Raw genomic sequence first — 72,089 nt, 5'->3', positions numbered from 1 at the left:
TTACCCCACCTACAAAACATTAACAACATTGCATGTAACATAGAAAAATATATTTAATTTACCCTAACAAAAATAAACTAAACCCACAAAAGCTGACCCACCCCCCTCCCTAACCCCAACCACTGTCCATAATAGAAAAAAGTCTGTAACGCCCAAACGAGTTAAGAACAAGAATTAAAAAAGGGGCAGACCAGGATGACAGGGACTAACTGGTGGGGCGGGACTCGAGGAGGACACGCATCTGGCGCATCTCGCCCTCTAAACGGGCGACGCGGCGTCTCAGGGTGCGGCAGTTGCAGCCACAGTGGGGTGGGGGCACCGGAGATGGCACAGTGGCGGCGGGCAGCCGCCAGACGGTGGCGCCGTACCGCTGGAGGGTGGTTGCTGGGGCCCGGGCCACGGGAGGAGGCTTCCTCAATTGCAGCCGCAGTCTCCTCCTCTTCCTCGGCTAAGACCACCAGCCGCCGGTATTCTTGCTGGATTGCCTCCAGCTTCCGGCGCCGTGCCTTGGCGGCCAACTCCCTACGATTTAGTTTAGGAGTAGCTGTGTATCGAAAAGAAAAAAACAAGACAATTGTAAAATATACTCTTAGAAAAACAGTAAGACAAGTTAATTATTTATACACATAGTGGCATGGTAGAGTGGCACTATAAAGCACAGTAGTACATAACATTTTAAATCGCGACCGTCCTTCTTCCTTCCACCCGTCTTTCACTTTTTAGTTGAACAGTGCACCAGGTGCTCTTCTCCATAAAACTTTCAAAGCGGAGTTGAAATTAGATAGATGAGGCCATTGGTTACTCAATACTCCCGCTCCTATGCCAATTAAAGGGATTCTAGTCTTATAGTTCACACTTCAAACGTTCACAACAACTCATACTTACTACTTACGACATCGTATGGCGGGCGGACTTTGTCCGCCTGCCATCCTCACGCTAAAAAGGGTGGGGGTCCCTGGGGGACAATTAATTAGGATGATGCGCCCGGCACAGTGGCTGGCGCATCCTGTTTTTTTTACATTCTGGTTGGCGGTGCCGAAAGCAATGCTAAAAATACATGTTTTGCTGCTTTTCCAAGCACAACATGACGGGCCCCGCACGGAGCCTGTCACGTTTTGCTTGGAAAGGCAGGGGGGTACCATAGCATAGGTAGGTACCCTCCAAGGGGGCACCCAAGCATACTCTGCAATGTCTGCATGCCTTTCCGTGGCGGACGGCAATGCCGCCACGCAAAGGCATTCCAAAATGCAGATTATATGGCTGGCGGTGTGTTCAGAGAGACACCACCGGCATATTGAACCCTTTTCCGCCTGGTCGACATGTGGGGGGTCTGAATAATTTCTACAGGGATGGCGGAGGTTTGCCCCGGCGGTGTCGGCAGTGAATTCCAGCCGGCCCGGCGGGGGAAATACGCCCACCATCCTAATGGGGCCCTAAGTCACAACTGTACAGTATACATATACATACAGTACACCCTTGCAGTGAGTGTGCTGTCAAGTTCAACAATAGTTAAGGATTATGAATCTAACTTACCACCGCCTGCCACTGGTGCTGCCACTCCCCCTACCGCTCCTTCGTAGGTATCGGCAGCAACTGCCGCATCCTCTCCCTCCGCGTCGCCTTGTTCGCTGGCCCCGGCACTGGTGGTTGGTAGTGCGCCTAGAAAACATTACACATTTATTAGGCGTCATATACACCTCCCCCCTATTGATCAGTTGCAAGGTTGAAAAATGAGTTAATACTAACATACATCACTAGTACACATCAGGTAGTAGTAGAGTAGACACTGATAGTTATATAGGATCATTGTAGCCTTTGCTTAATTAGCCCTAGCCATGCTACCATTTTACCTTTGTGGCTTTTATTTTTGCACATGTGACATTACCTTTACCTTGCAGCTTCTTAAGACACCTTTGAGCCCACATGACCTGCCTCACACTGCTACTGTCTAGTTTACGCGCTGCGTACAAGCGGTCCACAAACATTAACAAGCCACTTTTTTAGGAAGTACTGGTGTACTACTGTTACTGTTAGTCCATATTGCTTATCCATAGATGCTACACTTTTTGGCATGGCTGAGAAATGCTTGCAAGTTGCAATATACTAACGAACACCATTTCTTTTTTCGCATTACAGACGCAAGATTCCCTTCTACGAACCAGAGCTTCTGAATGATGCAACAACTACCAGTACTAGGTTCTTCTAAGGTGAGGGGTCCCTTCACTCACATCTTCTTTTATAAATTTATATAAACTAAATTGCTATGGGATGGTGGTGCTGCCTTCCACCACTGGTCAGTTATCATGATTTAATTCCCAACTGTATAAGTGTAACAATGTATATTGTTTTAATGTTATTGATTTTCCGGTTGGTGCTGCTAAGAAAACAGTGTACAGACCTTCTCAAATTGAAATAAACATTTTGAACTTACATTGACTTGGTGATATTTGGTGTGGACTAACTTACACAAGTGAGCAAATTAAAGTAAGGGTGTGCATGTGAATTGCTTCCACGAGAGGTTGGGTGTGTTATGTTCTGGGTTGTCTACTTGTTGGGTATCTTGGGGGGAGGGTTCCGAGACCTAATAGTTATGACAAGACCGTACTATAGTCAAGCAGTGGAATTGTGGCGGGTGCGAAATTTCTGATTGAGGTGTGCAAGGAAGGTCCAACCTACCATCACCAACATCCTATTTTCTGGTGCAAATGTATGTGCAAGATCCCTACAACAGTAATATGTGCTATAGGGTATCATATCAAAATAGTAATAAATCTGGTAGGGCTGTTGTTGCTGTGAATTTTCAAAGCCTCAAGATCAATAAGAGTAAAAGTAGTACAAGACAACGACCCAACGGATTGGACTCAATGGCTCGAGCTACTGGTGAATATGAGTTTTATATTACAACCTTTCACAAAGAGTGGCACTAGCCAACTGGGCAAGACTAGCTACTACAGTACAGACAGACTGATAGTATGTAGTAGTAGTAGTACTCAGAGTCATCATAGCGGAGGCAGGGATAAGATTTTTGAAACCGTACAGATCGAAGGATAATTGGTGGTGAAAAAATAGCATTTGGAAACCAACAATAGTTCGGGAAAAATATGGGGCAGTAAAAGTTATGGAATAAGAAATATTATTAAAAACAAGAAGACTTACTGGGGCCAGCAGAGGAGCCCTCAGCGGTGTCCTCCTGGTGGTGTTGTTCCTGTCCCGCCGACTGCCCAGTCCCTGTCGGTCTGCCCCTGGGTGCTGATGAACAGGAAAGATATAAGAAAGAGACAAACATTGATGGATGGTGTCAAACAAATACAATATTTTTCAATAACGGTCAAAAAACACTTATGTAAACAACAATTGCAATAACTACATTGACCGATCTCATCTGGTCAACATGTAATATCGGGGGATTCGCAGTTCGAGTACTTAAGTTACTATTTATCAACAGTAATCCAGTCTTCCATTCTGATTCCAGAAAACTAAGTTACAACTAAGCCTAAGTACAACGTACCACCCAACCTAGCCCACCTATTCCAGGCATGCCAATTGTACATTAAGTATGCATTTCCACTGTATTCCTCAACAATGCGTATGGTCAAATCATGGAGGACACATGAACATGACTACATTTTTCGTATACACAAAATTTTGGTTTGATTGATGCTGATCTGCTACTGCTAAGTAACTGCTAAGCCTACCACCACTCATTGAACAAACTAGAAAAGGTTCTAAAGACTGTCGTACTAGCAGCACGTCACGTAACTGAGTGAGGGGGCATCATGCATACCACTAACAAATTAGAAGCTCATACAAAGTAGTGTACCTAAACATCAATCCGCCCCTATCTATTAGTGACGGGACAAAGTAAGGAGTGGACTAGAGTCACTGTAGCATTACGTAACTTAATTTCTCTAAAATAAACTTGTAAAGAATCACGCTAAGCAAGCGCAAACGCAAAGCTGCAAACAAGTAATATTAGTAGTAGCGCAGAAGAGCACCATAATCACAGAAGACTTTTAAACGTTATTAACCTGGAATGTATTGTAAGCAGCAACATTCTAGCTGGTTGGAAGGAAAAAAAATATTCGCAATATATAACACAGAGCAGAAGAACAGACACAAAGTTGTAGTAATTAAATATGTACTCACCAAGCCCCGGGACCTCCACTCCTAGCAGGTCCAGCAGGTCCTGCTTACGGTCCAGGATGTCGGACCACCGGTGCGTCAGCTGTGCCTGGGTGCGCCGGACCCCAGAGATGCGCGACACTGCCCGGCGCACCTTCCCCCACCGCTGCCGACGCTCCCGGAGGCCGTACCCGGACCCAGGCCTGCCACCTGCTGCCAGGGTTGAGGGGAGGTGGCGCTGCACAAAGAAAATTAGTGCAGCCAACTCCTCCTCCCCAAATAAGGCCCGTGCCTGCACCCCTTGTGGGCGCCGCCTTCCGCAAGGAAGGCGGTCGCGGCTCTGGCTGCGCCGGCGAACAGCCCTACCCTTGGACATGGTTCTGGGGATGGGGCGGGAAAGAAAAGATAAAATAAATAAAGTAGTAAAGGAAATAAAGAGCAGGCAATAGAAAGAGAAAAAGTAGCTAAAAAACAAAAAAAAGTAGACAAAAAACAAAAATATAGAAGCAGGAAAATAGTTAGAGAAATAATAAGTAATAAAGATCCAATAAAAGTGGCTATAAACGAAGGATTGAAAGGATTTTGGGAGGATTAAAAATCAGGCCCCAGAACCATGCAATAGAGTGAAAAACAAGATGGCCGCGCCCATTGCGACCACGTGCGCAAGTTCGCGCGATATTTTCTCCCCGAGCAAGCAAAAAGCAATGCGATCAAGTAAAAGCGGTCGCGAACAGGAAATTTCTACCGCAAACGGGCGCGAACATGCATTGCGCGACCCGGAACAGGAAGTAAGCATCGCGAGAGGGCGGGACAAGTGAAAACAAGATGGCCACGCCCTTGAGCAACCGCATGGGTAAGTTGGCGACCCGCGATCACGCAAAAAATACCGCAAACAGGCGGGAAAAAAACGTCCGCGTCTTCGCGATATTTTCGGCGTGTATGCGGAGATTTTTAGCATTTTCGCTATAATTTGTGAAAGTTAATTTCGTAAATTCCGCCCACCCCTAATGTGAAGAATGGTGGCCAGGCCAAGTTCGGATGCATTGAGTTGGGCCAACATGGTCTTGGATGACAGACGTACAAGGTTGGTTTTGGGGTCTGGGGTTGTTGACTGCCTCCTGAGTGTGTGTGAGGAGTGTGAAGGTCATCCTGCAGCACACAGTGATCCCTTGCAGCTATCCCAGGTGGACGGTGATGTTGATGGGGTGCGGGATGTTGAAGCTGAGTTGTGCAGATGCACCCTGGATGTGGACAAGTTTCCCGTGAGTTAGGATGTACTTGCTCCGTAGAGGGCGGGGCAGTAGTTGACACGGCTGGTGTCGTGGACCTGGGGGATGGTCTGTCTTTCCTTGGAGTGGATCTATCAGAGGATCATGTGCATCATGCAGAGGGTGCTGCAGCATGAGGTACAGATGATGGTGATTTGCATGGCAAATGTGAGTGACAAATCCATGATGCACAACATCTTGTGTGTGTGGCCACTGGGTGCTTGTGTAGGGCTTCTGCGGGTCGGACACAAGGAGTTGAGCCAGCTGTAAGGGGACAATCCTCCGATGCTTACCTCAGTCCTGTACGAGTCCAGCCTCAGGTGGCTGATGTTCAGCCATTCATCCACGGACCTCATGCCTTCTTGAATGTTGGAACTGGCAATGGCTGGGTCTTTGGTGAGGGGGAGGAGCACCTGGCTGTCAATGGCATACGACATGATGAATGAGGTTGTGTGCGCATGTGATGGTGGAGAGGGGGGTCCTGGACACATTGAAGATTGACACGCTGAGAGATGATCCCTGGGCCATGTGCCAGATGACGCCACTATACCACATGCTGAAGGCCTGAGTCCCACTCCCATGGCCTTGCTGGTGTACAGAGCCAGTGTGGACCAGGAGGGACATGATCTGGTTGGTGTGACAGGGCCTGGATGGCGGGGCAGCGCTGTGTAGGCAGTTGGAGTTGCACACTCATCATGCAAAGGTGTCATGTGTGCGCTTAGGGTATGGCTGAGAGCAGGCGGTTGAGTTTCGGATAGACATTGCTTGGAGGGTGGCTACAACATCAGACTGTAGTGTGATGTGGGTCATGCAAGGACATGAAGGTCGTGCAATGTGCACGTTGCATGTGCTGACGGTTCTGCCTTTGGCACCGCGTGGACCCAACAGTGGCACAGACAAGATGATGACAGCCAAATGAATGGCTGGAGGTAGGCAGGCGGGAGCATCTTTGAGGCGTGTGTGTTGCCGAATCCCGCCACTTTGTGGGCCCTTGCTGCAGGGGCCGCAGCAGCAGGCGGTATGTCCTTGAAACTATGCCAAAAGTAGCACACAAAGACAAGGATGTCAGAAAGGACAAATGCAACAGGCATAAGTAAAGGAAGTAGTGTCCGGTTACCCATGGAACACCCAGAGAAAATGGATGCATAATCACCAAAGATGACTGACACAGGATCAGGAAACAGAAGGCCGAGCCGTGCACAGGAGACACACCCTCAGCAGGCGTTGACGGCCCGTCGTGGGGACCAACATGTCCAAATACATACACAACCATGGACTTCATGCACAATTGAGATTCTGACCCATGAATACCTGCATGCATGTAGCCAAACTACACATAGACTCATATGCACAATCTTTGACAACTATGCCAGAGATGGCTCATGCAAAGTGGCAAGAGACCTGCATTGACAGAGATGAGGCACCTTGGAGGGCGAGGAACCCCTTTATTACTTAGGCTCACACTGAGGGAAAAGCATCAATATGAACAGACACACAGGTCATTTGGCTGAACATGTGGGACCTACACTGGACACCCCCTTCACAACACAGATGTAGTAAATCCTAATGGCCTGGCACACAAGTTAAGGGGATGAGCCAAACACCCCCTTCTGCACACGGAGAGGCTGCAATTCCCCATTGAGCCTGTTTTGGGGATGACCCACACCATGTCCACCCGTAGCATCCCATATGTTTCTGAGGGAAGTTATACACACATTGATGCCTTCATCAGAATCCACAAACCATTAGAGATGACTGTCACGAAGGTAGACTATCAATTCATGGGAGTCATGCTACATGTCATGTGCCCCATGGTGAGTCGACATGTATGCATGGTAACCCAACATGCACAGGAGCATTCCCCACACATTCCAAACACCTAACAACCCCAAAATGCCTTGCTGCAAACCTCACCCAAAATGACTTTTCCACATGTCCGTGCATGGAACGCTGATTCAGCACACGTTGCAATACACATGAGGAATAGAAGGAGGCCAACGATGACATGTGTTTAAAGATAGAGAGAGACCCCTTGTCAAATTCAAGGGAATAGGGTACTTTTCCAAGTAGCAGCTAGCAGTCCCTTGAACTCACATATATTAAAAACAATGTAAATTTATGAAGATAGTCACTGTACTCAAAATTAAGTTAATCAACCATGTACATTTATTTTATAAAAACATATTTTTGATCACATTTAAAAACATACCTATATATTCATTACTTTTCCAATATACATCCTAAATCTAATCACATACAATATTTCATGACTGACCTGTATATACAAAGAATTTCAAACTGAATAGCACATTTATCTTACACATAACAAATAATAAAACCTATACACGCCCCTATTTTACACCCACATCACAGAGAGAATACAACATAAAAAAGACACTCTACTTTGTCATACAGTATACATCCAATTTAGGACAATTGAGAGGATTAAACACTTGTAAGATCTTGACCCGTTTATCCTATCAAGTGGATATCCGTTTCTTTGGATTGTATTTGTTCTATGCGTCGACGCGTTTCGATGGGCTTACTTTCTGCCACTATCTTTATCAAGACCCATGATCAATGTTTTTTTCTCTCATTCAGTGTTGGATTTATGTTCAACTCTGAGTATATTGCTCCTAGTTTCTTTTTCGCGCAACCTCTTGCAGATGGTTGGATGATACTTCTTGTGTAGCAGCAATTATTAATCCTCCTTCTTCTTTAGGCTATATATGACCGCATCAAGGAAGGACCCCCGCATGGACGCTTGTTATCGGCATTGCTAAGGGAAGTGTAAAACAGGGAGGACGCTTCAGTAATTTCCGGACCTCGTAATAGCCGCAATTGTATCCACTTACAAGTCGAAGCAAAAATAATTACATGCGGGCCAAACCACAAAGGGAAGAAAAAGATCGACAACAATAACGGGGCCAAACGAACAAGAGCTAGAACCGTAGCCTGTTTCCGGAATAAGACGAGCAGTTCTAAATAAATCTATCGATCATATATAGCCTAAAGAAGAAGGAGGATTAATAATACAATCCAAAGAAACGGATATCCACTTGATAGGATAAACGGGTCAAGATCTTACAAGTGTTTAATCCTCTCAATTGTCCTAAATTGGATGTATACTGTATGACAAAGTAGAGTGTCTTTTTTATGTTGTATTCTCTCTGTGATGTGGGTGTAAAATAGGGGCGTGTATAGGTTTTATTATTTGTTATGTGTAAGATAATTGTGCTATTCAGTTTGAAATTCTTTGTATATACAGGTCAGTCATGAAATATTGTATGTGATTAGATTTAGGATGTATATTGGAAAAGTAATGAATATATAGGTATGTTTTTAAATGTGATCAAAAATATGTTTTTATAAAATAAATGTACATGGTTGATTAACTTAATTTTGAGTACAGTGACTATCTTCATAAATTTACATTGTTTTTAATATATGTGAGTTCAAGGGACTGCTAGCTGCTACAACGATGACATGACCAGAAAAAATGCACAAGAACCTGTGGATGACAAACACACAAGCAGTCAGCTAAAAGATTGTTATCCTCATACATGGTCATTTACTCTACAGGAATAATGTTGTCACCATGCGATTAGAAAAATTAGGGTCACAGCTAAAATGATTGGAATGACATCATCACTCGAGTGACACATCAGAACACACATCTAAGTCACTTAGCATACAGTCAGCTGGACCCACACATTGCAACACATGCCACACAAGGCTCCAAGCGTGCACACTCAGACCCAGTGACTCACCATTATGAGAAGAAGTTGCGTATGAGCTGACTCCAGATATTCTCCTCCTCCTCCTCCTCCTCCTCCTCCTCCTCACTTGCCTTGTGACCAAGCCCTTCATCCTCCACGGATGGATGTTCCTGCTCATGCTGCTTCAGGATGAGTGGCCCTGCCTTCTCCACTGCCATGTTGTGCAGCATGCAGCACACGAGGAAGATTTTGCAGACCTTCACCGGTGCATATGGGAGGGACCCGCCTGTCTTGTGAAGGCACCGGAATCGGCTCTTCAGGATGCCAAACGTCCTCTCAATCACTCGCCTGGTCTGCCCGTGTGCATCGTTGTAACAGTGATCTGCAGCTGATCTTGGGTTGCGGAGAGACGTCATCAGCCATGGCATGTTGGGATAGCCAGAGTCCCCTACATGGAAACATCATGTAAAAAAGTGGGTCAGGAGATGCCGTAAGATACAAAGATACCGCAAAAACACAGGACAAACAGAGTATACCCACCAAGACATGCTCGTTTGTTGTGCAGCCACAGCATCATTTCTGGCACCCTGCTACGCCTCATGATGTAGGCATCGTGTGCTGACCCTGGAAAACGTGCACAAACATGGGAAATCAGCATGTTAGCAAGACACACCACAAGGGCATTAATAGAGTGGTAATGTTTACGGTTGCGATAGGCGACCTCCTGTGCCTGTGGTGGTACCAAAGCCACATGTGTCCCATCAATGGACCCAATGACATGGGGCATCCCTCCCAGGGCATAGAAATCACCCTTGACACCTGTCAACTCCGCAGGAGTGGGAAAATGGATGAATTCATCCAGGTGCTCCAACATGGCTGCCAAAACATCATGCAGGACACGGCTGAACATCGTCTGGGACATGCCACCAATATCAGCTACGGTGAATTGAAACGTACCAGTGGCAAAAAAATGTAGGGCTGCCATCACCTTCATCTTGGGGGTCAGCGCTGTAGGATAACTATGTCGCGGTTGGAGGTGTGGTGCCAGCCTGTTTGTCAGGTCCTCAATCAACTGTTGGGTGAATCTGTAACGGCGTATGCAGTCGCGTTCCCTCATGGCACCCAAGTCTGGCATTGGTCGGGGGAGAGGCGGTGCCCTGCAGAATATTGGAATGAATAACGAAGAGTGAGAACATAACAACATCAATGTCAATGAACAGAGCACATGCTCAACTGCTAATACACATCTGCTAAATACAGAGTCTGGTCTGTGCAATACATCCAGGACACGTATGCCAGCCAGGTGATACTCCTACGAAAAGCCATCTACACCCCGTTGATTGGCAAGTCTACATTACATGCCCTGAAACAAGCTGTGGGCCAGTGTAAGTGAACAGCCAGAGACATCACAGGAGTGACATACATCCACATATCTGAATTTTAAGGATGTCATCTCATACAGACAGCTGACGGCAAGCTAGACGCACAGATCACATGGAATGTCAAATTTACAGATCACACACATTGCGATGAAGGGGTACACGTGAAAACAGAAAACACAGACATTGAGACGATGCAGATATGTCCTCATGTCAAAATATCAAGTTCGATGCATACAGACACACGTTACATGGAAATCCACATGTCGCATGGTGTGCGTAGATATGTGCCGTGCCCATCTAGACACAGACAAATGTTGGATGCAGCAACAGCAGATGCAGTTGACGGGACACCAATAGCAAGCTCATGGGAACACATGACACACACATGACATAGTCACATCGTTGCACGCTGGTCGTTAAATGTCAGTTGTTAGTGTCCCTGTCCTTGGCATCAGGGGACAGTTGCGGGTGGTGGTGACATACCAGTGATGCTGTGCTTGACACGTTTGTACTACATGCACACATGTGCAAAGTGTGAAGGGGAAGTCTGCCACATAGTGCCCCATCACACATGACATGTGTACACAGGTTATCACACATCAATTGTGCAAATACATGAGGAGACATGTGCAATATCACTGCCAGACACACCTAGGCCCTGCACATGTGGGACAGCAATGACAATGACTTGATGTAAATCCTTCTGCGAGACCACCATTCCTTTCGTGTGCGCATCCTATCAACAGTGTAACGGCCCGATTCACAGAATTAACTTAAGACTAAATCCTAAACTTACTACTTTGTGGTATTCACAGAATGCACTTACTACTTTTGGTATTCACAGACTGCACTTACTACTTTTGGTATTCACAGAATGGATTTACGACTACTAACTTTACGTCCGCACTCGGGCCGGAAATTCCGGCCCAGAGACGGAGCTTCCGGCCCGGAGGCGGAGCTTCCGGCCCGGAGGTGGGGCTTCCGGGCCGAAGGCGGGGCTTCCGGCCCGGAGGTGGGGATTTTGGCCGGTGACGGAGATTTAGCCATGGGCGAAATATCCGCCTCTGGGCCGGAAGATCCGCCTCCAGCCCGGAAGCCCCGCCTCCGGCCCGGAAGCCCCGCCTCCGGCCGGAATTTCCAGCCCGAGTGCGGACGTAGAGTTAGTAGTCATAAATCCACTCTGTGAATACCAAAAGTAGTAAGTGCAGTCTGTGAATACCAAAAGTAGTAAGTGCATTCTGTGAATACCACAAAGTAGTAAGTTTAGGATTTAGTCTTAAGTTAATTCTGTGAATCGGGCCCTAAGTGTGTGAAACGCACCGTTCAAACGCTCTGAGGGCATGTGTACGGTCCGTATCACTAGAGTTGTGTGCCCGTAGGAGCACTCGTGGTACGGACCGTACACACGTATGTGTACCACCAGTGCCTACACATACGTGTAGGCACTGTTAGTACATGTACGGGTACGTGTACTACCATTGCGGACACGTACGTGTAGGCACTGTGAGTACACGTACGGGTATGTGTACTAACAGTGCCTACACATATGTGTAGGCACTGGTAGTACACGTATGTGTAGGCACTGGTAGTACACATACGGGTACGTGTACTACTATTGCGGACACGTACGTCTAGGCACTGTGAGTACACGTACGGGTACGTGTACTAACAGTGCCTACACGTACGTGTAGGCACTGGTAGTACACGTACGTGTAGGCACTGGTAGTACACGTACGGGTACGTGTACTACCATTGCAGACACGTAAGTGTAGGCACTGTGAGTACACGTATGGGTATGTGTACTAGCAGTGCCTACACGTACGTGTAGGCACTGGTAGTACACGTACGGGTACGAGTACTACCATTGCGGACACGTACGTGTAGGCACTGGTAGTACACGTATGTGTAGGCACTGGTAGAACACGTACGGGTATGTGTACTACCATTGCGGACATGGTAGTACACGTGCGGGTACGTGTACTACCATTGCAGACACATACGTGTAGGCACTGGTAGTACACGTACGTGTAGGCACTGGTAGTACACGTACATGTAGGCACTGGTAGTACATGTACGGGTACGTGTACTAACAGTGCCTACACGTACGTGTAGGCACTGGTAGTACATGTACCTGTAGGCACTGGTAGTACACATACCCGTATGTGTACTACCATTGCGGACACGTATGTGTAGGCACTGGTAGTACACGTACGTGTAGGCACTGGGAGTACACGTACGGGTACGTGTACTACCAGTGCCTACACATACGTGTAGGCACTGGTAGTACACGTATCCGTACATATACTACCATTGCGGACACATATGTGTACTACCAGTGCGTACACGTACGTGTCAAAGGCACTGTGCAACTGGTGCCGTAGGGGTACGTGTGAAACGCACCGTACCTGTGTGTGGATTTGAAAATTACATAGAGGACACATAATGGACAAGTATTAGGCACTAAATGCATGCTGGTTGTCATGGATACAGAGTTTTCAGTTCAAATTTTCCATCAGGTGGCCTGGAAAAGTCAGTTGGCCACAAAATACAATGTTGCAAAGTGGTTGTTGACTTGACATGATGCTGAAATTTTGAACGATGCAAATGCTGTCACTGGTGTATGTGGAAAGGGATTGGAGTAAACGTAAGATGCGAATGAATCTGACCAATCACTATGTACTCTTCCAAATGAATGCCCCTCAGCAAGACAGATATAAGTCAGCCAGAACTTATGAGAGGGCACTTGCCTGCACAAGTTTCCTGTCGACAACACTGCTGCTGTCTGTGCTTCCTCTGGCACCATGTCAAGGTATGTGGAGAGGGCCCAGCCATTCACCCAGGAGGAGAATGAGGCATTGCTGGATGTCATCCTCCCACAGTACCCCAGCCTGTATGGGAGACCAGGGGAGCAGGTGAGTGCTGACTCCACTAGCTTTGACTGTGCATCTTTTTCGTGACTGTCACTTCTGGCATTGTGTCCAGGTGTGACAGACATGCAATGTTGTTCAGAGTGGGTCCCGGGGGGGGGAATGGCTTATGTCTCCCATGCAGAGCATGATGTAGTTCATGTGTGCACTCCTCACTTGCATTGTGCTTACTGTGACATTCACTGCATAGTGCATGACACATTCAGCCTGGCTAATCCTTTGTGGCATGTTTTGTCTATTGTCCTGAGGTGATTCAGTGGTCCCCCCGGTGTGACAGGTGACTGTACCCACAGATGTGTCTGAGTTGAGTGGAGTTGTGGTGAGAGTGTCCAAGTGATGTGTACGCCCCCTGGACATTGATGTGTGTGAATGTTCCTTGTCATGTGGGTGAGTGTCTATGTGAAGTGTTGCACCACAGCTGCATGAAGGAGGCAACAGCTCTACCCATCTGATGTGAGAAGTAAGCCATGCTGTGTGTCTGACTTGCTGAGCTAGCCCCACACCTGTGACACCCCACAGGCAAGTGGCACATGTGCAGAGTGAGGTTTGTATCCGCTGTTGCCAATGGAATTTGATTGATCTGTGCCTGTGTGTGTCTGTGTACTCTGCTGAGGTTGTGTCAGTGGCCAGGGGCATGTAACTGCTTGGAGGTGCTGTCCATCAGCCCGATGTCTCTTGTGATGCACAGTGTGTGCCATGTTCATGGAGTGTGTCGCATCCCTCATGCCACCTGTGTACTTTATATGCCATGTAGTGCATTGGGGCTTCAACAGAGGCCAATGTCCATATGCAAAGATGCAATTCCTTGGCAGCATCCTATGCCCTGTTCAACATTTCAAAGATGTTCAAATGTGTGTCTCTCTGACATGGGGCAGGTGTAGTGATGTTGTCTCACTTTGTCATCCTCACAGGTAACTGCCTACGCCTAGGGGGAGATCTGGAAGCAGGCCGTCAGGGACGTGAGATTGGTGGAGGGTCGCAGTCGACGCCTAGCCCAAGTTAGAAAACGGTGGCAGGACATCCGATGCTGGACCCGGAGGATCGCCCGGGTCCTGCTGGAGGACTCACCTCCACGCCGCCATTGGCGGGCGCCGACGCCTGACCCACCAGATGAAGCGTGTCCTGGCGGTAGTCTTCCCTGACATGGATAGGCAGTTACAGGAGATGCAGCAGCAGCAAGGGGGTAGGTACATGTGTGTTTGTTGTGTGTCACCAGCTTTTGGAAGTGCTCAGTCGCCTGGATACACTGGCAGGGTTTATATGTGCAGTGCATATCCTTTTCCTCAAAGTCAACCAATGCTGTTCTGCCTCTCTTCCCCTCCTTGACATGTGTTCCCTGGTCTGTGTGTAAACACTATTGCACATGGTCATCTAGGCTGCCAGTTAATCCAAGTGCACATTGCTTTCTGCATCATGTGTGAGGGTGGTCTGTGGCATGTGTTGGTACCTTGCCTGTGCCCTGTCCTGTTCAGTCATTTGGGGGTCCATATTTGTTGGCACTGATGCTGAGTCTCAACATAGGAGTGTGAGGATTCAAATTAACAGACTTGCAGCATGCATGACCAATGTTGTGGCCTCAGACATGATGTGCATGAGTGGGAGATATGCATAGTGCCGGGACGGTTGCTCATGTTACAGTCAGATCATTCCAGCACCATGGAGCAGTGTGCCCACTACAGTCCCCTGAGACCCCCTTGCCTCTGAATCATGTGTGTCATCCAACACTGTGCCCATTCTCTGTGTGTTCAGCATATGTTGGCCTCTGTGGCATTGTTCCCTGGCCTCATTTGTATTTATGTAAAGTGTGCTACATGTGTCCACTGGACAGGGTGACCCCATTTGGCTTGTGCATCCTCACACTGGGCAGTGCCTGTGTGCTTATTTACAAATATCTGTTGATGGTTGTTTGTCACAAATATGTGTTGGCAGCCTCACAAGGTGATGTGGAGTACATTTAGGATTTCTTGATGCACATTTTAGTAAACCCAGATTAAGAGGTGTAACTTCTTGATCTGTCTCAATCACATTGTGTCAGGTATGGGGGGTTTGTGCGGGCAAGGCCTACATGTCCAAACCTTATGTCTCCTTGCCAGGTCTGACCTGTGTGTGAGAATTGTCTGGACAGACACTCAGCATGCAGTGACCCAGTCATGTTGTGCAGGGTTTAATGTTTGTGCTTTGCAGCATGTGTCAAAAGTTTAAATACATGATTCATTCTCATCCATTTTTGGCACCAGTGTGTGGTCCAGATGCTACGTAGTTTGGTCTTTGTGTGGTTACATCTGTGTGGACAGTCTTGGTTGCCATGAGTGTGTCTCCTCAGTGCAGGTGCTCCTTATTCCGACACAATTGCAGGCCCATTATCTTATGCATTGTCCTGTGTTTGGACATGTGTGCCACTCCACATGACAGGCAGTGGGTCAGATGTGTTGCCAACTGTGTAATCATGGTACGGATGGCCATGTGACTGGTGGCATGATTCAAGTTGTTAGTCAAGAAATCTTGTACCTTGGCACTCACTACACTTGTCAACATGTCTTCATGTTTTCAATGCTTGACTTTGATGTTTTGTTGTGAAGGACAATAATGTGCCTGCAAGACAGATGTCTCCCACGGAAGTGCACAAGAAACCACCTTTACACTTTCAGGGGACACGCTGGCACATATTAAAGAAAGGCACAGTTCGAATAACACTTTTTTTTAAGGTTATACATATCCATGTTCCCACAGTGTGGTGGCATTTGGGTAAGTCCTTGGTTGTTGCTGATACCAACTTACGAGTGTCAAGTCATCCAGACCGCCGTGGGGCCATGTATATGTACTTACTGAAACCCCATTTCTTTCTAACAGTGGCTTATTTGAATAAGGCTGGCAGCTCATACAATGACTGTGTAAATGTAGTTTTGTGTGCACCTCCTTGTGTGACTTCTTTTATACAGGCACACGTGCTTCGCTCGTTGCACATACGATTTGACGTGCTTCATATATCCGCATTAGACCTCAGATTAAATTAAGAGCGTTACAACGTTACCTAACCGAGAAACGATTGATTCTATCAGATCTCAGATTAAATCGAGAGCGTCCACAACGTTACTTACCCGAGAAACGAGTGATTCCATCTCTGGAAATTAATGAAAGACTTGCCCATACGTCCTTTGACATTTTCCACTGGCTAAAGAAATTATTAAGCCACTTAAGACTAATACCATGAAGATATTTGTCATATGCGAAGATCAATTACTATCAAGATACCAAGGGGTCAACATTTTAAATTATATAGTCCTGAGGATGGTCTTATCAAAGAAACTTTAAAGACCGAAACGTTGACTCTCACACTGTTTTCCAATGAACTGATTGTCTATTTTTTGTGAAAAAGTGTTTGACCAACTACCAAGTGAAGGCTTGAATTATTCAACTATCTTCTTTCACTTTATAAATAATTGCTGCTATGTAAAGTACCCTTTTGAATTATGATTATAAAATTGAATTTTTATATACACACCTGATTTTCTGATTTTTTTTGTTCTTGCTTTCTCTCTACTCCATATGCCAGTCAAGATTAATTTGATGTGATATGCTCTCATTTATTTGATGAACAATCTGAGAAATTAAGTTGATTGTAAGTCACAAAAAATAACAGTGATTAAGATTGTAGGTATACAATTAACCTACCTTTGATTAATGTCCAAGAATTTGTTGTAATCATTGAATAAATCCCTTGAAGGCACCTTCTTACCCATTCTGTTCACAAAGTGGCACATTAAAACATTCTAAACATGTAGAGTGTGTAAAGTGTTGTGATTCCCAAGGGATCACAATGTATTTTGTTTGGGTTTCCAAAGTACTCACAGGTCTCTGATTGTGGGGACACCTTCAGCATTGCGGTCTGTTATTTAGCCTTGGGTGCACCAATACTGTTTTGTTCACAGTGAACAAGAGGTGGCATGCCTTCATAGTATTGCTGTGCTCAACTGTTCCCAGACACTAGCTTCTCAGTATAATTCGATATCAAGTTATTTGCTGTTGTGTCCTAATTTTCATTGTTTCCAAGGGGCATGGTGGGTCAACCAACTGGGGAGTGCAGGGCTTACATATGTGCGGAGTAATGTAGATGTTACTCATGATGCATTTCCTGATATGCACTGTGACCTATTTTGTTTGGACTCATGTGTCAGATGTATACAGGTGACTGATTATTTTCTGTATCTTCACCTTGCCCACAGCATCATCGGAGGACACCGAGGGAGACACCTGCACGACCTTGTGGAGGGATCCAGCCCTGGTGCCACCACTGCTGGAGAGTCTGCGGGAGCAAGTGGCACGGAGGGTGAGGGGAGTTAGGCAGAGGACCTGACTGGTGGCGACACCGACTACGACACTGACGGGTCCGAGGCTGAACTCCTCGAGGGGGCGGAGGCTGCTACAACACCTGGCAGCAGCACAACATCTGTCACCGCCTCCTCCATTCCCATTACCGCCCTCCCAGTTGCTCTGGTCCCTTCTGCCTGTGCAGGGCACCACGATGTCTCCTTCATGCCAGGCACCGCACCCCCTTCCCCTCTCACCCCTGCTGCCCTCACTGCAGAGTCTGTGGACATTCAGCGGCAGTTGCAGGTTGGCCAGACATCGAAGCTGAATGTCCTCCATGGCCACACCACACTGCTGACAAAGTTGGTGTCGTTCATGGAGGGCATGTCAGCAGCGATGTCTGACCAACGGATGTTGCTGAGGTCCATGGACTCTTCACTGACGGCAGCAGTGAGTCTTCTGCAGCGCTGCGTCCCCCCCCACCCCTGCACCATCCACACTTCCCACTCCCATGCCTGTCCCATGCACACCCAGACATTCCCAAGCACGCAGGCAGCACACAAACACGTAAGGCCCAGCACACACCTCCTGGCACGCACACTCAGGGGGATAAAGGCACACCCACTGGGTCTGGGGCACACAGGCATACACGCCGCCACAGTCAGAGTCTGCATGCCTCACTACCCAGTCCCTCCAAAGGCACTCCCCTTGGCTCCCCTGCCACACAGTCAGACAAGGAGAGCTACTTGGCTGTGCTGGGCCTCAGCCCCACTGAGTCACCAGCCCGCAAATGGGCAAGGCACTCCCCGGGTAGGGGAGTTGATCCCCCCCCTGTCCACCCCCTCCCCCTGTAGCGCTGCACCCCATCCCTCCGTACCCACCCCCTCCTTTGTGCCTGTGGTTTCTTCCGGTGCCGGGGATACTCTGGACGCCCTGGCAGAAGTGTGCAGCGCCGAGCTCACCTCCACCTTTGGCGCTGCCCCACCCCCTGTGGTGGAGGCGTCCGGCCTGCACCCACCACACCTACCCTTACACCTCCTGTCCCTGCGGTGCCTGGTCCTTCCCCACATGATGCCCCCTCCCCAGTCGACGAACCTGAGGGTTCTAATGTGCAGGCAAGCTAGGGGAGACACGTGCCCATGTGTCCCCCCAAGGACTTCTATTCTGGACTGCCCATTGGCCTTTGTATATAGTGTTGTTGATAAAAAATGTATCTTATGCTGATTAAAGCATTTTATTTTGACTTTGCACACTATTGCATTTCAGGTATTGATGTTGGTGCTGATGCTCCAGGAGTTGGGGTTGTGGTAATGTGTTATGTTTCGGGCAAAGATTCGAGTCTGATGGTCAGGAGGTGGCCCATGGGATCTGCGTGCCATCACAAGGTCTCTGCAAAGGATCTTTGGTCGTGTGTGTTATTTGTTTTTTGAGACATTGTACCAAGGTGTGTCCCTTCCTCCGGGGCACCTGACATCTTCCCTGCAGAGAGTTGCACAATTGTTGTGCCGACCTGTGTATACATTTCCTTTGATGGTGACGGATCCCTTCAACTATTGCCATGCCTGCTCAGCAATGTCTCCGGCTGCATCGTCTGTGCCATCCTTGCTAGTCACTGTACTTGTGTATTGAGTATGTTGCCATGCCTTCAGGGAGTAATTCTCCCTTTTCCTCACTATGCATGTGTGTAATCCCAGCCTAGCACACATATGGTACTTGTTCTGCAGGGTATTTGGGCACCTGACTGACAATTGTGGGCATTGTATCTGTGGGAACTCCACCCTATTCCTTCCATGAGAGACAACATCTTGGTGGCTGTCCCAGCACTTGTACATTCCTATCAGTCCTGGGATGTGCGTGACAGTGTGTGTTCCCTTTGGCTCTCTTAGTTTAGTAGGCATTGACATGACTATACAGTCTTGTGGCATGATCTCTGTGTGTGTATTGTGCTGCATCCGCCAGGGGTGGGTATGCATGTGTTATTTGTCCTCACACCCACATGTGGTGTGTCATGCAGTGGGGGAAAGACATCCATCCTCATGGGAGTGGGACACTGCTGTCAGTGATGTGTTGTTATGGCACTATCAACATAGTCGAAAATTAGGGATGCGTACTTTCACCCATGGGGTTGTGGTCATCTGATAATGATGTACACCCCCCCATGTCTCTGTCCACTGCTGGGAGTCCTCTGCACCCACCCCTCACATGTCTCTGTCCACTGCTGGGAGTGATAGGCACCCACCCCTCACATGTCTCTGTCCACTGCTGGTATTCCTCTGCACCCACACCTCACATGTCTTTGTCCACTGCTGGGAATCCTAGGCAGCCATCCACCCACCCACCCGCACCCTTGGTGCAGTACACTGCTGTCCTGGGCATACACCCCCCCCCCCCCCAATGTACTGGTTATATGCTGCACCAGGCCCTAAGCCAACATTCGTGGCGTGTGTACGCCTTGTCTCACAAATGTACTGGTGCCCTAGGGGTATGGGTGATTCGGTCCGTACCCCCGCATTCATAGGTTGGGTAAGGTCCGTACCGTGCGTACCCCTACATCACCACTACAATGGTGGTACAGACCGTACCCACGCTCTGAGGGCGTGGGTACGGTCCGTACCACCATTGTAGTGGTGATGTAGGGCTACGCGTGGTACGGACCGTACCCACGCTCTGAGGGCATGGGTACAGTCCGTACCACTATTGTAGTGGTGATGTAAGGGTACGCGTGGTACGGACGCGTCCCGTCTGGAAGGTGGTTACACCTCCCTGTGACAGGATGCCTGTTGTTGGGCCTCCTCCACTGCGAGTTTCAGTCAGCAGCAGGAGGGCGGCCCAGTGTCTGTGCTGGTGGCATCCATTTTGTGATGCCAGGGCTCTTTCAGATTTCTACCGTGTTTCCACAGTAGGTACATGTCTTCCCCTCTAGAAGGGTGGGATCATACTCCCACACCAGTTACTGGTGTTGGGGTATGATTCCAAGTTGTTTGACACGCAACACAACATATTTTGATGCAGTCATTCCAAAGTTAGCATTTACCGCTAGGTTATAATGCACTTAAGAGTATATGGTTTAACCACATCCACAAACAGCCACAGAGAATAGACTCTGCCAACTGCAGAGGGGCCCTGCTCAGGCAGAGGCACCCCTCACATTGTAAACCAAGCACCCTGCCCTCAGGATTGATACGACCTGCCTTAGGAGTGACTAATAGGTTTATATGTGTGTGTATGGTGAGATATAGGGAACCTATACCTCAGTGAGGAGTGCTAACACTACCTCACCCAGGCAGCAGTAGCAGGCCTGTGGTGTCAGATTTAGTCTGCTTCCCAGGGGTGGCATAATACAGGCTTCAGCCCCTGGTAGGCCTGTGAAGTACCTATGCCCTTGGTACCTAAGGTACCATATACTAGGGGCTCATAAGGTACCACAGTATCCAATCACTAGTGCATTTAATATGCACTCCAAGTTGTTTAGAGAGAACAGAGATACTGGGGCCCTGGTTAGCAGGGACTCAGCCAGACTATAGCCAGAAACCAGTGTAAACATCAGAAAAAAGTGGGGCAACATAAGTGCAGTCCCTACTCTCCTACACTCACAGACCCACTCACATACCTACAGAGACACTCACACACCCACTCACTGCCCCGTTCATGCACTCATAAAACCATTTCATTTACAGACCCACTCAGACACTCATGGACCCACTCACAGACACTCACAAACCCACTCGCAGACAAACTCAGCCACTCACACACCCACTCTCAAAGGTTACAGGTTACAGTTAGAAAATACAATTTAAAAAACCTTAGAAATCACTGTAAAAACCAAGGGTTAGAGAGGTGATATAGTTAGGAAATAGAACATTAAAAAACCTTAGAAATTACTGAAAAAAACAAAGGTTACAGGGACTTTAAAGTTATGAAACAGAATTAAGAAAACCTTAGAAATTCACTGAGTTAGGATCAGATTTTACACACACACACACAACTATATGAATTCAGCAGTTACAGTTTCAAGTGCTAACTATAACTTATACCCTGTAATGCACGTCTTATGACGTCACATAGTACATCACTCATGACATGGTCAGTGACATCACTGATGACATATCAGACGACGTCACTGATGACATAAAGAATCAAACAGTGAGAATCCAGACAGACAATTGAGTAGGCTGAGCATTTGAAAATCATCAGGGAGACACCTGAGCATCCAGTTTAGTGAGTGTGGGTCAGAATTTGGGCTTATGGGCAGAATCCCTCCCACTCTCTCTGGAAGCAATTCATCTCCTGGGAAGGGAGAGTGGGCACGCACATCATCTCATCTGGATTTTCCCCTCTTTGACAATCCCAATGGGTAAAAATACTTTCTACCAATTTATTTTTTAGGCTTCTACTTTTATGTTCTAAATTGTTGACTGTTAGAATGGGGGACCCCTAGTTGGCACAGGTAGGTACTTGTGACAAGCAGTGGTCCCTTCTTCTATTCAGGGCGAGAGAGTTACCCCCTCAGAACAACCCCTGCTCACCCTATAGGTAGTGTGGCGCGAGCAGTCAGGGCTAAACTTCAGGGCGCTAGTCAGTTAAGCATTTATGATCACACACAGTAAACCACAATGATCCCCCACAAACGGACACCAGGCGTAAGTTGTATCAAAAATACGGATGCTTTATATAAAAGATTCTTTGTTACGCAGGCATGTACAAGACCATCAATAACGGTCGCGAAAGGGAAGCCACAAGATGATGATTAGGCACTGTTCTTGTCTTTGGTAACTTATTCGTTCACGAGCGCTTCACAGGGCTCGGTTGAGTCGGTCCAGTCACGGTGATGCGCAGCGTACCCGGGATACAGTGATACGGGGAAATCAGAACGTTGCGGACCCCGAGTCCGATAGAGAGTTCACTGTACCTGGGAACGTGCGATGTGGTTGGACGAGTCTTCAGGGGAGATGCAGGTTCTGCACCTCGTGGGTCTTCCGGATCAAGAATTCAGCGGGCGGCTCTCGGTAGACAGGTGCGGCCCAGGGCCTCCGACACGGACTGTGCGGGAGGTCACTGCGGAGGGCGGCACGGTCAGACTCAGGCTGGGAGGTGAAGCGGGGCGGCCGGATACGTTACGACGTACGGGCGGCCGTCCGAGGCTGGATTTCACTTCCCCACTAGAAATCCGGCGGGAGGGCGAGAGGGCACCAAGCGCGCTCCAGTAGCAGGCAGGTGACAGGGAAGCGGGGCGGCCAGACTCGATGGGTCCAGAGCGACTCAGGTAGAGCGGGGCTCTCGGCGAGTGGAGGCGGCCAGGCTTCTGGGTGTCACGGCCCTAGGAGGGATGCGAAGGTGCGCAGGGCACTCCGGCGGGAGAAAGCACACGGCTCGAATTCTCAGACGAGCGGAGACACGGTGAACCCACTGGTCCTGGGGTTCAGTTCAGGGGGCAAGCTCTTCTTCCAAGCCCTTGGAGATAGTTGAAAACAAAGTGCAAAGTCTCTTTCAGTCTTTTCCTCTCCTTCCTCAGCAAGGCACCTACTGCAGGCCAGTCCCTTAGGTCAGGGAAAGTTACTCCTCCTTCAGCTTCTTCCAGGTCCTTCTAGTCGGGCAGAGCTCCTTTGTGGTTCAATCTGGATCTGATTTCTTAGGAGCCAGGCTCCTACTTTTATACAGGGATTCTTTTGTTCTTTAGCGCCAGGGGGCCTGGGCCTGGCTCAGTCCAGTTTTGGAGCACTCTGTTGTGGTGACTCGGCTTGTTCCTTTCAGCAGCAGGGCAGAGACATCAGCCGCTCCACAGGGGGCGGCGCCGGCTTTGTGGTGGCAGAGCACAGGTCTATTCAAGAGTCAGGGGGCACTCCTCCCACCCATCCTGGTGTAATCTCTCTACCCACCACCTGGCAGCCAACCTGTCTCCTGGAATCCCCCAGCCCTGCTCCTATACTGTTGCTAGGCAGAACACACACACACAGCAGAGGCGGACTGAGATGGTTAGGCACGCAAAGGCTAACTTTCTAAAAGTAGCATTTGCAAACCCAGGATATTAAAATAACCTTTACTAAAAGATGTACTCTATTACCCCGAGTTCAGGCATACTAAACATGACTTTCTACCATGCTCTCTGAGTCCACTGGGGTCACAGCGGGTAGCGATCCCAGCAGCCCATTCTGGCCTATGGAGAGCAGGTAGCCTTCAATAGTGAAAAACGAAAATGGCTGTAATTCACTATTAAGACATGCCACACACATCAGGGCATGTCCTACCTTATACCTACAATGCACCCTGCGCTCCGGCCTACCAGAGGGGTGACTAACATGTAGTTAAGGGAAGGTTTAGGGACTGGTAAGTGGGGACACTTGCTCAGTCAGCGCGACGGTACCAGACCGCGCGCAGGTTCTGCAGTGGCAGACCCTAGACACCTTTTTACCCCGCTGCTTCGGTGGGTGGCACAACCAGTGCTGCAAGCCCACTAGCAGCATTTGGATATACAAGCCCTTGGCACCCCTGGTGCACTCGACTAGGGACTGATAGTAAACCAAATAAACCAAACGTGGAAGTCAATTCACATAATACATTTTACCATAGGGAGCACTTGCACTGTGGCACTGGATGGCAGTGGCACAGTGCCCTGAGCAGCTAACACCAACACAAAAACACATTGAGGCACAGACAAAAAATGGAAGGGTGACCCACGCCAATGGTGCCAGGTCTAACACGTGTCCCCTCCAGCTGAAAAGTGGGGAGAACTACCCTACCCCAGGGAGTTCTGCATCACTAAGGCGGAAAAACCTGGACAGACCGTCAGCATTGGCGTGATCTGTGCCAGGGCGATGCTCCACCGTAAAATCCATACCCTGTAGGGAGATGGACCACCTCAACAGTTTCGGGTTCTCACCCCTCATTTGCATCAACCATCTGAGGGGCCTGTGGTCGGTCTGAACCCGGAAGTGAGACCCAAACAAGTAGGGTCTTAGCTTCTTCAGCGCCCAGACCACAGCAAATGCTTCTCGTTCTATCGCACTCCACCTTTGTTCCCGGGGAAGTAGCCTCCTGCTAATAAAGGCTACGGGTTGGTCAAAGCCCTCCTCAGTGATCTGTGAGAGAACAGCCCCTACACCATGCTCTGATGCATCCGTCTGCACCAGGAACTCTTTGGAGAAGTCAGGAGCCAAGAGCACGGGCGCCGTGCACATGGCAGTTTTCAGGGTGTCGAAGGCTTTCTGACAGGTGTCAGTCCATATCACTTTTCTGGGCTGCTTCTTCGAAGTCAGCTCTGTCAAGGGGGCAACGATGCTGCCATACCCCTTGACAAACCTCCTGTAGTACCCGGTGAGTCCTAAAAAGGCCCTCACCTCCGTCTGGGTCTTTGGGGGCTCCCAAGCCAGGATGGTTTCCACTTTGGGTTGGAGGGGCGCCACCTGGCCGCTCCCCACTTGGTGTCCCAAATACACCACTGAACCCTGCCCGATCTGACACTTGCTTGCCTTGATCGTGAGGCCTGCCTTGCGCAGCGCCATCAACACTTCCCAGAGATGTTGCAGGTGTTCTTCCCATGTGCCGCTGAACACTGCGATGTCATCCAGGTAGGCGGCGCTGAACTCGGTCAGCCCAGCCAACACCTGGTTGACCAACCTCTGGAAGGGGGCAGGGGCATTCTTCATCCCAAAGGGCATCACCCGGAACTGGTAATGCCCATCTGGTGTAGAGAATGCGGACCTCTCTTTGGCCCCCTCAGTTAAGGCGATCTGCCAGTACCCAGACGTTAAGTCAAACGTGCTGAGGTACCGTGCAGCCCCTAACCGATCGATGAGCTCATCAGCTCTGGGGATGGGGTGCGCGTCAGTCTTCGTGACTGAGTTGAGTCCTCGGTAGTCCACACAGAACCGGAGTTCGGGCGTGGCACCCGGCGCTGCAGCCTTTGGGACCAAGACCACGGGGCTGGCCCAAGGACTGCTGGAGGACTCAACCACCCCTAGGGCAAGCATCTTCGAGACCTCCTCTTTGATGCAGGCTCTGACCCTGTCAGTTACCCGGTAGGCCTTGTGCTTCACAGGTAAGCTGTCTCCTGTATCTACATCATGGACGCACCAATTTGTGATACCAGGAACCAGGGAGAACAGGTCAGGGAACTGCCCCAGCAGCTGGCGACAGTCACCCTGTTGCTCAGGGGTCAGGGTGGGTGAGAGGTTAACTCCATCCACTGACCCGTCTCGCTCTGAGGCTACCAAGAGGTCAGGGAGAGGCTCGGACTCCTCTTCCGTCCCATCATCGGTGGCCAAGAGCATGCCCACTTCGGACCTCTCCAAGTGGGGCTTCAGTCGATTGACATGTAGGACCCTTAAGGGGTTCCTAGGAGACCGCAAGTTCACCAAGTAGGTGACAGAACTCTTGCGCTCCACAATCTCAAAGGGTCCGGTCCACTTGTCCTGGAGTGCACAAGGCTCCACAGGGGCCAGGACCCACACTTTTTGGCCAGGTTGAAGCTCAACCAGAGTGGCGTTCTGGTCGTACCACCGCTTCATTTCCTCCTGGCTGGCTTCCAGGTTTGCCTCAGCAAGCTGCCTGAAACGCCTAGTCTGGTTCCGGAAAGCCAGCATGTAACTGTATACATTCTGGGGAGGTTTCCTGGGAGATTGCTCCCAGCCTTCCTTGACCAGACTAAGAGGTCCTCGTACTGGGTGGCCATACAAAAGCTCAAAGGGACTGAACCCTAGAGACTTTTGTGGCACCTCGCGGTACGCAAAGAGAAGGCATGGTAAGAGGACGTCCCACTTACGCCTCATGGGTTCCTCGAGACCCATAATCATGCCCTTCAGGGTTCGGTTGAAGCGCTCAACCAACCCGTTTCCTTGGGGATGGTAAGGTGTGGTGAACTTGTAGGTTACACCACACTCTTGCCAAAGGGACTTCATATATTTCGATATGAAGTTGGTCCCCCTGTCAGACACCACCTCTAGAGGGAATCCTACGCGTGAGAAAATTCCCATCAGTGCCCGTCCCACCACGGGGGCCGTCACTGTCCTCAGAGGGATGGCTTCAGGGTACCGGGTGGCATGGTCCACCAAGACCAGGATAAACCTGTTGCCCATGGCTGTCTTGGGGTCCAGTGGCCCCACAATGTCAATCCCCACTCGCTGGAATGGGGTACTGACCACAGGGAAAGGTTGGAGTGGAGCTCTCAGCTTCCTTCCACTCTTGCCACTTGCCTGGCAAGTCTGGCATGTCCTGCAGTGAGTGTCAGAACTCCTGCGCATTTGGGGCCAATAAAAGTGGGTGACAAGCCTTTCAAAGGTCTTGTCCTGCCCCAAATGTCCTGCTAACGGTACGTCGTGAGCCAGCCCCAGTAGGAAGGCTCTGAACTTCTGGGGTACCACCAGCGCACGGGCTGACCCAGGTTCAGCAACCTTAGGCTCTGAGTATAGGAGGTCGTTCTCCCAGTAGATCAAGTGAGTTCCGGACTGATCACCATTGGCCTGGGCTGCAGCCTGCTGCCGCATACCCTCTAGAGAGGGGCACTCTTTCTGCTCCCTGCAGAATTCCTCCCTGGTGGGGCCTCCTTCTTGCTGCCAATGGGTCAGCTCAGGCAGGTCCCCCAGTTCGGCTATCTGTTCCCCGGTAGGCTCCAGGGCATCCCCCTCAAGGTCTGCTTCCTCCTGGGCCGTGGGAACGTCAGGAGCCGGATTCCCGTGCCTCCCTTGCCCTCTCTCTAAGGCCGGTTCCTGGGCCTCTCCCTCAGGCTCCAGGGTTCCTTCAACACCCCTACTGGCTGCCATCGACCGGGTGGTCACGCACGCCCAATCAGGCAAGCCCACCATCCGCAGGTGAGTTGTCTTCTCCACCTTTTCCCAAGGGGAGCTCTCCAAATCGTTACCTAGGAGACAATCAACAGGCATGGCCTCTCTCACAGCCACTTGCAGAGTACCAGAGACCCCCCCCCACTCAAAGGGAACCTGAGCCATTGGACACTGACTCTCTGCGTTGTCAGCGTTGACAACACGGCAGAATGCGTGCGGGACAACCTGCTCTTGAGACACCAGGTGTTGCTTGACAGCAGTCACACTGGCTCCAGTATCTCTAAGAGCCCCCACCCTCTTGCCATTTATGGTCACCCACTGCCCATACTTTTGAGTATTGGGGGGCAGCTGGGCCTCATCGACCATCTCACTGTCTCCTAATGAGACTAGGGTCATCTGTACGGGATCCCCCGCCCCTTGGACGTCTATCTCCCTCCCCAAGGCTACACTATTCACCTGCTTGGGGGGTGGAGCACCAGAGGGTGCTGGTTTACCATACAGGGGGCACTTGGGATCCACGGAAATGTGCCCCAGGTTGTTACACTTGTAACATCTGAGGGGCCCTCTTTGAACAGGGTTACCTGTCGGGGCCCCGGTCTGCTTCGGGGGTGGGGGTGGCTGAGAACCTTTCCCTTGGTTCCCTTGGGAATTACGTTGGGGCCCTTGGTAGAACTCCCTCTGTTTACCCTTGTCCCCCCCACTCTTCTGCTGGGGACCCTGAACACCCTTGGCGGGGCCTCCCACGGGACCCTTGTGGACCCTGGTGCTGATCCAGCGGTCCGCCTCCTCAGCAAGCTTCCTCGGGTTGGACAGCTTGCTATCGATCAGGTGTTGGCGTAGCTCAGGAAAACAATTATCCGACAAGTGCTCCCATGCGATTAAATCAAACAGCCCTTGGTAATCATCCACCTTGCTACCCTTCACCCAACCATCCAGCGCTCTGCAAAAAAAGGTCACATATTCTACATAAGTGGTACCAGGTTTCTTGGTGCAATCCCTAAATCTCTGTCTGTACAATTCCGGAGTCAACCCATACCTTGTCATAAGAGCCTCCTTCATGTGTGGATAGGATGTGTGGACATCAGAGGGGAGGTCTAGCAGTGTGTCCCGCCCCTCACTTAGGAACCTTCCCCACAACCCCGCTCCCCAATCCTTCTCAGGGACCCGGTGGGAGGACATGGCTACTTCATAGGCCCTAAACCACTGCCCAATATCATCCTGCTTATAATATTCTTTGACTACATCTTTAGGAATGTGCACCCTTGACTCTGTTGAATTGCTGCCACCAGAGGGTGAGTTGTCTAAACTCCTGGCCTTGAGATCCAACTCCCTCATTTTTACCTCATGCTCCATGGCCAGTTTTTGCCTTTCCATCTCCATTCGCAGTTTTGCCATCTCCACCTCGTGTGCTCGGGCAGCACTCCTGTCGGCCATCTCCTCGGGCGACAGGCCTCTGCTAGGCTCAAAAACACCTTCGGGGGGTATCCCCTCCGGTGCATTCTCTGGGAACTTTGATTCGTACCAGGCTCTCAGCGCTTTTACGTACTGATCCTTGTTGCCAAGTCCACTCTGCTTGATTCTGTACTTGGAGAGATATCCTTTCAGGACATCATTGGTGCACTTCATCAGTGCCTCGGGCTCCCAATCGATGTCATCCACTCCAGAGAATACAGAGGACGCTCCGCCTCCATTGACTGAGCTAGGCATGGTTCCTTAAGGTGGAGATTCTTCTTTAGCAACAACTGTCAATCAATCTGTGGCTGCGTTATAGGTCTGCTCTACGTGGTGATCAATAATTCACTGTATGTAAATCACAAATGCAAATTCGAAATCCCACCGCTGCCACCAATGTTAGAATGGGGGACCCCTAGTTGGCACAGGTAGGTACTTGTGACAAGCAGTGGTCCCTTCTTCTATTCAGGGCGAGAGAGTTACCCCCTCAGAACAACCCCTGCTCACCCTATAGGTAGTGTGGCGCGAGCAGTCAGGGCTAAACTTCAGGGCGCTAGTCAGTTAAGCATTTATGATCACACACAGTAAACCACAATGATCCCCCACAAACGGACACCAGGCGTAAGTTGTATCAAAAATACGGATGCTTTATATAAAAGATTCTTTGTTACGCAGGCATGTACAAGACCATCAATAACGGTCGCGAAAGGGAAGCCACAAGATGATGATTAGGCACTGTTCTTGTCTTTGGTAACTTATTCGTTCACGAGCGCTTCACAGGGCTCGGTTGAGTCGGTCCAGTCACGGTGATGCGCAGCGTACCCGGGATACAGTGATACGGGGAAATCAGAACGTTGCGGACCCCGAGTCCGATAGAGAGTTCACTGTACCTGGGAACGTGCGATGTGGTTGGACGAGTCTTCAGGGGAGATGCAGGTTCTGCACCTCGTGGGTCTTCCGGATCAAGAATTCAGCGGGCGGCTCTCGGTAGACAGGTGCGGCCCAGGGCCTCCGACACGGACTGTGCGGGAGGTCACTGCGGAGGGCGGCACGGTCAGACTCAGGCTGGGAGGTGAAGCGGGGCGGCCGGATACGTTACGACGTACGGGCGGCCGTCCGAGGCTGGATTTCACTTCCCCACTAGAAATCCGGCGGGAGGGCGAGAGGGCACCAAGCGCGCTCCAGTAGCAGGCAGGTGACAGGGAAGCGGGGCGGCCAGACTCGATGGGTCCAGAGCGACTCAGGTAGAGCGGGGCTCTCGGCGAGTGGAGGCGGCCAGGCTTCTGGGTGTCACGGCCCTAGGAGGGATGCGAAGGTGCGCAGGGCACTCCGGCGGGAGAAAGCACACGGCTCGAATTCTCAGACGAGCGGAGACACGGTGAACCCACTGGTCCTGGGGTTCAGTTCAGGGGGCAAGCTCTTCTTCCAAGCCCTTGGAGATAGTTGAAAACAAAGTGCAAAGTCTCTTTCAGTCTTTTCCTCTCCTTCCTCAGCAAGGCACCTACTGCAGGCCAGTCCCTTAGGTCAGGGAAAGTTACTCCTCCTTCAGCTTCTTCCAGGTCCTTCTAGTCGGGCAGAGCTCCTTTGTGGTTCAATCTGGATCTGATTTCTTAGGAGCCAGGCTCCTACTTTTATACAGGGATTCTTTTGTTCTTTAGCGCCAGGGGGCCTGGGCCTGGCTCAGTCCAGTTTTGGAGCACTCTGTTGTGGTGACTCGGCTTGTTCCTTTCAGCAGCAGGGCAGAGACATCAGCCGCTCCACAGGGGGCGGCGCCGGCTTTGTGGTGGCAGAGCACAGGTCTATTCAAGAGTCAGGGGGCACTCCTCCCACCCATCCTGGTGTAATCTCTCTACCCACCACCTGGCAGCCAACCTGTCTCCTGGAATCCCCCAGCCCTGCTCCTATACTGTTGCTAGGCAGAACACACACACACAGCAGAGGCGGACTGAGATGGTTAGGCACGCAAAGGCTAACTTTCTAAAAGTAGCATTTGCAAACCCAGGATATTAAAATAACCTTTACTAAAAGATGTACTCTATTACCCCGAGTTCAGGCATACTAAACATGACTTTCTACCATGCTCTCTGAGTCCACTGGGGTCACAGCGGGTAGCGATCCCAGCAGCCCATTCTGGCCTATGGAGAGCAGGTAGCCTTCAATAGTGAAAAACGAAAATGGCTGTAATTCACTATTAAGACATGCCACACACATCAGGGCATGTCCTACCTTATACCTACAATGCACCCTGCGCTCCGGCCTACCAGAGGGGTGACTAACATGTAGTTAAGGGAAGGTTTAGGGACTGGTAAGTGGGGACACTTGCTCAGTCAGCGCGACGGTACCAGACCGCGCGCAGGTTCTGCAGTGGCAGACCCTAGACACCTTTTTACCCCGCTGCTTCGGTGGGTGGCACAACCAGTGCTGCAAGCCCACTAGCAGCATTTGGATATACAAGCCCTTGGCACCCCTGGTGCACTCGACTAGGGACTGATAGTAAACCAAATAAACCAAACGTGGAAGTCAATTCACATAATACATTTTACCATAGGGAGCACTTGCACTGTGGCACTGGATGGCAGTGGCACAGTGCCCTGAGCAGCTAACACCAACACAAAAACACATTGAGGCACAGACAAAAAATGGAAGGGTGACCCACGCCAATGGTGCCAGGTCTAACACTGACATGTATGGGTTATTTTCCCACTGGGTGCCAAGAATGTGTGGCCAGACGTAACACCTCCCAGGTGTCCAGCAGAGTCAGAAAATGAGGCTTTGAATAGGAGAGCAGCCAAGGGACCCTCCTTAGTCTGGCCCCAGGTCTAACTTCCATCAATGAGGCATGAATAATGGTGCCACTCCACGACTGATCAAGGGGCGAGTGGGAGGGAGTTTATACTTTATTTCCCATCACTCTTGCTCACAATAACCAAATCTGTGTTTGTGTAGGAGATATGGTGAACGATGCAAAAGCATGTATCAGGTATGGAAGAGGGGTGCTGAAGCTGGGCTTTTTGCTGACATCCAGAAATGTCTTCACACTGGTACACTGCATCTTTATTACTCTTCTGCATGCCTGTGCATGGACGTGCCTCTCTGCTGGCAGATTCCCACCTTGTAACTGCATGACTGTGCATGGGCGTGTCCTTCTGCTGGCAGACAACCACCTGTCTTCACACTGGTACACTGCATCTTTATTACTCTTCTGCATGACAGTGCATAGACATGTCTATCTGCTGGCACACCACCAACTTCTAACTGCATGGCTGTTCATGGACGGGTCAGTCTCCTTGCAGACTCCCACCTGGTGACTGTATGACTGTGCATGGACATGTCACTGCCACCTTTTAAGATCATAACTGTGCATTGGCGTGTCCTTCTGCTGGCAGACTCCCACTTTGTAATTGCATGACTGTGCATAGACGTGTCTCTCTGCTGGCACACCACCACCTTCTAACTGCATGGCTGTTCATGGGCGTGCCTCTCTGTTGTCACACCACCACCTTGTAACTGCATGACTGTGCACAGACATGTCTCTCTGCTTGCACACCACCACTTTGTAACTGCACGACTGTGCATGGACGAGCCTCTCTGCTGGCAGACTCTCACGTTGTAGCTGCATGACTGTGCATGAACTTGCCTCTCTGCTCCCAAACTCCCAACTTGTAACTGCATGACTGTGCATAGACATGGTGTTCCTCTGCTGGCAGACTTCCACCTTTTAACTGCATGACTGTGCATGGACATGCCTCTCCGCTGGCAGAGTCTCATCTTGTAACTGCATGACTGTGCATTGACGTGCCTCTCTGCTGGCAGACTCCCACTTTGTAACTGCATGACTGTGCAGGGACATGCCTCTCTGCTGGCAGACTCCCACCATGTAACTGCATGACTCTGCATGGACATGCCTCTCTGCTGGCAGACTCCCACCTTGTTACTGCATGACTGTGCATGGACTTGTCTCTCTGCTAGCAGACTCCTACCATCTAACTGCATGACTGTGCATGGACATGCCACTCTACTAGCTCACCACCATTTTGTAACAACATGACTGCAAATTAACTTGTCTCTCTGCTCACAAACTACCACTATGTAACTGCATGGCTTTGAATGGATGTGCCTCTCTGCTGGCACACTGCCACCCTGTAACTGCATGACTTTTCATGGACGTGACTCTTTGCTGGCAGACCCGCATGTTGTAACTGCATGACTGTGCATGGAAGTGTTTATCTGCTGGCAGGAAACCGCCTTGTAACTGAATGACTGTGAATGGACATGCCTCTCTGCTGGCAGACTCTCATCTTGTCACTTCATGACTGTGTATGGACATGCCTCCCTGCTGGCAGGGTCAAACCATGTGACTGCATGACTGTGCATGGACATTCCTCTCTGCTGGCATACTTACACCTTGTAACTGCATGACTGTGCATGGACGTGTCTCTCTGCTGGCAGACTTCCACCTTGTAACTGCATGACTGTGCATCGCGTGTACTTCTGCTGGCAGACACTCATCTTGCAAATGCATGACTGTGCATGAAAGTGCCTATCTGCTGGCAGGCTCCCCTCTTGTAACTTCATGACTGTGCATGGAGCTGTCTTTCTGCTAGCAGACTCTCACATTGTAACTGCTTCACTGTGCATGGATGTGCCTATTTGCTGGCTCACCACCACTTTGTAACTGCATGGCTGTGTATGGGCGTGCCTCTCTGCTGGCACACAGCCAGCTTGTAACTGCATGATGGTGCATGGACGTGTCTCTCTGCTGGCAGACTATCTTCCTGTAACCGCATGACTGTGCATTGATGTGTTTCTTTGCTGGCAGGCTCTCATCTTGTAACTGCATGGCTGTGCATGGATGTATCTCTCTGCTGGCAGGCTCCTACCTTGTGACTGCATGACTGTGCATTGACATGCCTCTCTGCTGGCAGACTCCCACCTTGTAACTGCATGACCATGAATGGGAGTGTCCTTCTGCTGGCAGATACCCATCTTGCAACTGCAAGGCTGTGCGTGGACTTCTCTCTCTGCTGGCACACCGGCTACTTGTAACTGCATGACTGTGCATGGTTGTGCCTCTCTGCAGGCAGACTTCCACCTTGTAACTGCATGACCATGTATGGACGTATTTCTTTGCTGGCAGACTCCCACCTTGTAACTGCATGACTGTGCATGGATGTACCTCTCTGCTTGCAGGCTCCTACCTTGTAACTGCATGACTGTGCATGGAAATACCTCTCTGCTAGCAGACTCTCACCTTGTAACTGCAAGACTGTGTATGGACTTGCCTCTCTGCTGGCTCACCACCACTTGGTAAATGCATGACTGTGATTTACCGTGGCTCTCTGCACACAGACCACAATCATGTAACTGCATGGCAGTGCAAGGACATGCCTCTCTGATGGCACACCGACACCCAATAACTGCATGGCCATGCATGGACATGTCTCTTTGCTGGCAGATTCTCATGTTCTAACTGCATGACAGTGCATGGAAGTGTCTCTCTGTTGGCAGGCTCCCACCTTGTAACTGCATGACTGTGCATGGACGTGCGTTACTGCTGGCAGACTTCTACCTTGTAACTGCATGACTGTGCATGGGCGTTGTGAGAAGGTGGCCTGATATATGCTGTCCACTAGTTCTAGTGGGCACCTTGTATCAGTCCAAACAACCCCTTATGGTGAATGGTTAAAGACAACCTTATTTGAAAGCTATCCTAGTGGTCGCTATGGAGAGCAGCCTTCGGGCTAAGTCTTGAAGGAATCTAAAGCAGCTTGTTTTACCAGTCTATAATCTCTTGAATGATCAAATGAAAAGACAACCACACCAGGTATATATTCAAAATATATGGTTTTAAGGTTAAACACACCCCTCTAGTCTCTTTATGAGACTGGAGTTCGAAGTACTAAAGTTACAAGTGATCAAGCATCAGTAAAAGCACGAATACACGTTTGGGCCTGAGGGGCGTACCAAACCATATACCAAAAAAGTGGCATAAGAACCACGACTGGGATAGACACTAGGCCTATAGCCTGTAGAATCACTGGGACCCCAAGGAACCACCCAAGGTAGTGACACAGGGGACCCACGGGGAATGTATGCAGTGTGTAAACACAACCGCGGGTTCCCGTTATCTTCTATGGGCAATGTCGCGGTTGGAAATTTAAAGATTAGGGACACTTCTAATCGAGTCAGGACCAAACCCTTTTGGACTTAAGAAGTTCTAGGGCTAGCACCCACGAGAGCACTGGAGTACTCGAGTTATCTCACCCAGGGAAGCAGGGTGCATAGGTGTCTTTTGGTGTTGGGCCGCGTCGTCGATTTCAATGGGAGCCTGCAAAGAACTGCTGCTGCCGTGAAGAGGAGGAGTGTCTGTGGAGATCCAAGGCCAGATCTAGGATGTAAGGAACCTGAAAGCAGTGGGGACAGAGTGTGGGTCACTAGCCAGTCACCTAGGGCAGGATGGACCAATGCTCACAGATGTCGGGTGCCTCAGGTGAGTTGATGGGTGTCTTGACTCTTCCGCCACGAGGTCCAGGAGGCGTCGACGAAGTCCACGTGCCAGATTCGAGCTGTCCCACGAAGTCTATCGAGTGCTGCTGTGTCGGCAACCAGAATGGACCCAACAAGCCTTGGCAGCTGCAAGTCACTGGAATGTAGAGAAAGGACTGCGGTGCAGACCAACAAGATCTGTGGGACTCACCCAGTGAGGGTAAGTCAGGGCACACCTGGAGCAACCAGGAAAGCCCAATCAAGAAAGGAGTTGCCTTCGTGGGGACCTGCTAGCCAACGGGCTAGTGATCGCGAAGGAGCCTCGAGCGGTCGCACTTGAAGCAGGCTCACGGGTCACTCGTGGAGTGGAGGCCAACAATCTTCAGTGCAGGAGGTGCACAAGGCTGGGGCTACTCGGAGTCCAAAGCACAACTTCGAGGAAGACCAGGAAGATAGTGTTGCTGCAAAAGTTCATGGTGTCCAGGGGTCATGGTTTCACGTCACCCACGATAGCCACTTGCCTCAGCTTTGCTGTGGACTCAGGGTAGCCTGGGGGAAGTATGGAAATCTACCACTGGTGATGCAAAGACTTCGGCGTCCAGCGGGAGCTTCAGCGATGTAGACCGGTCAGTTGCTTCTTTGGTGCCAGCCAAGCAGGGAAGTCACTCCTTGATCCCAAGGGAGATCACTTCAGTCTTCTTGTCAGGATAGAACATCGAAGGTCCAGGATGTACGTTGTAGAGTTTCGTCCAGAGTAATCTAAAGTCCTAGGGACTGGATTCCTATACTTATAGTACGTTTAGGGGATGGACTAACTCTAAGGCCCCACCTATGGGTGGGCCTGGAAAGAGGGGTGGTTACACCCATTTCCTTTGTCCAGTATCGCGCCAGAGCAGGGGCAGGTAGCCCCTGCAACCGGTTTGAACTGGGTTATGCACAGGGACAGCAAACATGCCCCCAGTGCAGGACTTCAAAGCGCCAGAGAGTGCTCCCGCCCCGTCCCAATACACATCTGCCTGTCTGGGGAGGTGGTCACGCCTCCCTTCGAAAGGAAACCTATTGTCCAGGCCTCCCCTGCCGGAGTTTCGGTCAGCAGCAGAAGGCCAGACCCGTGTCTGTGGCAGAGGCATCCAGTTTGTGATGCCAGGGCTCAGGAAATTCCTACCGGGTTTAGCCAGTGTGATCATGTCTCTCCCTCTAGAAGGGTGGAATACTACCCCCTCCGCCAGGATTGGTGGGGGGGCAGTATTCCAAAGCGTTTGACACCAAACACGATATGTTTTGATGCAGCCATTCCAAAGTTAGCATTTACCGTGAGGTTATAATGCACTTAAGAGTATATGGTATGGCTGTATCACAGAACAGCTATAAGGAAGTATTTACGAAAGCTTCAGAGGGGCTCAGCTCATGCTTGGGCACCCTCTCACATAAAGCCAAGCACTATGCCTTCAGGATTGTCAAGGCCTGCCATAGGAGTGGATTATAGGTTTATATGTGTCTGTATAATGGTAGTGATATAGGTAGCCTATACCACTGTAAGGGGTGCAAGCACACCCTTACCCAGGCTGCAGTAGCAGACCTGTGGTGCCATTTTGGAGTGCTTCCCAGGGGTGGCATAATATATGCTGCAGCCCCAGGTAGGCCTCTGTGGTACCTATGCCCTAGGTACATAGTATACCATATACTAGGGGCTTATAAGGCACTCCAGAATCCAATTAGATATGTACCTAATGTACATGGAAACCATTTTAGAGAGGAAGCAGCTAGGCTGGGGTCCTGATTAGCAGGGCCACAGCCAGACTAAGGTCGAAAAACAGTGAAACACCAGCAAAAAGTGGGGGTACCCATGTGAAGCAGATTCTACTCTCCAACAGGCGTGTCCTTCTGCTGGCAGACTCCCATCTTCTAACTGCATGACTGTGCATGGACATGTCTCTCTGCTTGCAGACTCTCACCTTGTAACTGCTTGACTATGCATGGATATGCCTCTCTGCTGGCTCACCACCACTTTGTAACTGCATGGCTGTTAATTAAGGAATCTATTTGCTGGCACACCACCACCATCTAACTGCATGGCTGTACATAGGCGTGCCTCTCTGCTGGCACACAGCCACCTTGTAACTGCATGATGGTGCATGGACGTGTCTCTCTGCTGGCATACTGCCATCCTGTAACCTCATGACTATGCACTGACATGTCTCTTTGCTGGTAGGCTCTCATCTTGTACTGTATGACTGTGCAAGGATGTGCCTCTCTCCTGGCACACTGTCATCTTGCAACTGCATGTCTGTGCATAGACATGCCTCTCTGCTGGCACACTGCCACCTCGTAACTGCAGGACTGTGCATAGACGCGTCTCTCTGCTGGCAGATTTCCACCTTGTAACTGCATGACTGCACATGGATGTGCCTCTCTGCTGGCAGGCTCCCATCATGTAACTGCATGACTGTGCATGGATATGTTTCTCTGCTAGCAGACTCTCACCCTGTAACTGCATGACCATGCATGGACATGTCTCTTTGCTGGCAGATTCTCATGTTTTAATTGCATGAATGTGCATGGATGTGTCTCTCTGCTGGGAGGCTCCCATTCTGAAACTGCATGACTGTGCATGGACATGTCTCTTTGCTGGAAGACTTCCACCTTGCAACTGCATGACTGCATGAATGTGTCTCTCTGCTGCCAGACTCCCGCCTTGTAACTGCATGACTGTGCATGGACATGCCTCTCTACTGGCAGACTCTCACCTTGTAATTGCATGAATGCCCATGGTCGTGCCTCTCTGATGACATCTCCCACCTAGTAACTGCATGACTGCCCATGGACCTGTCTCTCTGCTGGCAGACTCCCGCCTTGTAACTGCATAACTGTGCATGAACTTGCCTCTCTGTTGACAGAATCTTACCTTGATAGTGCATGACTGTGAATTGACGTGCCTCTCTGCTTGTAGAGTCCCACTTTGTGAGTACATAACTGGGCATGGACATGCCTCTCTTCTGGCAGACTCCCACTATGTAACTGCATGACTGTGAATGGACGTGCCTCTCTGTTGGCAGACTCCCACCTTGTAACTGCATGACTGTGCATAGATGTGGTGTCCCTCTGCTGGCAGACTTCCATCTTGTAACTGCATGACTGTGCATGGACATGCCTCTCTGCTAGCAGACTCTCATCTTGTAACTGCATGACTGTGCATTGATGTGCCTCTCTGCTGGCAGACTCCCACTTTGTAACTGCATGACTGTGCATGACCATGCATCTCTGCTGGCAGACTCCCACCATGTAACTGCATGACTCTGCATGGACATGCCTCTCTATTTGCTGACTCCCACCTTGTAACTGCATGACTGTGCATGGACATGTCTCTCTGCTAGCAGACTCCTACCATCTAACTGCATGACTGTGTATGGACATGCCATTCTACTAGCTCACCACCATTTTGTGACTGCATGACTGCAAATTAACTTGTCTCTCTGCTCACAAACTACAACTATGTAACTGCATGTCTGTGAATAGACGTGCCTCTCTGCTGGCACACTGCCACCCTGTAATTGCATGACTTTGCATGGACGTGTCTCTTTTCTGGCAGACCCACATGTTGTAACTGCATAACTGTGCATGGACATGTTTATCTGCTGGCAGGCTACCACCTTGAAACTGCATGACTGTGAATGGACGTGCCTCTCTGTTGGCAGACTCCCACCTTGTAACTGCATGACTGTGCATAGATGTGGTGTCCCTCTGCTGGCAGACTTCCATCTTGTAACTGCATGACTGTGCATGGACATGCCTCTCTGCTAGCAGACTCTCATCTTGTAACTGCATGACTGTGCATTGATGTGCCTCTCTGCTGGCAGACTCCCACCTTGTAACTGCATGACTGTGCATCGCGTGTACTTCTGCTGGCAGACACTCATCTTGCAAATGCATGACTGTGCATGGAAGTGCCTATCTGCTGGCAGGCTCCTCTCTTGTAACTTCATGACTGTGCATGGACATGCCTCTCTGCTGGCAGACTCTCATCTTCTCACTTCATGACTGTGAATGGACATGCCTCTCTGCTGGCAGGCTCAAACCATGTGATTGCATAACTGTGCATGGACATGCCTCTCTGCTGGCAGACTCCCACCTTGTAAGTGCATGACTGTGCCTGGACATGTCTCTCTGCTGGCAGACTTCCACCTTGTAACTGCATGACTGTGCATCGCGTGTACTTCTGCTGGCAGACACTCATCTTGCAAATGCATGACTGTGCATGAAAGTGCCTATCTGCTGGCAGGCTCCTCTCTTGTAACTTCATGACTGTGCATGGAGCTGTCTCACTGCTAGTAGACTCTCACCTTGTAACTGCTTCACTGTGCATGGATGTGCCTCTTTGCTGGCTCACCACCACTTTGTAACTGCATGGCTGTGTATGGGCGTGCCTCTCTGCTGGCACACAGCCAGCTTGTAACTGCATGATGGTGCATGGATATGTCTCTCTACTGGCAGACTATCTTCCTGTAACCGCATGACTGTGCATTGATGTGTTTCTTTGCTGGCAGGCTCTCATCTTGTAACTGCATGGCTGTGGATGGATGTACCTCTCTGCTGGCAGGCTCCTATCTTCTGACTGCATGACTGTGCATTGACATGCCTCTCTGCTGGCAGACTTCCACCGTGTAACTGCATGAACATGCATGGAAGTGTCCTTCTGCTGGTGGATACCCATCTTGCAACTGCATGGCTGTGCATGGACGTGTCTCTTTGCTGGCACACCGGCTACTTGTAACTTCATGACTGTGCATGGGCGTGCCTCTCTGCTGGCACACAGCCAGCTTGTAACTGCATGATGGTTCATGGACGTGTCTCTCTGCTGGCAGAATGTCATCCTGTAACCGCATGACTGTGCATTGATGTGTTTCTTTGCTGGCAGGCTCTCATCTTGTAACTGCATGGCTGTGGATGGATGTACCTCTCTGCTGGCAGGCTCCTATCTTATGACTGCATGACTGTGCATTGACATGCCTCTCTGCTGGCAGACTTCGACCGTGTAACTGCATGAACATGCATGGGAGTGTCCTTCTGCTGGTGGATACCCACCTTGCAACTGCATGGCTGTTCATGAACGTGTCTCTCTGCTGGCACACCGGCTACTTGTGACTTCATGACTGTGCATGGTTGTGCCTCTCTGTAGGCAGACTTCCACCTTGTAACTGCATGACCGTACATGGACGTATTTCTTTGCTGGCAGACTCCCACCTTGTAACTGCATGACTGTGCATGGACGTGCCTCTCTGCTTGCAGGCTACTACCTTGTAACTGCATGACTGTGCATGGACGTGCCTCTCTGCTAGCAGACTCTCACCTTGTAACTGCAAGACTGTGTATGGACTTGCCTCTCTGCTGGCTCACCACCACTTTGTAAATGCATGACTGTGATTTAACGTGGATCTCTGAACACAGACCACCATCATGCGACTGCATGGCTGTGCATGGACATGCCTCTCTGATGGCACACCGACACCCAGTAACTGCATGACCATGCATGGACATGTCTCTTTGCTGGCAGATTCTCATGTTCTAACTGCATGACTGCGCATGGACGTGTCTCTCTGCTGGCAGGCTCCCACCTTGTAACTGCATGACTGTGCATGAATGTGCCTTACTGCTGGCAGACTCCCACCATGTAACTGCATGACTGTGCATGGGCATGCCTCTCTGCTTGCAGACTTCTACCTTGTAACTGCATGACTGTGCATGGATGTGTCTCTCTGCTGGCAGACTTCCACCTTGTAACTGCATGACTGTGCATGGGTGTGTCCTTCTGCTGGCAGACTCCCATCTTGTAACTGCATGACTGTGCATGGACATGTCTCTCTACTTACAGACTCTCACCTTGTAACTGCTTGACTATGCATGGATATGCCTCTCTGCTGTCTCACCACCACTTTGTGACTGCATGGCTGTTAATTAAGGTGTCTATTTGCTGGCACATCATCACCATCTAACTACATGACTGTGCATAGGCGTGCCTCTCTGCTGACACACTGCCATCCTGTAACCGCATGACTGTGCATTGACATGTCTCTTTGCTGGTAGGCTCTCATCTTGTGAAGGCATGACTGTGCATTGACATTCCTCTATCCTGGCACACTGCCACCTTGCAACTGCATGACTGCGCATGGACATGCCTCTCTGCTGGCACACTGCCACCTTGTAACTGCAGGACTGTGCATAGACGCGTCTCTCTGGTGGCAGATTTCCACCTTGTAACTGAATGACTGCAAATGGATGTGCCTCTCTGCTGGCACACCGGCTACCTGTAACTGCATGACTGTGCACGGAGGTATCTCTCTGCTGGCAGACTCCCACCTTGTAACTGCATGCCTGTGCATGGACATGCCTCTTTGCTGGCAGGCTCCTACTTTGTAACTACTTGACTGAGCATGGATGTGCCTCTCTGCTGGCAGACTCTCATCTTGTAACTGCATGACTGTGCATTGATGTGCCTCTCTGCTGGCAGACTCCCACTTTGTAACTGCATGACTGTGCATGACCATGCATCTCTGCTGGCAGACTCCCACCATGTAACTGCATGACTCTGCATGGACATGCCTCTCTACTTGCTGACTCCCACCTTGTAACTGCATGACTGTGCATGGACATGTCTCTCTGCTAGCAGACTCCTACCATCTAACTGCATGACTGTGTATGGACATGCCATTCTACTAGCTCACCACCATTTTGTGACTGCATGACTGCAAATTAACTTGTCTCTCTGCTCACAAACTACAACTATGTAACTGCATGTCTGTGAATAGACGTGCCTCTCTGCTGGCACACTGCCACCCTGTAATTGCATGACTTTGCATGGACGAGTCTCTTTTCTGGCAGACCCACATGTTGTAACTGCATAACTGTGCATGGACATGTTTATCTGCTGGCAGACTCTCATCTTCTCACTTCATGACTGTGAATGGACATGCCTCTCTGCTGGCAGGCTCAAACCATGTGATTGCATAACTGTGCATGGACATGCCTCTCTGCTGGCAGACTCCCACCTTGTAAGTGCATGACTGTGCCTGGACATGTCTCTCTGCTGGCAGACTTCCACCTTGTAACTGCATGACTGTGCATGGAAGTGCCTATCTGCTGGCAGGCTCCTCTCTTGTAACTTCATGACTGTGCATGGAGCTGTCTCACTGCTAGTAGACTCTCACCTTGTAACTGCTTCACTGTGCATGGATGTGCCTCTTTGCTGGCTCACCACCACTTTGTAACTGCATGGCTGTGCATGGGCGTGCCTCTCTGCTGGCACACAGCCAGCTTGTAACTGCATGATGGTGCATGGACGTGTCTCTCTGCTGGCAGACTATCTTCCTGTAACCGCATGACTGTGCATTGATGTGTTTCTTTGCTGGCAGGCTCTCATCTTGTAACTGCATGGCTGTGGATGGATGTACCTCTCTGCTGGCAGGCTCCTATCTTCTGACTGCATGACTGTGCATTGACATGCCTCTCTGCTGGCAGACTTCCATCGTGTAACTGCATGAACATGCATGGAAGTGTCCTTCTGCTGGTGGATACCCATCTTGCAACTGCATGGCTGTGCATGGACGTGTCTCTTTGCTGGCACACCGGCTACTTGTAACTTCATGACTGTGCATGGGCGTGCCTCTCTGCTGGCACACAGCCAGCTTGTAACTGCATGATGGTTCATGGACGTGTCTCTCTGCTGGCAGAATGTCATCCTGTAACCGCATGACTGTGCATTGATGTGTTTCTTTGCTGGCAGGCTCTCATCTTGTAACTGCATGGCTGTGGATGGATGTACCTCTCTGCTGGCAGGCTCCTATCTTATGACTGCATGACTGTGCATTGACATGCCTCTCTGCTGGCAGACTTCGACCGTGTAACTGCATGAACATGCATGGGAGTGTCCTTCTGCTGGTGGATACCCACCTTGCAACTGCATGGCTGTTCATGAACGTGTCTCTCTGCTGGCACACCGGCTACTTGTGACTTCATGACTGTGCATGGTTGTGCCTCTCTGTAGGCAGACTTCCACCTTGTAACTGCATGACCGTACATGGACGTATTTCTTTGCTGGCAGACTCCCACCTTGTAACTGCATGACTGTGCATGGACGTGCCTCTCTGCTTGCAGGCTACTACCTTGTAACTGCATGACTGTGCATGGACGTGCCTCTCTGCTTGCAGACTCTCACCTTGTAACTGCAAGACTGTGTATGGACTTGCCTCTCTGCTGGCTCACCACCACTTTGTAAATGCATGACTGTGATTTAACGTGGATCTCTGAACACAGACCACCATCATGCGACTGCATGGCTGTGCATGGACATGCCTCTCTGATGGCACACCGACACCCAGTAACTGCATGACCATGCATGGACATGTCTCTTTGCTGGCAGATTCTCATGTTCTAACTGCATGACTGCGCATGGACGTGTCTCTCTGCTGGCAGGCTCCCACCTTGTAACTGCATGACTGTGCATGAATGTGCCTTACTGCTGGCAGACTCCCACCATGTAACTGCATGACTGTGCTTGGGCATGCCTCTCTGCTTGCAGACTTCTACCTTGTAACTGCATGACTGTGCATGGATGTGTCTCTCTGCTGGCAGACTTCCACCTTGTAACTGCATGACTGTGCATGGGTGTGTCCTTCTGCTGGCAGACTCCCATCTTGTAACTGCATGACTGTGCATGGACATGTTTCTCTACTTACAGACTCTCACCTTGTAACTGCTTGACTATGCATGGATATGCCTCTCTGCTGTCTCACCACCACTTTGTGACTGCATGGCTGTTAATTAAGGTGTCTATTTGCTGGCACATCATCACCATCTAACTACATGACTGTGCATAGGCGTGCCTCTCTGCTGACACACTGCCATCCTGTAACCGCATGACTGTGCATTGACATGTCTCTTTGCTGGTAGGCTCTCATCTTGTGAAGGCATGACTGTGCATTGACATTCCTCTATCCTGGCACACTGCCACCTTGCAACTGCATGACTGCGCATGGACATGCCTCTCTGCTGGCACACTGCCACCTTGTAACTGCAGGACTGTGCATAGACGCGTCTCTCTGGTGGCAGATTTCCACCTTGTAACTGAATGACTGCAAATGGATGTGCCTCTCTGCTGGCACACCGGCTACCTGTAACTGCATGACTGTGCACGGAGGTATCTCTCTGCTGGCAGACTCCCACCTTGTAACTGCATGCCTGTGCATGGACATGCCTCTTTGCTGGCAAGCTTCTACTTTGTAACTACTTGACTGAGCATGGATGTGCCTCTCTGCTGGCAGACTCCCAACATGTGACTGCATGACTGTACATGGACGTGTCCTTCTGCTGGCAGACTCCCATTTTGCAACTGCATGACTGTGCATGGAAGTGTGTAGCTGCTGACAGGCTCCCATCCTGTAACTGCATGACTGTGCATGGATATGTCTCTCTGCTAGCAGACTGTCACCATGTAACTGCATGACTGTGTATGGATGTGCCTCTCTGCTGGCTCACCACCACTTTGTAAATGCATGACTGTGAATTAAGTTGTTGGACCCGGCCTCGCGGCGTGGTCCTTAACCCCCTGGATTGTGGCCGTTCCCCGCCCCGGCCTTCACGGGCCACCCGTCTGAACTGCACCAAGGCCCTTCACCCGGAGCTGCACGTGGTCGCATACTCCTCGTGGCTCCGCCATCTTGTTGGCCTCCACGTCACACCGTGCACCAGCCGGCGCGACCCCGCTCAACCCGGCCTCGACCCCAGCGAAGCCCCGACATCGAGGCACCACGAACTAGCCAGGGGGTGCCGCAGGAACCATTCATCGCCCCCGGCGGAGGACAGTATCGATGGGACCCCCAACTGTCCTCCCCTCTCGAGGTGTGATCGCCCTGCAACTCCCCTGGGCCTGGCGCCTCTCCTGCTGGGCGTCTGGCCACCTCCACCCGGCCACTCCGCCCCCTCGGGCGCATAGGTCCGGACATCAAAGGGCTCCAGACCTATATCTGGGGCGACCCCACCACAGCTCGGCAGTTGTATCCCGGAGTCGAGAGCCCTGCTGATTGAATCGCGGCTGACCCTACGGAGAAGAACTCTTGTCGGAACCATCACGAGCCCTGCGGACTGCGTCGCGGCTCCTTCTTGTGAACACTTTAAAGCCACCTGGAACATCGGAGCCCTGCTGACGCTGTCGCGGCCCAACCTCGCTGAAACCTTCCTCGGAGCCCTGCTGACGACGTCGCGGCTCGAGCCGAGCAGAAACCATCTTGAGAGCCCTGCTGATTGAATCGCGGCTCTCCACGAACTGTACGCCGGAGCCCTGCTGACGCCGTCGCGGCTCGACCCCTCCGAGATCGGAGGTCCTCCAGCTTGAGGATAAGAACTGGGCCCCAGGTACCCTCGTACCGCACTCCTGCCAAAGACTGTCCCGCTACCCCTACCCTTCCAAAGAGACACTGAGACTTTTGGGTGGATCCCTCGATCCCTTCGTGTAAATATTGACCTCGTAACCTTTTTATTGCTGATAAAGAATTGCTTGTCACCAGACAACCTCCTTGAGTCCTGTGTGGTGGTGTTACTGTGCTAGTACGTGATAGGAGAAGGATCTCACAGGGGACTTCTCGGCAGCGCTCGGCTACTTCGTGCAGTGAGAGGGCCCCCCCTTGGTGGTCTCACCGACTCCTCGGGGTCCGCCCTCCAACATTTGGTGGCCAGCGACGGGATCCGAGCCGAACGCAGTACGTACCAGCCAGTACCCACTAGCTACCCATCCAAACGAATAGCATCATGAGCAGCCAGGAAAACAACGCGACAATGGAGTTCCAGCCCGAACGGCTGGAAGAATATACGCACAAAGAACTAAAACAGTTCTGCAAAGACAAAGGCATTGCAACCACCAGCCTAGGTACCAAAGAAGAGATGCAGAAAGCTCTGAGGGCATGGTTGGGGGCCGGGGCAGGCCCCTCCCAGGAAGAAGGGCCCTTGCCCCTGACGGAGACCTCAGCAACCACACTGACTCCGGCAACCGGAGGAAGAAAGAGCCTAGAAACCGGCCTCTCCGAAGAAGAAATACGAGAGCGGGAAAAGGTCCGGAGCCGCGAGCTAGAACTCGCCCGACTGCGGCTGGACGGCGAACTCCAGCTGGCAGAAAAGAAACTGGCCCTCGAGCAGCTACGCCTTCAAGAAGAGATAGAAGAGAAGAGACGACACCGGGAGTTGGAGGAAAAGAAACTAACTCTTGAGCACGAGCGCAGTCTCAAGGAACTCGAGATCAAGGCCAAGAATGGAGGGACCGACACCCCCAGTACTAGAGACACTCTACCGCCTTCCGAGGCCAAGGTACATATCCCGAAAGAGGTCGTCAAGGAGTATTACAAGAATGACGACATCCAACAATGGTTTAAGGCCTACGAGGTGGCCATGACCTCCCATCGGGTGCCCCGAAAAGACTGGGGCGCAGGCCTGTGGGGGCGATTCCTGAGTGAAGGACGGGACACGCTGCTCCAGCTACCGGAGGAGGTGATGACCTCCTACGATCACATGAAGGAGGCCCTGCTCACCCGCTACGGGCTAACAGCGGAAATGTACCGCCAGCGGTTCAGAGACTGCAAGAAAATCCCGGGTACCACATGGGTGGAATATGTGGACTTTTTCAGTCGGGCCCTAGAAGGGTGGATCAAAGGAAGCAAAGTAACCACCTACGGGCAGCTGGTCGACCTCATCGTGTGGGAACATCTTTCCAACAATTGCTTCGTGGAACTGAGACAGCACCTCCTCGACAGCAAAATGACCGACCCGCGAAAACTTGCTGTCGAGGCCGATCGATGGGTCAACTCCCGGGTCCCCCGGAGCTCAATGGGGGAGTACCAGAGGAACCCCAACGGACCCCCACGCCAGCGCGGTGGGGGGGGAGGGCCGAACAGGAACCGAGACCCTCCCGCCGGGGCCCCCAGGAGCCCCCCTCGAGGGCCACCGCAGCCACATCTCTCCCCGAGCCTAGCCCGAAGGGTGGGCCCGGCCCGACCCGGACCACGACCCCCAGTGACCTGCTATGGCTGCCAACAAACCGAACACTTTGCCAGCGATCCGGCCTGCCCTCTGAACCGAAGAAACGGGGCCGGCGGGTTCCCGCCCCGGCAGCTGACAGCCGCCGCCTTGGGGGGAGGAGAAGAGGAAGAGGAGGCCCTCGACCGAGAGAACACTGAGTGGGAGCCGGCAGCCATGTCCCTGGTCTGCCTGGGTAGCCGAGAGATGGTACCCTGCGCCCCCATCCCAACCAACACCCAGAAGTACCGGCAGCAGGTCACGGTCAACGGACAACGGGCCGAAGCCCTTCGCGACACGGGCGCCAGTATCACCGCTGTCCGCTGCCACCTGGTGACCCCTGAACAGATTCTACCGAATGTGCTGTGCCCCGTACGGACGGCCGACAACAGTGAAAGCCTATGCCAGATGGCCCTGGTCCCCTTCGAGTGGGGAGGGGTGATGGGCCTGCTGAAGGTGACAGTGCGCGACGACGCCCCGGTCGACTGTCTCCTGGGGAACGACTTGGAAAGTTCCCCCTGGGCTCAAGTAGAGCGACGAGAGCACCTCCGAATGTTGGGATTGGCTGATTGGGCCTGCGCCATCACCCGGTCCATGACCGCCCAGGCCCCCCGCTCATCCTCGACCTCCGGGACCGCCCAACCCGAGGGACTCACACCCCCTCCCACCAGCAGCGAGGAGGAGGCGGACACCGACCCTGGGCCCAGCGAATCCTCCCCCGAAGAGATGGCTTCTCCGAGCGTCCTACCAGAGCTGACGCACTGGCAACACGAAGGGGGCCCCACCCGAGAGCAGTTCCAGCAAGAGCAACAGTCCTGTCCCTCTCTCGAAGGAGTCCGACAACAGGCGGCCGCACAAGCCAACGGTGACCAGACCGGCACCCACTGGATCTACTGGGCCGAGGGCCTGTTGTGCAGTGAACAGAAAGTAGCAGAACTCGGGGCCAGCCGCGTGTTGGTGGTCCCCCTCCGCTTCCGGGAGTTCCTTCTCAACCTGGCCCATGATGTGCCCCTCGCCGGACACTTGGGGCAAGACAAAACGTACAGTCGTCTGGTGACCCACTTCTACTGGCCCCGGATGCGGAGAGATGTGGACAACCACTGCCGGTCCTGCCAGACCTGCCAAGCCAGCGGAAAGACGGGGGGTCGGGTCAAGGCCCCCCTCCAGCCCTTTCCCGCCGTCAGCACCCCGTTCGAACGGGTCGGAATCGATATTGTGGGACCCCTGGACCCCCAAACCGCCCTGGGCCACCGCTTCATCCTGGTCCTCGTGGACCACGCCACCAGGTACCCGGAGGCGGTCCCGCTAAGAACTATAACGGCCCCTGTGGTAGGCCGGGCCTTGATGGGGATCTTCTCCCGAGTGGGATTCCCCAGCGAAGTGGTGAGCGACCGCGGCACGAACTTTATCTCCAGGTACATGCGGTCCCTGTGGCAACAGTGCGGGGTCACATACAAGTTCACGACCCCCTATCACCCTCAGGGGAACGGACTGGTTGAGCGGTTCAACCGAACCTTAAAAGGGATGATCCAGGGCCTGGAAGAACCCCTCAGGCGGAAATGGGATGTCCTGCTGCCCTGCCTCCTGTTTGCCTATCGGGAGGTCCCGCAGAAGTCCTTGGGGTTCAGCCCGTTTGAACTATTGTATGGACACCCGGTCCGCGGACCGCTCAGCCTGGTCAAGGAGGGCTGGGAGATGAAACCCCGAGGCGCCCCTCCTGACGTCTACCGATACCTCCTGACCCTCCGAAACCAGACCCGCAAGTTCCGAGCCATGGCCGAAGCCAACCTCGAGGCCAGCCAGGAGGACATGAAGCGGTGGTACGATCGCAACACCTCTACTGTAGAATTCGAGCCAGGTCAGAAAGTATGGGTCATGGCCCCGGTCGAACCCGGCGCTCTCCAGGACAAGTGGACCGGGCCCTTCAAGGTGGTGGAGAAGAAAAGTCCCGTCACCTATCTGGTCGATCTGGAGTCCCCCCGGAACTCCCTCCGGGTCCTACATGCTAACAGGCTAAAACCCCACTTCGCCCGGACCGAACTGAGCCTGCTGCTGGCGACCGACGAGGGGGGCGAGGACGACTCCGAGCCCTTGCCCGACCTCTTGCAATCCGACATTCACGATGGATCGATCGAAGGGGTCCAACTCGCCTCGTCCCTGACCCCGGAACAGCGCAACGACTGCCAGCAATTGCTGCGGGACTACACAGCCCTCTTCTCTCTCACCCCGGGGGTGACCCACTGGTGCGTCCACGACGTCGACACCGGGGAGAGCCCCCCCATACGACACAGAGCCTACCGGGTGCCTGACCGAGTGCGGGCCTGCATCCAGGCCGAAGTAGCGAAGATGCTGGCCCTGGGGGTCATCGAGCCTTCCGACAGCCCGTGGGCCAGCCCTGTCGTCCTGGTGCCCAAGGCCGCAGCTCCCGGTCACCCCCCGGAGTTGCGATTCTGCGTGGACTACCGAGCCCTGAATACAGTAACCAAGACAGACGCACACCCGATACCCCGGGCCGACGAACTCATCGACCGCCTAGGGGCCGCTCGCTACTTGAGCACGCTGGACCTCACCGCCGGGTACTGGCAAATCCAGCTCACCCCCGGCGCACAAGAAAAATCCGCCTTTTCGACTCCGGATGGGCATTACCACTTTCGGGTGATGCCCTTCGGAATGAAGAACGCCCCGGCCACCTTCCAGAGACTGGTGAACAAGGTTTTGGCCGGGCTTGAGGCCTTCAGCGCGGCCTACTTAGATGATATTGCCGTGTACAGCAACCACTGGGCCGAGCACCTCCGTCACCTGAAGGCCGTCCTGGCCGCCCTCCAGCAGGCCGGGCTCACAATCAAGGCCAGCAAATGTCAAATCGGCCACGGATCCGTGACCTACCTGGGCCATCAAGTGGGGAGCGGGCAGGTGGCCCCCCTCCAAGCGAAGATAGAGGCCATCAAGACCTGGGAACCCCCCACTACCCAGACCGCTGTCCGGGCCTTCCTGGGCCTCACCGGATATTACCGGCGGTTTATCCGGGACTATGGGAGCATTGATGGCCCCCTCACGGAGTTAACGTCCAAAAAGCAGCCTAAGAAGGTACACTGGACACCCCGCTGCCAAACAGCCTTCGACACCCTAAAAACAGCCATGTGTACTGCTCCGGTGCTGCAGGCCCCGGACTACCAGAAGGAGTTCGTGGTACAGACGGACGCCTCCGAGTATGGGATCGGGGCCGTCCTATCCCAAGCCGACGAAAAGGGGCTCGACCGACCAGTGGCCTTCATCAGCCGACGACTACTGCCCCGAGAGCAACGCTGGAGCTCTATTGAGCGCGAGGCCTTCGCTGTGGTGTGGGCCCTCAAGAAGCTCCGGCCCTACCTCTTTGGCACCCACTTCCGGGTCCAGACCGACCACCGGCCCTTGCAATGGTTAATGCGAATGCGGGGCGAGAACCCCAAGCTGCTGCGATGGTCCATCTCGCTACAAGGGATGGACTTTGACGTAGAACACCGGCCCGGCAATGACCACGCCAACGCCGACGGCCTGTCCCGCTTCTTCCGCCTTGACGAGGAGAATCCCCAAGGAGATGGGTGACTCTCCATGCCTTCGGCTGGGGGGGACGCCTGTTGGACCCGGCCTCGCGGCGTGGTCCTTAACCCCCTGGATTGTGGCCGTTCCCCGCCCCGGCCTTCACGGGCCACCCGTCTGAACTGCACCAAGGCCCTTCACCCGGAGCTGCACGTGGTCGCATACTCCTCGTGGCTCCGCCATCTTGTTGGCCTCCACGTCACACCGTGCACCAGCCGGCGCGACCCCGCTCAACCCGGCCTCGACCCCAGCGAAGCCCCGACATCGAGGCACCACGAACTAGCCAGGGGGTGCCGCAGGAACCATTCATCGCCCCCGGCGGAGGACAGTATCGATGGGACCCCCAACTGTCCTCCCCTCTCGAGGTGTGATCGCCCTGCAACTCCCCTGGGCCTGGCGCCTCTCCTGCTGGGCGTCTGGCCACCTCCACCCGGCCACTCCGCCCCCTCGGGCGCATAGGTCCGGACATCAAAGGGCTCCAGACCTATATCTGGGGCGACCCCACCACAGCTCGGCAGTTGTATCCCGGAGTCGAGAGCCCTGCTGATTGAATCGCGGCTGACCCTACGGAGAAGAACTCTTGTCGGAACCATCACGAGCCCTGCGGACTGCGTCGCGGCTCCTTCTTGTGAACACTTTAAAGCCACCTGGAACATCGGAGCCCTGCTGACGCTGTCGCGGCCCAACCTCGCTGAAACCTTCCTCGGAGCCCTGCTGACGACGTCGCGGCTCGAGCCGAGCAGAAACCATCTTGAGAGCCCTGCTGATTGAATCGCGGCTCTCCACGAACTGTACGCCGGAGCCCTGCTGACGCCGTCGCGGCTCGACCCCTCCGAGATCGGAGGTCCTCCAGCTTGAGGATAAGAACTGGGCCCCAGGTACCCTCGTACCGCACTCCTGCCAAAGACTGTCCCGCTACCCCTACCCTTCCAAAGAGACACTGAGACTTTTGGGTGGATCCCTCGATCCCTTCGTGTAAATATTGACCTCGTAACCTTTTTATTGCTGATAAAGAATTGCTTGTCACCAGACAACCTCCTTGAGTCCTGTGTGGTGGTGTTACTGTGCTAGTACGTGATAGGAGAAGGATCTCACAGGGGACTTCTCGGCAGCGCTCGGCTACTTCGTGCAGTGAGAGGGCCCCCCCTTGGTGGTCTCACCGACTCCTCGGGGTCCGCCCTCCAACATAAGTGTGTCTCTTCTCGCAGACCACCATCATATAACTGCATGGCTGTGCATGGACGTGCCTCTCTGATGGCACACTGACACCCTGTAACTGCATGGCCATGCATGGACATGTCTCTTTGCTGGCAGACTCTAATTTTTTAAGTGCATGACTGTGCCTGGGCGTGTCCTTCTGCTGGCAGACTCCCATCTTGCAACTGCATGACTGTGCATGGAAGTGCCTAGCTGCTGGCAGGCTCCCATCCTGTAACTGCATGACTGTGCCTGGACATGTCTCTCTGCTAGCAGACTCCCACCTTGTAACTGTATGACTGTGCATGGACGTGCCTCTCTGCTGGCTCACCAGCTCTTTGTAACTCCATGACTGCAAATTGACGTTTTTCTCTGCTCATAGACCACCACTATGTAACTGCATGGTTGTCAATGGACGTGCCTCTCCGCTGGCACACTGACACCCTGTAACTGAAAGACTGTGCATGGACGTGTCTCTCTGCTGGCAGGCTCCCACCTTGTAACTGCATGACTGTGCATTGGCGTGCCTTTCTGCTGGCAGACTCCCACCCTGTAACTGCTTGACAGTGCATGGATGTGTCTCTATACTGGCAGACTCCCACCTTGTTATTGCACTGCGTGAGCGAGCAGGGACATGCCTCACTGCTGGCTGGCTGACATCCCGGTGAGTGTGCGGGGACAGGCCTCACTGCTGGCTGCCACCCTGGTGAGTGTGCCTGGACAGCCCTCACTGCCGGCTGTCTCCCGGTGAGTGTGCGGGGACATGCCTCACTGCTGGCTGGCTGCCACCCTGCTGTGTGTGTATGGACAGCCCTCACTTCCGGCCGCCACCCTAATGAGTGTGCATGTACAGGCTTCACTGCTGGCTGTCACCCTGCTGAGTGTGCATGTGCATGCGTCACTGCTGGCTGTCACCCTACTGAGTGTGCATGTGCATGCGTCACTGCTGGCTGTCACCCTACTGAGTGTGCATGCCTCACTGCTGGCAGCAACCCTGATGAGTGTGCATGGACAGCCCTAACTGCCGGCTGTCACCTTGCTGAGTGTGCATGTTCATGCCTCACTGCTGGTGGCAACCCTGGTGAGTGTGCATGGACAGGTCTCACTGCTGGCTGCCACTCTGCTGTGTGTGCATGGACAGGCCTCACTGCCGGCTGACATCCCGGTGAGTGTGCGGGGACAGGCATCACTGCTGGCTGACACCGTGGTGAGTGTGCCTTGACATTCCTCAGTACTGGCTGTCCGCCACCCTGGTGAGCGTGCATGGACAGCCCTCACTGCCGGCTGCCACCCTGCTGAGTGTGCATGGACATGCCTCACTGCTGGCTGGCTGCCACCCTGCAGAGTGTGCACAGACAGCCTTCACTGCCGGCTGCCACCCTGCTGAGTGTACATGTACACGCATCACTGCTTGGTGTCACCCTGCAGAGTGTGCATGTCAATGCCTCACTGCTGGCTGTCACCCTGCTGAGTGTGCATGGACAGGCCTCACTGCTGGCTGCCACTATGCTGTGTGTGCAGGGACAGGCCTCACTGCTGGCTGTCACCCTTGTGACTGTGCATGGACAGCCCTAACTACGGCTGCCACCCTGCTGAGTGTGCATGGACGTGCCTCACTGCTGGCTGGCTGCCAATCCCCTGAGTGTGCATGGATAGCCCTCCCTGCCGGCTGCCACCCTGCTGAGTGTGCATGTGCATGCCTCACTGCTGGCTGAAACCCTGGTGAGTGTGCATGGATGGACAGGCCCCACTGCTGGCTGCCACTCTGCTGTGTGTGCATGGAAAGGCCTCACTGCTGGCTGCCACTCTGCTGGGTGTGTATGGACAGGCCTCACTGCTGGCTGCCACTCTGCTGTGTGTGCATGGACATGCCTCACTGCTGGCTGTCACCCTGCTGAGTGTGCATGGACAGCCCTCACTGCCGGCTGCTGCCCTGCTGAGTGTGCATTGACAGGCCTCACTGCTGGCTGGCTGCCACCCTGCTGAGTGTGCACGGACAGCGCTCACTGCCGGCTGCCGCCCTGCTGAGTGTGCATGGACAGGCCTCACTGCTGGCTGGCTGCCACCCTGCTGAGTGTGCACGGACAGCCCTCACTGCCGGCTGTCACCCTGCTGAGTGTGCATGGACAGGCCTTACTGCTGGCTGGCTGCCACCCTGCTGAGTGTGCATGGACAGGCCTCACTGCTGGCTGGCTGCCACCCCCCTGAGTGTGCATGGACAGGCCTCACTGCTGGTTGGCTGCCACCCCCCTGAGTGTGCATGGACTTCCCTCACTGCCGGCTGCCGCCCTGCTGAGTGTGTACGGACAGGCCTCACTGCTGGCTGGCTGCCGCCCTGCTGAGTGTGCATGGACAGGCATCACTGCTGGCTGGCTGCCGCCCTGCTGAGTGTGCGTGGACAGGCCTCACTGCTGGCTGGCTGCCGCCCTGCTGAGTGTGCATGGACAGGCCTCACTGCTGGCTGCCACTGTGCTGAGTGTGCATGGACAGGCCTCACTGCTGTCTGGCTGCCACCCTGCTGAGTGTGCATGGACAGGCCTCACTGTTGGCTGGCTGCCGCCCTGCTGAGTGTGCATGGACAGGCCTCACTGCTGGCTGGTTGCCGCCCTGCTGAGTGTGCATGGACAGGCCTCACTGCTGGCTGGCTGCCACCCTGCTGAGTGTGCACGGACAGCCCTCACTGCCGGCTGTCACCCTGCTGAGTGTGCATGGACAGGCCTTACTGCTGGCTGGCTGCCACCCTGCTGAGTGTGCATGGACATGCCTCACTGCTGGCTGGCTGCCACCCTGCTGAGTGTGCATGGACAGGCCTCACTGCTGGCTGGCTGCCACCCCCTGAGTGTGCATGGACAGGCCGCACTGCTGGTTGGCTGCCACCCCCCTGAGTGTGCATGGACTTCCCTCACTGCCGGCTGCCGCCCTGCTGAGTGTGCACGGACAGGCCTCACTGCTGGCTGGCTGCCGCCCTGCTGAGTGTGCATGGACAGGCATCACTGCTGGCTGGCTGCCGCCCTGCTGAGTGTGCGTGGACAGGCCTCACTGCTGGCTGGCTGCCGCCCTGCTGAGTGTGCATGGACAGGCCTCACTGCTGGCTGCCACTGTGCTGAGTGTGCATGGACAGGCCTCACTGCTGTCTGGCTGCCACTCTGCTGAGTGTGCATGGACAGGCCTCACTGCTGGCTGGCTGCCGCCCTGCTGAGTGTGCATGGACAGGCCTCACTGCTGGCTGCCACTGTGCTGTGTGTGCATGGACAGGCCTCACTGCTGACTGGCTGCCACCCTGATGAGTGTGCATGGACAGGCCTCACTGCTGGCTGCCCCTCTGCTGAGTGTGCATGGACAGGCCTCACAGTGGACAGACTGCCCTCCCAGTGGCTGGGCAGGAGGGCAGTGGAGGCTCCTGGGAGACTTGTAATCTGGCTCCTTGTGACAGACACATATTCTTGCCAATCTCTTCAGTCACGAGCTATGGTCACCCCTGAAATAATGAATTCTGAGGCAGGATTTCATTGACCCTCCAGCTGCAGAGAGCTCACTGATGAAGAAGGGAAACCGAGGGGTGAAAGCGGGAGCTGCTGCAGTAAATCGAATGACCCAGTCTGACTCCCACGGCGGTGGCTCCTGATATTGTAATAAGGGGAGCACAAAAGATTATAAACTGCTCATTCCTGTAACCAGCAAGAATTAAATAGAGCACAAATTACTTAGCTAATTTCATGTGATTAAATGAAATATTGCTTTGTCACCCTCGGTGATCTCTCCTAATGGCTTTTTTACTGAAAGATGCTACAAATTATTGTAACTAATGAGAATTAAATTGCATTATAAATCCTGATTGTGACATTTGCTTCGAGAGATCAGAGCTGCCTGGCTCAAGTGACATGTGATCAGGAGACACCAAATGTAAATGTGAAGTGTTGGGGGGCAGTGATCAGGGTATATACAGGACAGAGATGTGATCTGTTGGGGGAGGGGGCAGTGGTCAGGGTGTATACAGCACAGGGATGTGATCTGTTGGGGGTGGGGGCAGTAGTCAGGGGGTGTGCAGGAGAGGGATGTGATCTGATGGGGGCATTGTTCAGGGGGTGTACAGGACGGGGTGGGATCTGTTGGGGCTCAGTGGTCAGGGTGTATAAAGGAAAGTGATGTGATCTGTTGGGGAGAGGGGGCAGTGGTCAGTGTGTATACAGGACAGGGATGTGATCTGTTGGGGGGTGGGGGCAGTGACCAGGGTGTGTACAACACAGGGGTGTGATCTTTTGGGGGACAGTGGTCAGGGTGTATACAGCACAGTGATGTGATCTGTTGGGGGGTGGGGGCAGTAGTCAGGGTGTGTACAAGACAGGGATGTGATCTGTTGGGGATGGGGCAGTGGGCAGGGTGTGTACAGGACACAGATGTTAGAAATGAGGGGACTCTGGTTGGCGCAGGCAAGTACCAGCGACGGGCAGGGACCCTTTACTTCTAGTCAGGGCAAAAGATGACTCCCTAGAATAACCCCTGCTCACCCTCTAGGTGCGTGACGCGAGCAGTCAAGGCTAAACCTCAGGGCGTACACGGTTAAGCATTTGCAATTATACACACAGTAAACTCTTTGCATGCACCACAAACAGACACCAAGCAGGTTGTATACAAAAATAAGGCTTTTATATATTTTCAGCAGATTCGGTACAAGACCCAGTAACGGTGAAACAGTGGGGCCACGATCTCTATGAATACGGAAAGTTCTTTTATACGGAAAGTCTTCTTATGCGGGCAACAAGGTAAACTGTGGGCCTCAGCGGACTTCGCGCTGAGACGGTAACCGGGATTCACGTGTCAGACGGCAGGGAAAACAGAACGTTGTGGACCCTGGATCCGATGCGAGCTCGCGGTCGAGTTCATAAGTACAGTACCTTTGTTTCTTTTCGTGAAGGCGGTTGCGGGACACTCAGCGGCTCGTTCAGAAGGGTGAGGCGGCGTCCGGGGCTTCCACTCTTCACGAGGGGGGTCTGGTCCTTCAGGCTCACAGCAAGAGCGGGGTCTTACAGGTTTGGCAAGTGAGCAAAGCGGGGCAGCCGGGCACACTTTCTACGTCTGGGCCGTCCGAGGCTTGAAGATGCTCACAACACTGATTCCGGCGGGAGGGGTGAAGGTGCGCAGCGGGCCTCCGGCGAGCGAGGTGACGGGGGCAGCCCAGCACAGCGTAGGGAGAGCGGCTCAGATCGAGCGAGGCTCTTCCCAAGGCAGGGGCGGCTAAGCAGTCCGGTCACGGCTCAAGGAGGGGCTGGGGGCACGAGAGTCATGGCTCCGGCGAGGGAAGGAACACCACAGTCCAGCGGTGGGCGGGTGAAGGTCAGGTTGAGCCCAATGGTCCTGGGGCTCAGTTCAGGGGGCAAGCTCGCTTCCAAGCCCTTGGAGATCGTTTTGAAAAGCACAAGTTTCTTGAAAATAAAAATAAAGCAAAGTCTCTAGCAAAACGTTCCTCTTCTCTCCTTTGGCAGCAAGGTCACCACTGCAGGCCAGTCCCCCAGGATAGGGACAGTCTTCCTCCTTACAGCTTTCCTGGCGCCTCCTCCTCAGGCAGAGATTCTTCTTGGTTCAAAGCGGATCTGATTTCTTAGGAGCAGGGCTCCTACATTTATACTGCATTTCTTTTGTTCTCCCAGGCCAGGGGGGCCCTTGCCTAGTTCAGTCCAGTTCTGGAGTACTTTGTTGGGGCTCAGTGGTCAGGGTGTATTCAGGACAGGGATGTGATCTGTTAGGGGAGTGGGCAGTGGTCAGGGTGTGTAAAGGAGAGGGATGTAATCTGTTGGGGGCAGTGATCAGGGTGCATACAAGACAGTGATGTGATCTGTTGGGGGATGGGGCAGTGGGCAGGGTGTGTACAGGACAGAGGTGGGATCTGTTGGGGGGAGTGGGCAGTGGCCAGGGTGTGTACAACACAGGGGTGTGATCTTTTAGGGGGTGGTGGTCAGTGAAGTTCTGTAGCGATCCGAACCCGTGTATTCGGTATCGTAGTACTAACACGATTTTGGTACCAATGAACCGTAAATGATCCATTATATGCATAACAGTGTTTTCGCTACACAACGAGCATGAATTCACTGAGAAATAGGGCATTCTGTTGCTAAATCATGGCATCCATTTTAGATACGGCATCCATTTTGTTCAAACTCCCAAGAGAAAGCTGACGCTGCGTGACTAGGCAGAATCAAGCTGCCTCCCCTACCTGAAGCCAATCCTGCTACACTGGTTCTCGTGTCCATTGTCCTGATTGAGAGGCCGAATACGGTAGCCATGCCCGTTTACGATCCATAAACACCTCTTATCCGACTTTTTCTATCTCTTGCACCTGGCTCTGCTCCTCTCCTTCTGGGCTTTTACAATGGGGAGGTTACGATTTTTATGATGGGGAGGATCGGGCAAAGAATGGAAAACTGACAAGGAGACCTGATCGAATACCGAAAACCGACGACTAATTATTGTTTGATGTATGTTTATTGTCTGTTTGGGATACCGGGTTGGGCATGAGAAATATTCGTGTAATGTTGCCTAAAGACATATTTCGTGTATTTAAGGCGCAACCCACTTCGTGCAATTTGAACAGTCTCGTAGATTCTGCCTCTGTGTGGTTCCTATGACTTCTGTGTCCCTGCAGTAAATAAACCTTGGTCTTTGACGCCACCACCGAGAAGCCCGCGTCTCTGTTTATTTGTGCACCAAGGCAGGATGGAACTCAGGGGTCTTTGGGTGTTGTTTCCCTGACACCTCTGGACTCTTAAAAGTCCAGAACCTCATCAGGGTGTATACAGGACAGGTATGTGATCTGTTTGGGGGGTGGGGGCAGTAGTCAGGGTGTATACAGGACAGGGATGTGATCTGTTGGGGGGAGAGGGCAGTGGTCAGGGTGTATACCATACAGGGATGTGATCTGTTGGGAGGCAGTGGTCAGGGTGTATTCAGGACAGGGATGTGATCTGTTGGGGGGCTGGGGCAGTGGTCAGGGTGTGTACAGGACGGGGTGTGATCTGTTGGGGGGATTTGGGGGCTGTGGTCAGGGTGTATACAGGACAGGGATGTGATCTCTTGGGGAGCATTGTTCAGAGTGTGTACAGGACGGGGTGTGATCTGTTGGGGCTTAGTGGTCCGGGTGTATACAGGACAGGGATGTGATCTGTTGGGGGGAGTGGGCGGTGGTCAGGGTGTGTACAGGAGAGGGTTGTAATCTGTCGGGGCAGTGGTCAGGGTGTATACAAGACAGGTGTGGGGTCCGGCCTCGTGGCGTGGGCCTCCTTGACCACTAGCCCCCAGACCCAACCCATACACCACCCCTGGTCCCTGGTTATAGCCGCCCATCCTTCCCACCCCGTAGCCACGGAAGACCCCTGGCCACCATGTCCCGATGTCCCGATGGCCGGCCCGGGGCCCCAGCGAAACCTAGACCCTAAACGCGCCATGCCTGGCCAAGGGAGAGGGAACCCCCCCCAAGCAAGACAGGGAGGAGTAGTCTCTGTCACACCTCTGACCTCCTCTCAACAGAGGGTTTCGATCGCCCTCCGGACCCCCAGGGAGCTGGCTCCCCGCATGCTGGGTGTCTGGAGTCCCTCCGAGGCCAACCTGAAAGGATCAAAGAGCCGAGCGGCAGGAAATCCCAACACCGCCCCCAGAAGCCAAGACCCCTCTCTGTGTGGACGCCGGACTTCAAAGAGAATGAGGCGTATAACAAGGGGTGCTGAGGGGACTGGGGTAGAGAAGACCTGGAACTAAGAGAGCCCTGCGGACCTGGTCGCGGCTTAACGAAACTGCAAAGAAGGACGCTACCTGATCATTGGAAACCATCTGAGCCCTGCTGACGTCGTCGCGGCTCCCGAGAACACTACGAACCCCGGGGCCTGCTGAGAGACTCGTGGCTCCTCCTGACTCTAAGACCATCAGAGCCTGCTGAGAGACTCGCGGCTCCCCCTGACCCTAAGACCCTCAAGGCCTGCTGAGAGACTCGCGGCTCCTCCTGACTCTAAGACCATCGGAGCCCGCTGAGAGACTCGCGGCTCCCCCAACTCTAAGACCAGCTGAGCCTGCCGAGTGAATCACGGCTCCCCGAAGATCTCCCGATTGACCGTTCCTTCCTACCGGAGCCCTGCGGACGTGGTCGCGGCTCGAGAAATGCACTGGTCCGGCTGGACCCAAGACTGTACCTTGTCCCCCGGCTCGAGGATTGAGAGCTGTGCGAAGGATACTCGGCATTGACTCTGAACCTAGAACTGTCCCGCTACCCCAATCCCCTTTTGTCAAGGAATTACCAAGCTTGTGTATTGACCAAAGACTACCTTGCGGATCATAAAGACCCAATGAATATTAGATAAAGATCTACGTCTACTAAAACCTACTGTGTGGTGTCCCTTTGTCAAGTAGTGCCAGCTCAGCGAGTGCGATCCTAAAGTACGAGACCCCTTCCTGGAAGGGCCTCTCTGCAGGTGCTCGGCCTGGTTCTGGGAGAGGTGGGTCACCGGGTGGTCAGGAACTTGTTCTGTAACCCCCCTTAGATCGCCCCTTCCAACATTTGGTGGCAGGCGACGGGATCCGAGCCGACACCTAGAGATCGTACAGTAAACGGCTGACGCACTAGCGAACAAAGATGGAAGAAGGAACCGCAATGAGTACCACAGGAACCAACGCGAGTCCTACGTTCCGAGAGGACCGGTTGGAAGAATATACGCACCGAGAATTAAAACAGTTTTGCAAAGACCTTGGAATCGCTACCACCGGATTAAGCACCAAAGAAGATTTCCAAAAAGTGTTGAAGGCCGGAGTACAGTCCGGAGATTCCCTTCCCCAAACGGAAGGAGGCGGTCGACGGATGGAGCCACCGAATGAGCTCCGAAGCAACCTCCTCGACAGCAAGCTCACAGATCCGCAGAAACTGGCTGTTGAAGCTGACCGCTGGGTGAACACCCGGGCCCCCCGGGACCCCGTGGGAGACTATGGCCGCCACAGTCAGGGACCTCCCCGCCAGAGGGGTGGGGGAAACCAGGGAAGACAGAGGGAATTTGTGAGACCGGCCTCACGGCGTATGCCCTCCCGATCATCCAGCCAACCTGCAACCACCCCCAAGACACGGCATCTCCGACTCTGGCCGCCCCAGCCAGCCACACAGACCCGAGGGCCGGCCAGAGCCCCCGACAGACTCGACACCCTACCACGCATGTCCGACCGAGGGAGCGGGAACCCCCGAGCCAGACCAAGAGGCGCCAGCCCAGTCACACCTCGGCTCGCCTTCCCCCGGGAGGACTCGATCGGCCACCAGGCCCCTGGGGAGCAGGCGCCTCGCCTGCCGAGCGTCTGGGGTCCCTCCCAGACCCACCTGAAAAGACCAAAGAAACGAGCGGCAGGAAATCCCGCCGAACCCCCTCAGTCACCCAAGGCCCCTCTCTGCGAGGACTCCGGACTTCAAAGGGCAGGGGGAGTATAATAAGGGGTGCCGGAGGAACGAATGAGAGAGAAAACCTTGAACCATCGAAGCCTGCTGACGCTGTCGCGGCTCCCGAATACCGAACCACCTGGGCCTGCTGAGTGACTCGCGGCCCCCAGCCATTGAACCATCTGAGCCCTGCTGACGAGATCGCGGCTCCCGAACTCCGAACCACCTGGGCCTGCTGAGTGACTCGCGACCCCCAGCCATTGAACCATCTGAGCCCTGCTGACAAGATCGCGGCTCCCGAACTCCGACTACCTGTGCCTGCTGAGTGACTCGCGGCTCTCCCCTCGAGGACGAATTGGCAAGAGATCGCCCAGAGAAACAACACCCTCCAGCTCGAGGATTGTGAGCTATCCGCAGGGTACTTTGCAGAGACACTACCTTCAAAGACTGTCCCGCTACCCCCATTCCCCTACCACTGATTTGTAGACTCTTGTGCCGCTGATGTACTCCTTACACCTTGGATCATAAATATCCCTTGAAACCTTCGATAAAAGAACCTATCGTCCTACAAAGAATACGTGTGGTGTCACTCTGTTCGTAGTGTAAGCTCAGGGTGTGCACGCCTGGTGCGGCCTACTTGGGAGAGGTGGGTCAAAGGGGTGGGCAAGACGTGCATCGAACCCCCCTCCGGCGAACGCCTTTCTAACATTTGGTGGCAGACGACGGGATCCGAGCCGACACCGAAAGAGAGCGTGCAGTGAACGACTGACGCACTACCAAACAGAGATGGAAGGAGAAACCTCCCTGGGTGCCGCAGGTACCGAAATGAGCTCGACGTTCCGAGAGGATCAATTGGACTATTATACGCATAGAGAATTAAAACAATTTTGCAAAGACCTTGGAATCGCTACCACTGGATTAAGCACAAAGGAAGACTTCCAAAAAGTATTGGGTCGAGACGGAGGCGCCCCCGACCCAAACGGAAGGAGACTCCGCCCATGAACCACAAAGCATCCCGGTGAGAAACAGCGGGCCAGAGGGGAACCTGTCCCCCGAGGAACTAGCAGACCGAGAGAGAGGCCGCAACCACGAACTTGAACTGGCCAAGCTGAAAATCGAGGGAGAACTAAAACTGGCCGAGAAAAAGCTAGCCGTCGAGCAGTTACGGCTACAAGGGGAACTCGAGGAAAAGAGACGCCAAAGAGAGCACGACGAAAAGAAACTCCAGCTGGAACATGAACGCAGCCTGAAAGAGATCGAGTTGAGGGCTAAAAGCGAAGAGTCACGACCTTCCGGGAATCTACCATCCGCTCCCACCGTGGAAGCCAAAGTCCACATCCCCAAGGATGTGGTAAAGAAGTATTACAAAAACGACGATATCCAGCAGTGGTTTAAGGCCTACGAAGTCGCCATGACCTCTCACCGAGTCCCGCAGAAGGATTGGGGGGCTGGGCTATGGGGCCGGTTCTTAAGCGAAGGAAGAGATACCCTGCTGGATCTGCCCTCCACGGTCATGAACTCCTACAGCCACATGAAAGAAGCCCTCGTGGGCCGGTATGGACTCACCCCCGAGATGTACCGGCAACGGTTCCGAGATTGCAAAAAAATACCGGGCACCACATGGGTAGAATACGTGAACTTTTACAGCCGGGCCTTGGACGGGTGGATCAAGGGCAGCAAGGTCTCCACCTTCGAAGAGCTGTTTGATCTGATCGCCTGGGAACATTTAGCGGCCAATTGCTTTGTAGAACTGCGCCAACTTCTCCTGGACAGTAAACTCACCGACCCTCGAAAGCTGGCCGCCGAGGCTGACCGTTGGGTGAACACCCGGGCCACCCGAGGCCCCGTGGGAGACTACGGTCGCCACAGTCAAGGACCCCCCCGCCAGAGGGGCGGAGGAAACCACGGCCGACCGAGAGACTTCCCAGGTGGGCCCCCGCACAGCCCTCCCAGCAGCCCACCAGTGGCAGGTCAGCCCCGTCCCCAGCCAGCACCGGAGCCACGGGGCAGCTGGGGCCACGAACCAGGATCACCTGCTTCCGCTGCCAACAGCCCGGACACTACGCCAATGACCCCCAGTGTCCCCAGTATCAACGAACCGCAATGACCAACCCCCCGGCCCGGCAGATGGCCTCCTTGGCCCTAGGGGAAGAGATAGAGGACTCCGAAGAGTGGGAACCAGCTGCCATGGCCCTGGTGTCCCTTGGTGATCGAGAAATGGTCCCCGGGACACCCTTGCCCGCCAACATGAAGAAGTACCGACAGCAGGTGACCATCAACGGCCACCGAGCCGAGGGCCTCCGCGATACCGGGGCAAGTGTCACCGCGGTCCACCGCAACCTAATCTCTGAAGCCCAGATCCTACCCGGTGCCCTCTGTCCGGTCATATCCTCCGACAATTCCGAGAGCCTCTGCCAGATGGCTCTGGTGCCTTTCGAGTGGGGAGGAGTCTCCGGAGAATTGAAGGTAGCCGTCCGAACATCACAGCCCGTAGACTGCCTCCTGGGCAACGACCTTGAGAGTTCCCCGTGGGGGCAAGTTGAACGAAGAGCCCATCTCGAGATGATGGGCCTACCCGAATGGGTCTGCGCCACCACGCGCTCCATGACCGCGCAATTGCCCCTCTCCGAGGGCGGTGAGGCCCTCCCACCGAACACGGTCCCCGAGAACCGGGGCACCCTACCAGAAACGGACAACCCTCCTTCGGAAGGAGAAGAAGACACTAACCCGGGAGAAGGGCCGGAACCTTCCACCCCTGAGGCACTGACTGAGCTCGGAGAACTGCACGAGATGGCCCAGTGGCGCTGTGAGGGAGGTCCCTCTCGTGAAGAGTTCTGCCAGGAACAGGCCACCTGCCCTTCCCTCGTGGGACTCCGACAACAAGCAGAAGCACAGACCGCCGGTCACCGGACCGGAACCCACTGGGTCTATTGGGACAATGGCCTCCTATACAGCGAACAAAAGTCAGCCGAGCTCGGCGCAGCCCGAGTACTGGTAGTACCCCTGCGCTTCCGAAGCCTCCTCCTGGGCCTGTCCCACGATGTACCCTTGGCAGGACACTTAGGCCAAGACAAGACATATCAGCGATTAGTTACCCACTTCTATTGGCCCAAGATGCGAGCAAATGTAGAAGTCCACTGTAAATCCTGCCTCACGTGCCAGGGCAGTGGGAAAAGTGGCGGAAAGCGCAAGGCTCCATTACAACCCTTTCCCGTTGTGAGTACCCCGTTTGAGCGGGTCGGCATCGACATCGTGGGACCCCTGGATCCGAAGACCGCCCAGGGCCACAGATTCATCCTCGTCCTGGTGGACCACGCCACCCGCTACCCCGAGGCCATTCCCCTCCGCACCGTGACGGCTCCCGTGGTGGGCCGGGCTCTCATGGGGATCTTCTCCCGTGTCGGATTCCCTCGCGAGGTTGTGAGTGATCGCGGAACTAACTTCATATCCCGCTACATGAAGTCCCTGTGGCAGCAGTGCGGAGTAACATATAAGTTCACGACCCCCTACCACCCCCAGGGCAACGGCCTGGTGGAACGCTTCAACCGAACCCTGAAGGGGATGATCCTGGGACTCGAGGAGCCCCTGCGCTGAAGATGGGACGTCCTCCTCCCTTGCCTCCTGTTCGCGTACCGGGAAGTTCCCCAAAAGTCCCTGGGGTTCAGCCCATTCGAACTACTATACGGACACCCCGTCCGGGGGCCCCTGAGCCTGGTCAAGGAGGGCTGGGAGACGAGCCCCCGGGGGACCCCTCCTGATGTGTTCCGCTACATCCTGGCGCTCCGCAACCAGACCCGGAAGTTCCGAGAACTGGCAGAGGCTAACCTCGAGGCCAGCCAAGAAGAAATGAAGCACTGGTATGACCAGAACGCAACTCTGGTCGAGTTCCAGCCGGGCCAGCAGGTTTGGGTCATGGCCCCGGTGAAACCCTGCGCCCTTCAGGACAAATGGACTGGCCCCTTCAAGGTGATCGAGCGGAAGAGTCAGGTCACGTACCTGATCGATGTACAGTCCCCACGGAACCCCCTCCGGGTTCTCCACGTGAACCGTCTCAAGCCCCACTTTGTGAGAACGGAGTTGAGTTTACTACTGGCCACTGATGATGGGGCGGAAGAAGACACTGAACCCCTGCCTGACCCCCTGTGCGCTAAAGAACTGGATGGTTCCGTGGAGGGAGTGAAACTATCGACCACCCTCACTCCCCAACAGTCCGACGACTGTCGCCAGCTGCTCAGACAATTCGCAGACCTCTTCTCCCTCATCCCAAGAGTCACCGACTGGTGTGTCCACGACGTGGACACCGGCGACAGCCCACCTGTGAGACACCGAGCCTACCGGGTGCCTGACCGGGTCCGCACCTGCATCAAGACCGAAGTACAGAAGATGTTAACCCTTGGAGTGATCGAACCCTCCGATAGCCCCTGGGCTAGCCCGGTAGTCCTGGTCCCGAAAGCAGCCGCCCCTGGGGTCGCCCCCGAACTAAGATTCTGTGTGGACTACCGGGGGCTCAATGCGGTCACCCGAGCGGACTCTCATCCTATCCCCCGCGCCGACGAGCTCATCGACCGCCTTGGGGCCGCTCGTTTCCTCAGCACCTTCGACCTGACCTGCGGTTACTGGCAGATTGCGCTCACGGAGGGAGCAAAAGAACGCTCCGCCTTCTCCACACCCGATGGACACTACTGCTTCAGGGTCATGCCGTTCGGGATGAAAAATGCCCCGGCCACCTTCCAGCGGTTGGTAAACAAGGTCCTGGCCGGACTCGAGGAGTTCAGCACAGCGTACCTTGACGACATAGCCGTATTCAGCTCTCAATGGCACGAGCATCTCCAGCACCGCCGGCAAGTACTGCTGGCCCTGCGCCAAGCCAGCCTAACAGTGAAGGCCAGCAAATGCCAGCTCGGGCAAGGCTCCGTGGTCTACCTAGGGCATCAGGTGGGCAGCGGGCAGGTCGCCCCCCTCCAACCAAAGATCGACGCCATCAAGTCCTGGGAGCCCCCCACCACTCAGACGGAAGTCCGGGCCTTCCTGGGCCTCACAGGATACTACCGGAGGTTCATTAAAAACTATGGTAGCCTCGCAGGGCCTCTCACGGAGTTGACCTCCAAAAAAACTCCCGAAGAAGGTGCAGTGGACCCCCCCGTGCCAGCAGGCATTCGACGCCTTGAAAACCGCCATGTGCACCGCCCCAGTACTCAAGGCCCCCGACTACTCCCAAGAATTTGTGGTCCAGACCGACGCATCCGAACACGGCATCGGAACCGTCCTCTCGCAGTTCAACGACAAGGGCATAGATCAGCCCATAGCCTTCATCAGCCGAAGGCTGCTGCCTCGAGAACAGCGTTGGAGTACCATAGAACGAGAGACCTTCGCCGTAGTCTGGGCCCTCAAGAAACTACGGCCCTACTTGTTCGGAACCCACTACCGAGTGCAGACGGACCACCGGCCCTTGCGGTGGCTGATGCAGATGAGGGGAGAGAACCCCAAGCTATTACGATGGTCAATCTCCCTCCAAGGGATGGACTTCACTGTCGAGCATCGCCCCGGAACGGATCATGCCAACGCCGACGGCCTGTCCCGGTTCTTCCGCTTCAGCGAGGAGAACCCCCCAGTGGATGGGTAGTTCTCCACGCCTTTCAGCTGGGGGGGACGTGTGTGAGACCGGCCTCACGGCGTATGCCCTCCCGATCATCCAGCCAACCTGCAACCACCCCCAAGACACGGCATCTCCGACTCCGGCCGCCCCAGCCACACAGACCCGAGGGCCGGCCAGAGCCCCCGACAGACTCGACACCCTACCACGCATGTCCGACCGAGGGAGCGGGAACCCCCGAGCCAGACCAAGAGGCGCCAGCCCAGTCACACCTCGGGTCGCCTTCCCCCGGGAGGACTCGATCGGCCACCAGGCCCCTGGGGAGCAGGCGCCTCGCCTGCCGAGCGTCTGGGGTCCCTCCCAGACCCACCTGAAAAGACCAAAGAAACGAGCGGCAGGAAATCCCGCCGAACCCCCTCAGTCACCCAAGGCCCCTCTCTGCGAGGACTCCGGACTTCAAAGGGCAGGGGGAGTATAATAAGGGGTGCCGGAGGAACGAATGAGAGAGAAGACCTTGAACCATCGAAGCCTGCTGACGCTGTCGCGGCTCCCCCTTTGACCCACCTCTCCCAAGTAGGCCGAACCAGGCGCGCACACCCTGAGCTTACACTACGAATAGAGTGACACCACACGTATTCTTTGTAGGACGATAGGTTCTTTTATCGAAGGTTTCAAGGGATCTTTATGATCCAAGGTGTAAGGAGTACATCAGCGGCACAAGAGTCTACAAATCGGTGGTAGGGGAATGGGGGTAGTGGGACAGTCTTTGAAGGTAGTGTCTCTGCAAAGTACCCTGCGGATAGCTCACAATCCTCGAGCTGGAGGGTGTTGTTTCTCTGGGCGATCTCTTGCCAATTCGTCCTCGAGGGGAGAGCCGCGAGTCACTCAGCAGGCACAGGTAGTCGGAGTTTGGGAGCCGCGATCTTGTCAGCAGGGCTCAGATGGTTCAATGGCTGGGGGCCGCGAGTCACTCAGCAGGCCCAGGTGGTTCAAGGTTCGGGAGCCGCGATCTCGTCAGCAGGGCTCAGATGGTTCAATGGCTGGGGGCCGCGAGTCACTCAGCAGGCCCAGGTGGTTGGTCACTACGCCAGTGACCCCCAATGTCCCAGGTACCAACGGGCCGCAGCGACCGCTCCCCCAGCCCGACAGATGGCCACTGTGGCCCTAGGGGAGGAGATAGAGGTAAGAGGTAAGCCTGGGCAAAGCACTACGCTACGCTCGCGTAGTTTGCGAAGTTCGCGCTACTTCGCACTACGCAAACTGCACGTAACACAGTCCGAACACGCGTAGCGTAGTGTTGCGTAGTGCTGCGGTCATTTTTTGCTTGCTCGCGGTCCTCAACGTCAAGTTGGTGACTGCGAGCAAGCAAAATGACATCCCGGCGAGACTTTTTCCTTGTTCGTGATCAGCAACTTCAAGTTGGCGATCGCGAGCATGGAAAATAAAACTCCCGGCGAGATTCCCAACGCGAGGAGGTCAGGTTTCTCATTGCGAGTGGTCGCGTATGCTCGCGACCGCTCGCGATGAGAAACTACCAGTTCGCGTTGAGAAAGCTGAAGCTCGAGTAAAAATCTACTCGAGCAGCAGAAAACTACAGCTCGCACTGTGCAAGATGCCATTTTCAATGATTGCACAGTGCCGGTTGCTTGTCCGCACTGTGCAATCATTGAAAACGACATCTGGCACAGTGCGAACAAGGTACTACGCAGTTCGCGAAGTGCTACGCGTAGCTCGCGTAGTGCAAACTTCACTTTGCTTAGCTTCGCGAAGTGCTACTTCGCGAACTATGCCCAGGCCTAGATAGAGGACACCGAGGAGTGGGAGCCTGCAGCCATGGCCCTGGTCTCCCTAGGAGACCGAGTAATGGTTCCCGGAACTGCCTTACCCGCCAACACCAAGAAATACCGACAGCAGGTGACGGTCAACGGGCACCGAGTCGAGGCCCTCCGCGACACCGGGGCGAGTGTCACAGCGGTCCACTGCCACCTGGTAGCCAAAGACCAGATACTTCCCGACATCTTCTGTCCAGTTATATCCTCGGACAAGTCCGAGACCCTCTGCAGGATGGCCCTGGTACCCTTCGAATGGGGGGGAGTAACCGGTAAATTGAGAGTGGCCGTCCGAACCTCCCAGCCCGTAGACTGCCTCCTGGGCAACGACCTCGAGAGCTCCCTGTGGGGACAAGTGGAACGAAGGGCCCACCTAGGAATGATGGGCCTACCCGAATGGGTGTGCGCCACCACTCGCTCCATGTCAGCCCGATCGCCTCCCCTCGAGGGAGGTGAGGCCCTAACCCTGAACCCAGTCGCCATCCCCGAGGGACGGGACAGGCTACACGAGCCCGATGACCTCCCCCCGGAAGGGGAACCCATCCCCGACAACGGGCCATTATATCAGAACCCCGAGCAAATGACGGAGCTAGGTGACCTGCCCGAGTTGGCGCAATGGCGCTCCGAGGGAGGCCCCTCCCGGGAAGAAGTCTGCAGAGAACAAGCCGCCTGCCCTTCCCTCATCGGACTCCGGCAGCAGGCCGAAGCCCAGGCGGCGGGCGACAAGTCCGGAACCCATTGGGTGTATTGGGAAAACGACCTCCTGTACAGTGAGCAGAAGTCTGCTGAGCTAGGATCGGCCTGGGTACTGGTGGTACCCCTGCGCTTCTGAGACTTCCTCCTGGGCCTAGCCCACGATGTACCCCTGGTGGGACACTTGGGCCAAGACAAAACCTATCATCGCTTAGTCACCCACTTCTATTGGCCCAAGATGCGAGCTAATGTCGAAGCCCACTGTAAGTCATGTCCCACGTGCCAGGCCAGCGGAAAAAGTGGCGGAAAGCGCAAAGCGCTACTACAACCCTTCCCCGTCGTTAGTACCCCCTTCGAGCGGGTGGGGATAGACATCGTGGGACCTCTGGACCCAAGGACCGCCCAAGGCCACCGGTTCATCCTCGTACTGGTGGACCATGTCACCCGCTACCCCGAGGCCATTCCCCTCCGAACCGTGACGGCCCCCGTGGTGTGACGGGCCTTGATGGGGATATTCTCCCGCGTGGGGTTCCCTCGCGAGGTCGTGAGTGATCGCGGAACTAACTTTATCTCGAAGTACATGAAGTCCTTATGGCAGCAATGCGGGGTATCGTACAAATTCACCACCCCGTACCATCCCCAAGTCAATGGTCTAGTGGAACGGTTTAACCGGACCCTGAAGGGGATGATCATGGGCCTCGAAGAGCCCCTCTGTCGCAGGTGGGACGTTCTCCTCCCCTGCCTCCTGTTCGCATACCGGGAAGTTCCCCAAAAATCCCTGGGTTTCAGCCCATTCAAATTGCTCTACGGGCACCCCGTCCGGGGACCCCTGAGCCTGGTCAAGGAGGGCTGGGAGACCGCCCCCCGAGGGCTCCCCCAAGATGTATTCCGATACATCTTGGCACTCCGCAACCAGACTCGGAAATTCCGAGAGCTCGCCGAAGCAAACCTCGAGACTAGCCAGGAGGAGATGAAGCGCTGGTATGACCAGAATGCCACTCTGGTCGAGTTCCAGCCGGGCCAACAGGTCTGGGTGATGGCCCCGGTGAAACCATGCACCCTCCAAGACAAATGGACTGGACCCTTCAAGGTCGTAGAGCGAAAGAGTCAAGTCACTTATTTAGTTGACGTCCAGTCCCCTCGGAACCCCCTCCGGGTCCTCCACGTGAACCGCCTCAAACCTTACTTCATGAGGACGGAGTTGAGTTTGCTCCTGGCCACTGACGCTGGGGCCGTGGAGGACACCGAGCCCCTCCCGGACCTCCTGTGCGCGAAAGAAAAGGATGGCTCTATAGAAGGAGTGAGACTTTCCTCCTCCCTCACCCCCCAACAATACGACGATTGCCGCCAGCTATTGGGGTGATTCGCAGACCTCTTCTCCCTCACCCCCAGGGTCACCGACTGGTGTGTCCACGACGTGGATACCGGAGACAGCCAGCCAGTACGGCACAGAGCCTACCGCGTCCCTGACAGGGTCCGGACCTGCATCCAGGCCGAGGTAGCCAAGATGCTAGCCCTAGGGGTGGTCGAACCCTCCGACAGTCCATGGGCTAGCCCCGTGGTACTGCTTCCGAAAGCAGCGGCCCTGGGGGTCGCCCCCGAACTAAGGTTCTGTGTGGACTACCGGGGGCTCAACGCGGTCACCCGAGCCGACGCTCACCCTATCCCCCGCACAGACGAACTCATTGACCGCCTGGGGGCTGCTCACTACCTCAGCACCTTCGACTTGACCTGCGGATACTGGCAAATTGCGCTCACCGAGGGAGCCAAGGAGCGGTCCGCCTTCTCCACCCCAGATGGGCACTATCGCTTCCGAGTCATGCCCTTTGGAATGAAAAATGCCCCGGCCACCTTCCAGCGGCTGGTCAACAGGGTCCTGGCCGGGCTGGAAGAGTTCAGCACCGCGTACCTAGACGACATTGCGGTGTTCAGCTCCCAATGGACCGAACACCTCCAGCACCTCCGACAGGTGCTGATGGCCCTGCGCCAAGCGGGCCTAACCGTCAAAGCCAGCAAATGTCAAATTGGACAAGGTTCCGTGGTTTACCTGGGGCACCAGGTCGGGAGCGGGCAGGTCGCCCCCCTCCAGCCCAAGATCGATGCCATCTTGGCCTGGGAGCCCCCGGCGACCCAGACCGAAGTCCGGGCCTTCTTAGGCCTCACCGGCTACTACCGAAGATTCATTAAAAACTATGGCAGCATATTAGGCCCCCTCACAGAGCTAACCTCCAAGAAACAGCCGAAGAGAGTACAATGGACCCCCCCTTGCCAAGAGGCGTTCGACGCCCTAAAAACCGCGATGTG

This window comes from Triturus cristatus, chromosome 11 (genome assembly GCF_964204655.1).
Source record: "Triturus cristatus chromosome 11, aTriCri1.1, whole genome shotgun sequence".
Taxonomy (NCBI): domain Eukaryota; kingdom Metazoa; phylum Chordata; class Amphibia; order Caudata; family Salamandridae; genus Triturus; species Triturus cristatus.
This window is presented reverse-complemented; position numbering follows the sequence as displayed.